The 72,089-nt window shown below is 36.3% G+C and overlaps 2 protein-coding genes and 1 long non-coding RNA gene across 4 annotated transcripts; all 3 read right to left on the reverse strand.

The window, feature by feature from the left end:
• Positions 1-2,791: 2,791 nt before the first annotated feature.
• On the reverse strand, positions 2,792-4,039 carry LOC149957522 (speckle-type POZ protein-like). Its single transcript, XM_090165601.1, has one exon. It carries the CDS (start codon positions 3,897-3,899, stop codon positions 2,907-2,909), a length of 993 nt encoding a protein of 330 aa, XP_090021727.1. The 5' UTR covers positions 3,900-4,039; the 3' UTR covers positions 2,792-2,906.
• A 29-nt stretch (positions 4,040-4,068) lies between these two features.
• LOC149957523 (uncharacterized) lies at positions 4,069-39,032 on the reverse strand. Its single transcript, XM_090167070.1, has 4 exons — positions 38,831-39,032; positions 32,392-32,706; positions 31,220-32,059; positions 4,069-4,187 (listed from the first exon to the last, which is right to left on the reverse strand). Exons 1-4 carry the CDS (start codon positions 39,030-39,032, stop codon positions 4,069-4,071), a joined length of 1,476 nt encoding a protein of 491 aa, XP_090023196.1.
• A 19,795-nt stretch (positions 39,033-58,827) lies between these two features.
• On the reverse strand, positions 58,828-59,739 carry LOC149957524 (uncharacterized). Of its 2 annotated transcripts, none has more exons than XR_016478231.1 (4): positions 59,697-59,739; positions 59,326-59,633; positions 59,117-59,161; positions 58,828-58,955 (listed from the first exon to the last, which is right to left on the reverse strand). It is a non-coding gene; the product is annotated as an uncharacterized LOC149957524 (long non-coding RNA). The 2 variants fall into 2 exon arrangements; XR_016478230.1 differs by having other exon boundaries at positions 58,828-58,999.
• Positions 59,740-72,089: the final 12,350 nt, after the last annotated feature.

Here is a 72,089-nt window from a genome sequence, read left to right on the forward strand (position 1 = left end):
TCTATTTGGTCCATGTTTCGTGTCTTTATTTTATTCTCGTCTCGAAGACCTATAGAGTAATGGCAGTGTGACGTCACGGCACGACACCCATGCTTTTTCCTATAGATAAAAAATCGCGACCAAAATGGCGACCATGGTCAAAGCTACGGAGTGCCATTACTCTATTGGTACGAGTAACTCGTAAAATTTGTAATTACTTAAAATTTGTTTATTGTTTACCATTTTTACCCCTTTAAATTATGGACTTTTCGACCTTTTTCGTGGGTTTTAGTGTAATAAAATTTTATCAATTTGAATGAAATATGGAACGTTTCAATGTGTGCCATCTAATGTCGTAACGTGACCCAAATTTTAAATTTATATCTGCGGTCTGATCGAGGTGTCAGAGGTGAACGTTAATAACAGGCCAGTCGGTGGGAACCCACGACTGCTATGGAAAAAAAAATAGCTTCAAGCAGGGCGCGTGGGGGCATGTTTAAATATATTTCGCGAGGCTTATTGATAAATCACGTGAAAAGGTAAAAAAGTCCATAATGAAAATAGACACAAAAAAACTAAACAATAAACGAATTTAAAGTAATTACAAAATTTACGAATTACTCTTACCAATAGGTCTTCGAGCATGAATTAAATATGCGAAGCTCGAACCAAATGGATCTTTGAATCATTAACGAATTAAGAAATAATTAAAATAGCCAGATTTTCCAACGGTAGACCGGTTTCGTCCTATTTGGGGTTCATGATCTTAGCAGACGATTTTACGATTTAGAATATAATTCCATTAAGTAGAGTTAGCAGATATTTACTAAATGCCGGGAGTAGTGGCGTACTCCTGTAATCCCAAGTGCCTGGGAGGCAGAGTTTGTGGAAGGCCGTGTGAGGACGACCACCAATCCCCCAACGGGTGGTCGGAATACTTCCGCCACGGGTATCCCCACCCCTGTCCCGAGGGGCTAACCACTCTTAGAAAATCTGTACACCGGATTACGCTTAGATTACCACTGCCAAAGGCCGGGATTTCAAAGATTACGCGTAATCCCATTAGTACAGTCAAAGGTACGGCTCTGTACACCGATTACGCGGAGTGATCAGCCCCTCGCCCTGTCCCCACGTATACCCGTTTAATCAGGTGGACGAGCGGACTGAATTTTTCCCACACGTTACAATCTCGAATTAAAAAAAACATTTACTTAATTCAAGTATAACAACTCAATGTTTCCGCCGATCTTAACTTTAAGAGCCTTTTAAACCACGTCTAACTAGATGAAACATTATTCTCCGGAGATCAAGATACAAATCAAACAAGTTTATATTTTTAGAAAGCAGAATTATTTCCAGGTTACGTTGAAAACGCGTTTCATAATAAGTACCTTCACAATCGAAGTGACTGTTTGTAAATCAATTTTACGTTCCGATTCAATAATTTGTTATTATTTCGTCTAAGTTATGAAATCCTTGTAATTTTCTTAGTCTCAAACAAAAATTAGCCGATGCAGGAGATTCATCTCCATATTTTTGCACATCACTTACACACTCTATTATCTACCTTAAAAATTGAATATTATATGAAATTATTACCAACACAAGATATAACTGCGTAATAGAATAAAGGAACTATTTAAACTACGATAAACCTTTAGCTGGTGTTCTTCGGATAATCCTTCTTTATAATTGGGGTCGCCTCAAGTAGCTGAGTAGATAAAGCCTGTGTATTGGCACAAACTAACTGTTGGATTTCCGTCTGCTAAGCAGATAATTTCTATTACAAAATACAAATCGCCATTTTAGCAGACGAAAACCTAGCAGTTTATGAACTTCTCGCTTGGGCCGCTACTGGACTATGTTGAATAATAATACTCAATTAATACGTTAAGGACGAGGAACAAAGCTGAAGCGTTTCAAATCGTATTTAAAGCTACATTTATTTAAATTGTAAATAATTATTTATTTCAAACATATCTCAAGTTCTGGATTGTATGGTCTCGGTGTGAAAAAATAGTAATTTAGACCGCCTTGAATGTCTCAGCTCCTAAACTCTTCCTTCAAAACTAAAAAGTCAACTAAATCCGAAAATCTCACTAATGGGACGATGAAGACTACAATAAATCTATATTAACGTTCTTTAAGTGTGTCAGTTCATCGATTTATTTACTGATTGTTATGTTTAAAGTGACGTAAAAAGACACTCCTTTGAACAGTAAAATTCGCAAATAAAAAACGACATGACCTGCGCTCCCTCATTAAAAAGCGTGACTTAGTCTGAAGTCCATGAAATGGATGGTGTGGAAGATATTGAACAGACACACTTATGCCACGTTACAATTATAAACTTATGATAGTATCCGCAGTATAATGTTTCGTAGAAGAAAACTAGTTACGCAAATAATTTTTAATTAATTGCTTCAGCCTTCATTAAAAAGCCTTTACATGTCTAATAAGAAAAAGGTTAAGCACAAAAATAAAACGTGTTAGGCTAACGCATAGACTGACTATGGTTGATAATTTTTGTCCAATTATCTTATTTGCATCACGATATGTTTTAGACAAGGAAATCAAAAAACCACTCTCAAGGTCATGATTGCCCTAAATATTGTTGATATTTTTGACTATACGAGTTCAAGACCATTTTTGAGATAAAGAATTTGAAGTTCGGGAGCGCTATTTTCAAGATCGAGATTGCTTTTTACGAAATATCGTCCATTACGAACCCCAGTCTTATAGTTTGTGCGTCCACGTCACGATAGGAAATGTTTCAGTGGACAGGAAAGGAAATTTACATCACAACAATATATAAAGCTAAGCCAAAAATTGGGTTTATTACAATATCAAATAAAAATCACACGGAACATTAAAAACACGAAGATAAGTCCAAAGAGTTTAAATTTCGTCATAAAAATTGAGCATGGTTAATGGAAATCCACGCTTTTCGCCACGCAGTAGGCTGCCGCTTTTTTCAATTTCCGGGAACCATGTTCTTCGGCGAATAGAAGCAGATCCAGCGCATTGTCAGCGTTTATGTGTTCGGTCAGTGTCTCTTCGCTCAGACGCTTCAGGTCGTCCAAGCCATACATGTCGGATATTCGATAGAGTTTGCGACAAGTGTTTCTTAAGTTAGTAGGTTTCGTACCCAAGTAGATGAAATCCAACAGGTCTTTCAACTCTTCGCCGTTCATTTCGTGGCTTAGGTCCACTTGGCTTTCCTCTCTTTCTCTCATCGGATGCTCGAACATGGCCTGGAAGTACTTGGACCTGGCCGACAGTATGTTCTTGTGGCACTTAAAATATCGATCGGACGATTTCAGTACCACATCCGAGCAGAGTTCTTCCTGGTATAGTTTCTTCACCATGGTTGACCACAGCGCCCTTTGGGATTCTGCGAAGGTACTGATCGGGATAAAGCATTCCACGTCACGCTTTAGCTTGAAATGGGAGGTGATCACGGTCTCCAGAGTGAGATGTCCGTTGGGCAGCCAATCCGCTTGTTTGTCTCGCAGCTCCGCCATCTTCAAGAGCTTGCCCCATCCGAATCCTCGTTTCAGTAAATCGACGCCCACGAAGTCCACGTTGCGGTTGCAGAATATTTTCACCTTCTTACCATCTTTACCAATAACCGCCAAGTCGATGAGAGCCAATGGTAGAAGGACGTCGTCGGATATTTCGATCAACGAAACCCTCAGGCTGAGATAATTGGAAGAATCCTCGTTGTCGCCTCGAGGCCACACTTTCACAACCCATTTTATACCGCAAGACGCGCAAGTAGTTGAGATAGGGGGACTTTCGATGTACTTGCCGTTTTCTGACGGAAAGCGCAGAATGTTTTCGATCGTCCAGACTAAACGCGAGACGTGTTCTTTGTTTCTCGTTATTAAGTAATTGTCTCCCGACTCGCTGTCACCCATATTTATTAACTAGACGGACTAGGGCAACCTAAGCAAAGCTAGATTTGAAAATAAATGAGTCTAATCCGTTTTCGTACTCGCACGCTCTCTCGACCGACTACCACAAATGTTTACGCGCCTTTGCTTCTTTTTTCACTTTCGCAATATTTCCGAAATTGATCTGGAGAATTTAGGCTGAGTATCGACACAGGGATAATGACGTCAGAGATAGTATAAACGGCGTATAAAGTCTTTTGAAAATAAGGAGCAGAAATTGCATTTCAAATCCCCATGTCACATAGCCATTACCTGAGGGCAAAAACCAAAGCTTATCTTAAAGTTTCGTTTTTAAAAAAATTAGTTTTTTACTCTTTATTAAAACCAAGAAGGTGCTTATTTATTAGGGATAATTGTTGTAATGAGTTGGGGGGGGGGGCGATGCTTCACCGGCGTGCGCTTCATCCGCGTCGGAAGACGTCAGTTTTAGAGAACCAATGAGATACTGGGCTAATTTGTTTTGGAGGGGGGGGGCGGAGATTACTCTTCGAGCGTAAGGAGGATTGGATTGGGAACAACGCTCAGAAGCGTCTCAACATTACCCTAAGTACAAATAAATACATTTTGGTAGTAATCTAATAATGGAAATACACCAAGAAAGCTTGAACGAATAACGAGTAACGAGTCAGCCTAATGTAACAACACAGGGTTGCCATACACATCAGGGAAAACCGGGAAATCAGGGAATTTAAAAATGGGCCTAAAAGGTCAGGGGATTTAAAAAAAATTAAAAATTCAGGGAAAGTCAGGGGATTCAATTTTATCTTGACCCTTTTTGAAGGTAATTTTACTCTAGAACTATGACAAATTATATGATTATCATTTACTTCCTTGAAAATTTGGCTAATTTTTTCAACATTGCAATAACCTTTCTACTAGAGGTAAGTCGAGTGCCCGGTTAAACCGGGCTCGGGCCGGGTGGGTAAAAATGTTGTCGGGCCGGAAATGGGCGGGTTTTTGAAGTTGCTTATCGGGCCGGCTCCGGTGTGGGCGGGTATCAACTATGTCGGGCTCGGGTTTTTCTTTGTAAAAGCCCAGACCCGACTCATTCATAAAGCTCTTTCTTTGAATATTTGCTAATTAAGTTTGAATTTGAAAGGGTGATCTGTTAAGGCTGATTTTCACTTGGCTTTAGCCTGAAATTGCCCGGTATATTTTTAAAGTCCGTTGCGGTTTCGCAATTCTAGATTTAGAAGTTTGTTTTCGTATTTCACTGCAAAGTGCGAAGTGCGAAACGACGGGAAGCGTGAGTCACTCCAGTCTCTAAGGTCGGCTTATAAGCTACCCAGTTTCCCATGGTAAAAAGTCTAAATATAGGTGTATACAATTAATATATTTGGAACTTTGACCGTGGGAAAACAATTCAATCCTAGTATACGTTTATTGTAAAGGAAAATAGTAGGGATGTTAATTTTCCGGAAAAATAAAATGCGGAAAATTTTCCAGAAAAGTTTCCGAATTGCGGAAAATTTTCCGCAAATCGGAAAAATAAAAATTTGAAACATAAATTACCTTTTAAGGGTTTTTAATGTTTTTAACTTTTTATCGATATAAAATGTCTAATATCAGTAAACATACTACAAAACATTAATAGCGTTACATTGTTAATCAGTTTAAACTAGTCTAGAGGTTTAGTTTTACTTTCAGATTCGAAAAAACGAGGCGAAAATACCGCTTTATTTCAATTTGCAAACAAAATATAAGAGACTAATCATGGAATAAAAACTTTTTAATTTTTTTCGGAAAAATACGGAAAATTTTCCGGAAAAAAGACCTCGGTCATTTTCCGGAAAATTTTCCGACTTACAACACTAGAAAATAGAATTAAAGGAGTCCAGATTCTCAGTCTCGCTCCCTCCACTCACCCAGTACGCCCCGTCGCTTAAAATAAATCAAAAAGTCCTGGTATTTCATTGACTCGGTAATATTTACGTCACTCAACGCGATGGAATCAAACGCCGGTGACGATCGCTGCGCCCCCTGAACGCAAGTGGGGTAAGGCGTTCAAGGTGCCCGTCTTTTGTCGCTACATAACCATTTTTTCTAAATATAAATAAATAAATAAATTCTTGGTATAATGGTATTATACTTTTAGGTAGCGGCAGCTAAAGTTGGCAGATCAACACGCGCGAGAGAGAGAGCGTCAACGTTACTTAGATCATTATTAAAGGAACTTGAGGATGAAACTAAAGATCACTCAGATACGCAAATATCTATAATGTCTACAAGCCGCTCTAAAGAAAAAGCAAATCTTTCTCGATTTTAAGAGTTCGAAGACTCGGACGTTGAGGAAAATGGGGACTACGAATTGGACCAGTACCTTAAGCTGCGCATTAAGAAATGTGTTTTTCGAAAGTGTAGCAACTTTTAACGCAATTCATTTATTTCTTTCAACGTCTATATTAGATTTAGATGACGAAATAGATGCAAACTTAGATATTATAAAATTTTGGCGGGATGCTACCGAATTCAAAATGTTACAAAAAATTGCTAGGATAATTCTGGCAGTACCCGCGTCGCAAGCAAGTGACGAAAGAGTTTTTTCCAGCACTGGCCTTACACTTACTGCACATCGCACGGAATTAAAGGGATCAACCCTGTCAGACTTGACATTTATTCATGACAATTATTAATCATTAAAATTAAAATTGTGTGATGCTATTCCTTCGTTACTTTGTAATACACAGCTAAGCGCTGATTAACATATACCATTACAATATGAAAAATCCGAACCGGGTTTTTTCGGGCCGGAACCGGGTACCCGGTTAACCGGGCGGGTTTTTGAAATAAATTTCGGGTTTGGGCCTGGGTCGGGTGGGTTTTAAAAAAACTACGCCGGACTCACCTCTACTTTCTACTTAATTATAAGTCAATTAAAATTCATTAACTTCTAATAAAAGTAAAATATAAAATATTTTGACCTTAACAAGTCAGAGAAAATCTCTTAAATTGGTCCGAGAAAACAGTCAGGGAATTTGAATCTCAAAGTTTTGTGGCAACCCTGTTAACACTCGAGCTTTATCTTTCTCTCAGATAGGTCTAATAACTAACCGCATGTTTATGCAATTAGTAATTAAGCAGAATCTTCATCCAAAGAATGTCAACAGCGCTCCTAGTGACAAAAAAAATTAAACTCGTTGTTCCGTCATCGAATGAAATTGTTTTATACAACCATTAATATTTTCCAGATTTCGAATTACTGAGCTTGGAGAATTCTGCTTCACATTCCTGGTTTAAAGAACAGATTCACGAATAGTAAATAAGTGGATGGCGAAAGTCAGAGGGTGAAAACTTCCTTCCCCTTGGTTAAGACTTCCCTAAGGCATATCATCGTCTGTTCTGTCATCTTTCCTTAAGGTTGGGAGAGCGGGAAAGAAGAGGAAGCGAGTCTTCACAAGATGGAAGAAAGGCATTTTCACCCACTGACTTTTGGGAATCGACCTAAAATCGGTGAAGACTACCCAGGTCTCGGTAAGTCACCAAATCACCCATCTGAAATAATAGCCTCGCTATGGTGACGCAGTTATGGAAAGGCCCTCTTAGTCTTTGGGAGCAGCATTTTGAGAAGCAGTAGGGAAGCATTTTTTAATAGATATCGAGGGATTTCCATAAAGTCTTATCCATTTTAACGAAAGTAAAAAAATTCTAAAATATGACCTTAAAAGACATCGGTTAAGGACAGTCTGTTGCAGGACTATGCCGAAATAGGACGTTTCTCAACAGGACACTCGTCAGACGTACCTACCTCTTCGTTGGCAAAATTATTATAATTCGATTAAAGGCCAAACACGTTTGGTCTCAAGTCAAAGGATGGAATTGCAAGTCTGCATATATGTTGTAGACTTGGATATATGGCGTTACCATCTCAGTGTTTATATATATTAACGATCTAGGAAATAACCTGGTGGAATATAATTCCGCCTAAAGAGTGAACTAGAAATGTAAAGAGCTGAGATCCGATGGGTTATTAATTTACTAAATATTAAAGTATATTATGTTCGTTTATTCCCGTGTAATTACTGAGAGCTAGGAGCAACAAACACAAGGAGAACGCTGCTAACCTCTAAACACGTTAACGAAGTTTTGTGACAATTTCCGAATTTTCCCCTTCCGAGGGCAGCAGGTACTGAAGCGTCTAACCAATGAAAACTGTACACAACAAAATACACGACTTGTGTGGTGTGCTGTGTTTGTTTCTCCTAGCTGAGAGATCGGCGGAACAAATAAATGAACCGCCAAAATTTCGATTAATCATAAAAACTTTGGTTAACTGTTTATTTACGAACATTTTATACGAATAAACAACGATTTAACATGCAAAAATAATCGTTTTTCTGATAGTTTTACAGGTTGCAAGTTTGACAGGTCAATAGAGCAACAGTTATCGGTTGAGAAGATCATATTACCGTGAGAAATCGTCAAGGGTTGATTTGGCCGAAATCAACGTTATTTCTTTCTGAAAGCGTTTCAATTTTCAGTAAGACTCAAAACTAAATAGTGGTAGAGATTTTTCGTGCATCTATATCTAGCTGGCAGACCTTAGCGACGATATAATATAGTCAACGGCGAAACTAACTATCATTAAAGAAATCCGCGATAGGATAACATAAAGTGTAACATACAGGTATGTTACTTATGATATAACGAACAGCTCTACATAATAACAAATATAAAAATATTACGATTTAATATTACTTAATGTAATTTAATTATTTAATATTTATTTAATTATTTAATATTTATTTAATTATTTAATATTTATTTAATTATTTAATATTTATTTAATTATTTAATATTTATTTAATTATTTAATATTTATTTAATTATTTAATATTTATTTAATTATTTATTTAATTATTTAATATTTATTTAATTATTTAATATTTATTTAATTATTTAATATTTATTTAATTATTTAATATTTATTTAATTATTTAATATTTATTTAATTATTTAATATTTATTTAATTATTTAATATTTATTTAATTATTTAATATTTATTTAATTATTTAATATTTATTTAATTATTTAATATTTATTTAATTATTTAATATTTATTTAATATTTATTTAATTATTTAATATTTATTTAATATTTATTTAATTATTTAATATTTATTTAATTATTTAATATTTATTTAATTATTCAATATTTATTTATTTAATATTTATTTAATTGTTTAATATTTATTTATTTAATATTTATTTAATTGTTTAATATTTATTTATTTAATATTTATTTAATTGTTTAATATTTATTTATTTAATATTTATTTAATTGTTTAATATTTATTTATTTAATATTTATTTAATTGTTTAATATTTATTTAATTATTTTCCACTGAAAACGTTTTTGAATAAGTAAAATATACTTTGTATCTTATTTTGCGCAACTGTCAATATTTGTTTTAACTCGTTTTGGGAGAGCAATTATTTATTAGACTGAAATTTTATTGTGTGCACGAAATCGATTAACTTTGCAAGGTAAAACTAACGAGAACTTTATTTTAAGAATTAAAGGGAATATAACCTGCAAAGCAACCTTTACGGAAGACCCCTTCAATTTTTCAAATGTCCCTGTACAGTGGCGCCAAACATTTTTAAAGTCAAAGGCAAGAGCGGCTAGAGCTGCAAGCGTTGGTGTTCCACACCAAATACCTGAGGTTATATTCCCTTTAAGAACATACATCCCTCTCTCCCGTGTGAATTCTAGAACTGTTTTTTTCTTCGAGAAGAAAGGGGGGTTGTTGAGTGGTTCCCCTCGCTTCTCGAAAGGATTAAATTTAAATTGGCATGGCTACTGCCATCTACGGTCAGTTTATGACAGACTCCCCACTATGAACTCGTTGTAATAGTTCATTCTCAAATGGAGTGTTTTTTTTTACTGGATTTCAAACTTGCACACTTGATTGACTGATCTTCTCACGATTCCGCCGATCCTAGTTTGAGTTCACACGACCGAACAATTCCGTCGCGAACCACACTAATGTTCATAACGCGCGCGAGTTTCCACATTTGCCTTGGCAGGCGTTCGTCGTCTAACAGCACGACATCTCCAGCCGCGATTGGATTTTTTGTATGGAGCGATTTTAATTTATGAATGGCCTGAAGTTGAAGAATGTACTCCTTTTCCCACCGATTCCAGTAGTGTTTCAGTAGAGTTTGCGCGTAACGCAATCTGCGCCTAAGGTCTTCTGGCTTGGGAACGGTAGTGACGTCGACTGGTACACCCGGAGGTAGGTTGGTGATTCGTCCACCTATCAGAAAATGACCCGGAGTCAAGGGAGTAGGACTGTCTGGATCCGAATGCGTGTAAGAAAGCGGTCGCGAGTTTAATACCGCTTCGATTTTCGCGAGAATGGTCATTATTTCTTCGTACCTCAGAAGCGCTCGACCGACGACCTTCTTGAGCGGAAGCTTCACGCACTGAACCAATCTTTCGTAGAATCATCCGCACCCTGGTGCGCGTTCTACTATGTATTTCCATTTTACACGATGATCGGCGAAGAAAGTTTTCACCCTTTCGTCCTTGATGCACCTCCACAACGTTTCCAACTCCTTTTCCGCTCTTTTAAACGTTTTAGCGTTATCCGAATAGATAACTGAGGGAATTCCTCTTCTTGAAATGAACCTCCTGAATGCTAACAGGAAATTTTCAGCCGTTAAGTTACAGACTAACTCGAGGTGAATAGCTTAGTAAGGTGTATGTCTTCCGTGTCTCCTTGCCTTCTCTTACTAGTATAGGTCCGCAGAAGTCTATACCAATGACTTCAAAAGCCTTGGATTCCGTCACTCTATCGCTGGGTAATGGCGCTGTCTTCGGAACGCAGTGTTTAACTTTCCACCTCCTGCAAACCCAACATCGAGAAACTCAGTTTTTTGCCAACTGCCACCCTTTAATTATCCAGTACTTATCTCTCAGCTGAATCAAGGTTTCTGACGCGCCGTTGTGTAGAACTTTCTGATGGGCATCTTTGGTTTGTAGTTCGGAGTATCTGTGTCGATATGGTAGGAGAATAGGATGTTTGATGTCAATAGAAAATGGTGATTTCTGAAGTCTTCCTCCAATTCTCAAGACTCCCTTGGAATAGAGGAAAGGGTCTAGTTCAGCGACTGAGGCCGTTTTTATAGGTTCTTTCCCTTTTAATTGGTGAATTTATTCTTGAACCGTTTTCGTCCAATATTCTTCCGCTGAATCTAGCTCTTCCGCGGTTAAAGGTTCTACTATTTTTCCTTCGGATTCTTGCAATTGTGCCGAAATCTCCTAAGCAAAGCCGTAACTCTCAGAACTCTTCCAAGTTCGCTGTAATTTTCTAATTTAACGATAGCGCTGGGGGGCTTCTCGGCATTACACACGTTTACGGATATAACCTTCGCTTTGGATTTTATTCCTGTTCCTATGGCCTCCTCACAGTCTTTTCTCTTTGGGTTTGTCCTCGGCCATTTCTCTTGAGGTAGTCACAACCAGGAAGGGCCTTCCCACCACTCTCGCTTTTCTTTTAATTGGAGTACGCTTAATCCCCTGGTGAGGAAATCGGCTGGGTTTTCGGACCCTCTGCAATGATTCCAGGCTTGTGGCTCCGTTAGGCGTTGGATTTCGGCAACTCGGTTTGCTACGAACGTTATCAAGTCTCGAGGATGTTTTTTGATCCAAGAATATGTGACGGTTGAATCGGTCCAGAGGAATATGTTACCCGTCTCTATCTTCAATACGTGGCGCCGTCGATCGCTTAGTCTTGCACCTGTCAAAGCCCCTAAGAGCTCTAGTCTCGGGAGGGATATCGGTTTCGTAGGAGTGACCCTTGCCTTCGACGACACGAAGGACGTGCCAATTGTTCCATCTCCGAGAATGTACCTTACGTAGGCGACGCTTCCAAAGTCGGATACGCTCGAGTGAAGTTGCCTTTCTTTTATGTTATTTTCTTCTGCCAAGTTGAAATAGTGTCTCGGTACTTGAATTTCCGGTAAATTGACTAGTTGGGAGCTCCAGTTTCTCCATAATTGAGATATGTTTTCCAGAATTTTAGAATCCCAATCTACTCCTTCCTTCCATAGCTCTTGGAAAAGAATTTTTACCCTTATGGTATATGGAGCCATAAATCCTATAGGATCATAGATACGGGCTGCTGCGCTCAACACTCTCGGAACTAACTGTAAATTTCACAGCGGCAGGGCTGTTTATGAAACAGTACCTAGTTGTTTTTTGCGTATGACAGCACCGTGCTTTTTCAATTACAAGTTGTTACTGTTATTAAGAAATATTTTTCATTGATGTTTTGTAAACAGGAAGTTATGGCTAGGTAAACAGTATTTACACGTTTTCTTTGGAAAACAATATTAATGTTATTAAAACGGTAAAAAAATATAAAATCGGCGGCAATCCTACTGTTTTAAACACAGCAATTTGAGGTTTTCCGAATACAACATCACCATGCCGTTAAATATAATATACTTTGCGTTGACGTCGTTTATGCATTACAAAAATGTAAATTCGAAAGCACCCTTACTGTTTAAAAAACATTAATATAAGCGTTCCCGATAAAAACATCACCATACCGTATAAGTCAAAGTACTTTAGGTTGCTGAAGTTGTAAATTAAGTTATGATTACATAAACAGTAGTGTTTAACAGAATTGGTCAAAAGATGCAAATAAGGATTATTTCTTATAATGGTTCTATCGCAAACGTTTTAAGTTTCATTTACCAGAAAAGTTACAGAACAGTGGTTTAGTGGGAGTGGGGCAAAGGGCACATGCCCCCCCCCCGAAATGTTTGGTTTTATGAACAACATATATATTAGTTTTAGTCAAATATAAATGTCAATTCATTCGCTAAAAGTGTGAAAAGTGGAAGGAAATGGAACGTTAAAGAGGGGTAAGAAGGGAAGGTTGATCGCCTTACCCCCGTCGCATGCGGAGGGCTAGACAAAACATTTGATTCCATCACGTTGAGTGACGTAAATATTACCGAGCCAATGGAATACCGGGAATTTTCGATATATTTTAATCGGCGGAGCGTACTGGGGGGACCAACTAGTGGATTGAGAGAAACGCTAAAAAAAAGTATCGACATAGACATTCTTCCTAGATATAAATCAATACATTCTCGGTTTGGGATACCAAAATCCACTCTCAACCACTTTTAAAAAGTAGCATATCATGAAATAGCCCTATTTTCACAACCACTTGATATTTTCTGCTAACAATTCAGATTTGTTGATGATTTTGTTCCTAGTTTACAAGTTTGAAATTTCATTAGAATCGGCCGAACCATGGTTGCATGATTCGATTTCACGTGGAATGACCCCATTAATTATGTGACGAATAGAGATCGGATGTATACCAAGAGCGTGTAATCGGGATACTTAAGTATTTTCTGGTAATTCATTGTATATTCCATCGAAGATTGTTTTAGGGTTTATATTTTCTCAAAGGTTACCATGGGCGCCCGGAGGGAGAGGGGAAACGGAAAAGTATCCCTCCACCTTTCATGAGCTATGTCCTGAAGGAAATATTTCCGAGCGAGCGAAGCGGGCGAGTTTACCATAGCAACCATACAAATTTATAACATCCCCCCCCTCCCGTTGATAAAAGTGAGCCGGCGCCACTGTAGATTACAATTCTCATTTATACGGTAATTTAAAAAAATACTAATTTTCGAAATTTGACCTTTAGTAGCATCGACGGCGGAATAGAGGGTGGGTTCAGGTGTACAATGTATTCCCCCTCACACATACACTGATCGTGTTTTCAAGTCTAAACGAACGCTTGTGATGTTTTTTCCTCGATAGTTTGTAGCCCCTTGGAAGAGCGAACCTTACGCCACCACTGTTTAGTAGGTTTTTTGCTCGAGACAGCGGACCGGAAGCTAGATAGTTTTAACGAAAGTTTATATTTTTCTTTAATAAGTTTGTCTCTTAGGGAAATATTTTACTATAAGCCATTCAAAGATTGACGTCATCACGATTTAAGCGCGTAAAGACAAATACTTTATGAGGCGCACTATCGGAAACCAAGCTCTTTTTCCACTAGCTCTCAGTAAACATTTTGAATGTGAAGAATAAGAAGTGATACACTTTTGTATACAGGGTCTTTTTTTTTGCTCGGAAAAGTGTTTTTTTTCAAAAACTATTTATAGTACCGATTTCAAATTTGGAAGGTCAATTCTCTATACCGGGGGACATCAGTTTGAGAAATTTGAGCGTTTTCGGTAATGTTTTTCACCAATTTTGAAAAATTATTTTTCGACCACTAGGTGCGAGATAAAAAATTTCTATTATAAAGTTGTAGGCCGTCATCGAAAACCCTTAAAAATTGTTCACTCGACGAAAAACAACTTATTTATCAGTGAAAATTCGAGCTTGAAAAATTTACAAGTTGGTGAAGCCAAATTACGATTGTTTGAAACGATAATTGAAAAGGGAACAAACGTAGTAGAGTTTTCACACTTGAAAAAATGTACACGTTTGGTTTTTAAATGCAGATATTTTATTCACATAAATTTTTACAAAACATTTTCAATAATATCACCATTGGCTGCAACACAGGTTTGTGCGCGGACAATTAAGTTCTCAAACGCTTTCTCTACCATTTCTGGTGTGACGTCTCGGCAAGCACTGATTATTCGTCTAATGAGTTCCTCCCTAGTTTCAATGGGCGTGGCGTATACCTTTGCTTCAACGAATCCCCAGAGAAAATAATCCAGCGGTGTTAGGTCAGGTGACCTTGCTGGCCAATGCACTGGACCATTTCTCCCTATCCACCTTTCAGGAAACTCGTTGTTGAGGTGCTCAGTTACTTGCCGGGAAAAATGCGGAGGGGCGCCATCTTGCTGAAACCATAACTGACGTCTTTCAGCCAATGGAAGGTCGTCGATTGCGTCACTCAGTTCGTTCTGTAGAAAATGTAAATACCTTTGGCCGTTGAGGTTCGTCGGCAGGAAAAAGGGACCAATCAAACGGTTTCCAACAAGTCCAACCCAAACATTGACCCGTTCAAATTGAACCTGGTGATGATATTCAAAACCCCAATGTGGGTTGATGTCAGACCAAAGATGGCTGTTTTGATGATTAAAGGGCCCATCTCTAGAAAATGACGCTTCGTCGGAGAACAAAACATGGCGCAAAAATTGTCTATCTTCTTGGACAGCATTTAGTAACCAGTTGCTAAATTCATAACGTCTTTGATGGTCTCCGTCAATTAGTCCTTGGTGGAGCGTAGCTCTGAATGGGTGATAGCGATTCTTACGAAGAATTTTCCACACACGATTTGCAGAACAACCCAAATCAGCGGCGGCGTTAGCGCAACTGTGACGAGGATATGCCACAAAGTACGCGAGTACATTGTTCTCGAAGTCTAAATCCGGTTGACCCAATCCGCGAAACCTAGGTTGCAAGTTACCAAATTGATTGAAATCGTGAATTGCTCGTCTTACTGTATTTACAGATGGTGCTCCATTTGGATGTCTTTCTGCGAAGATTTCAGTCACTCTTCTAAGGTTTTGCGCTGCTTCTCCATAGTAAATGGCAACTATCTCGGTACGCTCAGCTACTGAATAACGAGGCATTGTTCGAAATATTATCAAACACTGATAATAATCTCCCAAAGTTTTCCTTTAAATACCCAATGCATGTTTAGGATTGACCTATAGCCTCGTGTTTTTTAAATTCGGTCGTTTTTTTAACCAAAGTTTCAACTGGATTAGGTAATTCGGTTTCAATTATCGTTTCAAACAATCGTAATTTGGCTTCACCAACTTGTAAATTTTTCAAGCTCGAATTTTCACTGATAAATAAATTGTTTTTCGTCGAGTGAACAATTTTTAAGGGTTTTCGATGACGGCCTACAACTTTATAATAGAAATTTTTTATCTCGCACCTAGTGGTCGAAAAATAATTTTTCAAAATTGGTGAAAAACATTACCGAAAACGCTCAAATTTCTCAAACTGATGTCCCCCGGTATAGAGAATTGACCTTCCAAATTTGAAATCGGTACTACAAATAGTTTTTGAAAAAAAACACTTTTCCGAGCAAAAAAAAAGACCCTGTATATTATAAACTAACGAAAAACTCGGTTTTCCATTGTAGTAGAGTCCGGTGGAGGCGGCGGCGGCGGCGTTACCGAGATTTCGACTAGTCGGCGGGGGCGCTAGTGTTTTTCAAGTGGCAGCGGCGGCGTTTATCGGCGTTACCTAAAATTATATTACACCCCAACAGCTATTTTTTAAATATATTCAACAATTCAAAATATTCCCAATTAAAATACGAATAATTATAATAATAATTATAACTTTAGTATAAATTTTTATACTAAAATTATAATTATAACCCTCGGTCACACTTACACCTCGAAACCGCTTTAAAGCGCGTTCACATTGGCCAGAAACTGCTTCAAAGCGATTCGAAGCGCGTTAGAGTTTAACATATGAACGTGATTAAACCTCAGATTCCGAAGCTTGGTAAAGTTTAATAGACAACGTTTTATAATTAAACGTAGCGGAAAAAATCCGGCATCGCGTGCCGGGCTGCCGGCTGCTGTCGGGATTTCAAGTAACTAGAGCCACGTCTATACGTATAGACCTCGAAAGCGCTTCAAATCGCTTAACAGCGGTTTCTGGAATGTGTGAACGAGTTGTAAACCAGTGTGTAGCGATTTCGAGGTGTAACTGTGACCGAGGTTTAGGTGACTAGGGTCCTGGAGTCTTAAGCCCCGTTTTCAATTACGATAAATTTCAGGCTTTTCGCTTTTGCTTTTTTAACGCGCTTTTATTTCAAAATAAGCCTAGGGTATATCAAATCCATTTAGATATCAGCTTCTCGTGACAAAAAATCCGATAGAGAAACTTCTTGCGGTTGGTTTTGATGCAAAAGCGTGATTTTTGTTCGGAAAAATCATGATTGAAAATGGGGCTTACCCACTATTCACCAGATCTCAGTCTTTATTTACTCTGCTTTGCTACTTTAGCGCCGCCGTTACGAGAACAGTACATTGATAAAATATATAATTGTTGAAACATTATTATTGTATTTTGTAAGTCATCAAGTTCAATAGAAATTTTAAAAGCAGTCACTTGAGTTTCTTGGGAAGTTGGTATTGGAGTAAAATAGGAAAATGAACGGCGACGCATCAAAAAACTTCGGCGGCGGCGGCGGCGCGGCGCACCGACAAAGAATCATTTCGGCGGCGGCGCGTCGTAAAATGGTAAAAAAACCGGCACGGCGGCGTGTATAACGGCAGCGTCGGACTCTACATTGTAGTCAGTGATGCCAGATTGAGGGAAATTTTCCATCATCTAGGGAAAATTTTAAACCTTTAAACGGTAAAAAGGGAAAAGAGAAATCTGATCAAGAACTATCTAAATCTAGGGATATTATTATATTCAAAGGTTACATGAAAAATGGCACACCTTCTTTAAATTGACGTATTATGAGAGATAAACTGTGATTTTTGTTAAAATAGAAAATATATTTGTGTATATTTGTCCGTCAACACTCATGTGCAATGAAAAATTAATGTATTTTTAAACTGTAATATTTATACTGGTAAAATTGTTCTTCGTTTTTATTCATTGCGAGATGAAAATAAAAGTATTATTTTCTTTAGGACATTTGTTATTTTTCTTTTCCAACGTCCCAAGTAATTGTTTTACGCAAATATCATTGATCTTTGTGTTTTGAAAACTAGGGAAACTTTAGTTCAAAAAGGGAAATTTAAAGGTTCTAAAATTAATTTCCATTTTCGCGACCTGGCATCACTGATTGTAGTACCACGTGCGGAGAGGATACACACATCTTTATTCAACGGTATATTTTGGTAAATGTATTTTAATTGGTTTTCTTTCATAAATAAAATAAGGCTATTTTTATTAAGGATATACTGATAATAACTAGGAATAGATGTTTAGCAAACTAACTTAAGAGCAACAGGCAAGAAATAATAATTTATTAAAGTCTCGGCTATGTGTAAATATATTAGGCCTAGAGTCACTTAATTCGGTGATTTTTTTCTCACTGATTTAGGTTTAAGCCCAATAGGGACTAGGCAGCATGACGTCACGCCGTTTCTTTGGCTATGTCCGCCATGCTGGTATATTTTTTCAATGGAAAAGCACCTACGTCATGTTGCCAATTCCCTATTTTAATAAGATTTATTTAAAGTTTCAACAAAAACACCATAAAACGTGTATTTAAAAAAAATAATTTAGTTTATATCTTATTTAATATTGTTTATAATATAATACCGAACATCTGGCAAAAAATTATTAAATGTATAAATTTAAAAACTGCGCCCCGGGAGACTGCAAATTTGGAGCCCGCAATATAAGCGATACCTGCTTAAATCGCTTATCGAAAAAGTACATTTTTATTTTTTACAGCCCCTGCCAAGCTACGGTCCTGTACATACTTAAAGGGAGGTAACAAAACAAGCTGATGGTTAGAACATACTTCCATTTACAATGCGAGGCTCAACAATAGGTGTTAAATAAAAAAAATGAAAGTAATAAGTATTAATTAGTAAGTACTAATTAAAGTATACTTCCTATCTACTTTAATTAGTCCATGCGTCTAGCGTAAAAACTACCCTACCTGTGAGTTCAGGGAACTGCGTAAGGGACCCCGTGAAATTGACCAGAATAACGTTATATTTCCGATGATGGTTTCGGGTACCTATAGATCCGCTCTATTCAAATAATTCGAAACAGTGACGTTGCTTTCTTTAAATACACCTTTATACTACATTTGAATGGTGGTAACTTTACCTGTTGATGGGCTCAAGTGTACTAACTTTTCCTTGTGAATTGATTGACGTGCTATACGGCGCCGTAACTCAATTCTAGCCTTTAGCTATAGCTAAGCTACATAACACTAAATATTTAAATTAACAGTAGCGGTCTTAGCTGCCTAAGAGTCCTGTAGTCCAATCAGTGGCGTTGTAGTATTTTATGGCATTCGCAAAGAAATCCCGTACCTGGGTTCGAGCTGAGTTTGAGCTAAAATCTTGTAACTCGTTAGCGTTCATTAGTGCTAAAACCAATGTTTTGGTTAGCTCTAGCTTTATCAATATGAGTATTTAACACTATTTATGATAGCACTGTTTGTCTCTTTTCATCTCGAGTAAGCCTACTACGGCCGTCACGTTGTCTCCCGCCGCCGTCGCCGTACCAATTCCGTAACGGCACACGGCCAACTTCGATTACTTGTGCGTTCGGCGTTGCGCGCTGGGCGTATTATGAAAGAGAGCCATTCTGACAGAGCTAATGCTCTCTGTTTCTGAAAAGACAGTCGGGCGGTGCAGTGATAATGGAGTTCTAATTTGTATGATAAGTTAGCCAACTCCTTTGGCTCTTTTTAACATCCCCGTTTTGTTACGTTTTATCATTTACAGCCAGGGACAGCTACTGAAGAAATCGTTCAGATATTTCCACCACATCCATGTCTTGCAGTAGCTGGTAAGATAAACAAGGCCGTGCAGGGGGGGGGGGACTCTCCTGGACCCGGCTAAAAGAGCCCACGAGAGACAGAAGGGCCAGGAGCTCTAGACCAAGAAAGGTCAAAGGGGAGGGGGATGCATATCGAGAGGCCCACAAGTCACTTTTGCCCCGGCCCCCAGAAACCTTCTGCAATGCCCTGAAGAAAAGTGAAACCGTTTAAGTGTTTTCTTTTCATAATCATGCTTTTTTATAGGTGAACTTAGAGATGGAAAATTATTCATGTTGTCCATGGATGGATATATTATAAACAATCATTTGTCAGGTGGTGACCTTATCGAAGCTGTTGGCGCGGTTCTTGGGCTTTACTATACAGGGTGTTACGGATAAGAGTACCGAAACTTTCTATATGCATTCTATGGGTCTTTTATGAGTAAAAAATTTCAAATAAACATGGGTCCTAAAGTGCTTCGTTTCAGAGATATTTGCTCCCAAAAAAACTACCCCAAAACCCGGACACAGCCTTAAATCTGGCAAACAATATTCTTCCTTGAACCATATTGTCAGAGAGGGTAAAGTCGCTTCGCTACTGAGAGGCGTCTCTCGTTCAAAAATCCGTATTTATTTTTTTCCGCGAAAATGCCCATGGGATCCGAACGTTTGATGGCGCTGCAAGAGTCTCTGCCAGTCCTAGCGCGCGATTCAATATTCAGTTTAGGACGACGCAAAAATTGATTAGTTGGTAATTTACATTTTAATTAGTTTATAAATGTTATAAATATGCCTGGACCATTTTGTTCCGCCGTAAATTGTTCAAATACCAAAAATAAGAATTCTCGATTATCATTTTTCAAGTTTCCAAGGGAAAAAGAACGGTGAATACGCGTTTTTTACATAGGTTTATTCTTACTTTAACTTTCTTATTGAAATTTCAGTTCCCTATCATGGTTGAATAATGTAAAAAATGAGAAACTGACAAATAAAACAACGGAATACCTACACTTTAACCACAGGCTTTGCTCTAATCATTTCACTGACAATAGTTTCATGAATATTAAAACTAAAAATAGTCTAATACCATCAGCTGTGCCAACAATATTTTATGAACACTACTCATTTTCCAGTACAGTTAGTGAAGGTAAAGAAAAACATCTAAGTGCTCTTAATGTTGTTTACAAAATTTACTGACAATTAATATACTAAAATGCATAGCATATCCATACGCGACATATGAACATGGGTTGGAAGAAAGCGCGTTGGTCAAAAACGCATCACAACCAGTTTCAGAGGAAAACACATTGAATGTTCTAGATGAACATAATTACTCTTTGTCCAACAGTATTTCATGCGAAAATTCCGAAAATGGTAATTTAAATTCGAAACTGTCTATCTCAATAAAAAATAATTTTAATAAATTACATTACTTTAGTTGTTAATCACAATGGTAAAAGAACTTTAGAATTAAACACGCAATTGTCACCATCTTCTAAACACATTCGAAGAGAGCACTTAAAAAAAACCCATGTTCAAAATAAAGACAGCGTATATGGTGATATACATTTATTTCTCTTCAATGCAATTACTTGTTAACATATTTTAAATTATTACATCAGTATTAACAGATGTAGGAGCAGAAGCTGAAGTGGGTTTAACAGAAAAAAAGCAAAGCGAAAATAAAGCTGTCCAAGTTACAGGGCTGAAATCAAAACAAGAGTTAAGAATGCAAAAAACCATTAATAGGCAGAAATAAAAAATTCAAAGAATGCAACATAAATTGAAAAGCTTAAAAGAAAAACTAGTGAACAGTGCTACAGTTTGTGATGTTTCTAATGCCACAAGATTTTTATCTAGTTTTGGTAAAGAACTTTTTGATTCAGAGTTGAAACTGAGACAGAGAAGTAAAAAAGGAAGAAGGTACTCAACTATGCTGAAGAAATGGGCGCTTTCCCTTTTCTACCACAGCCCCCAAGCATATAGAATGTGGCAAGCAGTTTTATGTCTCCCGACAAAACGAACTTTGGAGAAATGGTTAGCACGAATGAAAATTGCTCCGGGTTTTGATCACAAAACCTTAGAGGCCTTAAAAATGAAGTTTCAAAATAGAAAAAGTAGTTATAGTTTCCTTTGATGAAATGAGTATAAAAGAAAAACTCACCTATGACCATGAAAATGACATCATTGAAGGTTTCGTAGATTATGGGTCCTATGGAAGGTCGAAGCAATACGCTAATCAGACCCTTGTCTTTATGGTTAAAGGCATAAAGCTCAAATGGAAGCAACCAATTGGGTACTTCCTCACCAAAGATGCGTGCCCTGGTCAAACTTTGGAACTTTTGCTTAAAGAATGCATATCACACCTAAAAAATATTGGACTCATTGTCAAAGCTGTAGTGTGCGACCAAGGAACAGGAAACCAAAATCTGTTTAAAAATTTGGGTGTCACTGTGGAAAAGCCTTACATTGAAATTGATAATGAGAAAATTTATTTCTTCTTTGATCCTCCACATCTTTTGAAAAGTGCTCGAAATAATTTCAAAAAATATCCAATTATGGTGGAGGGAAATGTGGTTTCATGGAGAGATCTAGAGATATTTTTTGACTTGGATCAAGAAATAGGAAAGTTTCGAAGTGCACACAAATTGAAACAAAAACACATTAAATTACCAGCATTCTCTAATATGGAAGTTAGTCTAGCAGCCCAAGTATTTAGTAGAAGCGTTGCTAACTGTATCCAAACTGCTTGCTCATTGGGGTTGGGAGAATTAACGCTACAAAGCACGTACACCGCAGAGTTCCTCTTACATATGAATGATTTATTTGATTTGTTCAATAGCAGGACCCTCAACCTTGAAACCCTGTGTAAGAGAGCAATGAGCGAGACAACAATTCATGTACAAATGTTGAAGGATAAATTGGAATGGTTCAATACATGGAAACCACAAAACTGCAGATACAAAACCCTGCCATGCATCGAAGGGTGGAAACTTTCGATTCAATCTTTGTTACTCCTGTGGAAAGATTTAAAAGAAAATTATGGTTTTACGTTTTTATTAACTGGAAGAATAAGCCAAGATTTTGTTGAAAATTACTTTGGTTCCATAAGACAAAAAGGAGGTAACAGGGATCACCCAAACCCTCAACAATTTCGAGCTGCATACAGAGTTGCATCTGTAAACCACCTTTTAAAACCATCTGATTCTAATTGCATTGATGACTTAGACGAGTTCATTTTGAATATTGATTCCTTTAAATCACCAGCCCCTGGGCCAGATGAAGACATACTTACGGACAATGAAAACCAAAATGTTTTGCAAGGCCAACAACAATGCACTGATGAGGACTTGGAAATATGCAATTCAATTGAGAGTCCAAATCTACTTAAACAAAATGTCCTTAGCTATATATCAGGATATTTAATCCATCGCTGTTTTTCAAACCACCAATGCTCCTCTTGCCTCAACCAACTCAAAAAGAACGATCCAATTATTGATCCTACAAATGTGCTCTCCTTCTTCAAGTCTATCAAAACAACAAAGAACTCTTCTTTTGGTAGCCTTATAGTACCTACTGACAATTTTTTAAAGTTTATTACTGAAACAAATGAGGTATTTGATACTAGCTTTAAACTACTATCTCACATGACAAATGTCAAAGAGCGTATGGAAAGATTTATTACACGTCGAATTGACAAGACTTGGTTTCAAGCTTCAATAGATTCAACATGTCCGACTGTATTTCAAAACATGATAAGTTTCTTCGTTGAGTTTTGCATACACAGTGCCCTGAAAAAACAAGATCTCGATCATGAATACAAAAAGACACAGAAAAGACTGGACAGGAAATTGATGAAGATACAGCACTAAACACATACCTCATATTCGTCTTTTTTTAACTACTTCGAAGCTTTATCTTATATATTTATTTTTTATCTATTTTCATTAAGTTATTTGATCTAATTTCATTTCAAATATATTAATTTCTATTGTTATTGTTGTTAGGCCTTGGCTATTTATGTTTCCCATTATTTTAGGCTGTTAAAAAGAATTGGCACTTCAATATTAAAATACAATAATATCTAAAAATAATTAGTTGTACTTACTTCCGTCATAAATTCACATGAATCAACCATTTAACATTTTATTTAACCCTTTTAGTATTATAAATAAGAAAATAATCGGTGCCATATTCCGGATGTAACAAAAATCTTCTAAAAAAAATTAACTAACGACACCCTGTAGCACCTGGTAGTGGGATCCTGAACTTCATTTGTAATTTCTTCTATTCGCGCGTGCGTCAAAAACTGGTAACGAAATTTTAACATTGCGGGAATAGGAAGAGACGCCTCTCAGTAGCGAAGCGACTTTACCCTCTCTGATATTGTTTTCATTAAAATATCAATTGTTTTTTATCCGTGAGGTGAGAAACTTTAATAACAAGTGGCCAAAGTTCATTAATGTCCTTTTAGAAGTAAAATGAGTTTGAAGACCAATACAAGTCATTTTATTTTATTGATACGATTTTAATTATTTAATCTAAAGATACAAATAACATAAAAATTCTAAAGGAATGGTTTTAAAATTGTAAAATATTGTAGCTAATATGGCAAATTGGTCCAGGAACGCTTATTGCACGGACGGGCTCAAGAAAAATGGGTTAGAAGCTCAAAGGTTCAACCAGCAGTAGATTCCTAAAAGACTGGTGTCAGATCGACTGGCGTTTGAGTCTGTAGATAGACCGCTAAGAGAAATACAAGAAATTTGTATGTTTAAATTAAATTATTAAAATCGTATCAATAAATTAAAATGGCTTGTATTTGTCTTCAAACTCATTTTAACTTCTAAAAATACATTAATGAACTTTTGCCACTTGTTTTTAAAGTTTCTCGCCCTACGTATAAAAAACAATTGATAGTTTAATGATAACAATTTGGTTCAAGGAAGAATATTGGTTGCCAGATTTAAGGCTGTGTCCGGTTTATTGGGGTAGTTTTTTGGGAGCCCATATCTCTTTAGGACCCATGTTTATTAGACATTTTTTACTCATAGAGACCCATAGAATGCATGTAGAAAATTTCGGTACTCTTATCCGTAACACCCTGTATGGCCAATATTGAGTACCCTCAGGAATCCCGGTGTACACTAGAATTCTTTCAGATGTATTTTCCCCTCACTTTCATTTCATTTCATTTCATTGATGTATTTTTATTTTTTTAATGTTATATTAGGTTTGGAGCAAAAATTAATCCAAGAGAGTCGACAAGAGGTCGACGAATTGCGACAATTAATCAAAAGGTTTTGGCCCTTGTCAATAAAATTTCTAAATACGATTGGTCAAATGAATGGTAACAATTTGTACTTTAATTTGTTTCGTTTTATTTTAATCTGTATTTTTAATAGTGACGTGCAAGATGACGATCGTTTCGAATAAATATCCTGTTTCAATTTATGTTTCATTTTAAATTATAACATTTTTGGGTACACAACTCGTTTTTATTGTGAAACTTATGAGTATAGTCTAAGAAACAGTAATGAGAAGTAAGAATAACAGAATAATGTATTCGGACACAGTGCAGAATGATAAGATAACAGTAAAGGGTAGTTGGGAACAACAGTACAGGGTAGTGGGAACCACAGTACAGGGTAGTGGGAACCACAGTACAGGGTAGTGGGAACAACAGTACAGGGTAGTGGGAACAACAGTACAGGGTAGTGGGAACAACAGTACAGGGTAGTGGGAACCACAGTACAGGGTAGTGGGAACCATAGTACAGGGTAGTGGGAACCACAGTACAGGGTAGGGGGAACCACAGTACAGGGTAGTGGGAACCACAGTACATGGTAGTGGGAACAACAGTACATGGTAGTGGGAACAACAGTACATGGTAGTGGGAACTACAGTACCGAGTAGTGGGAACAACAGTAATGGGTAGTGGGAACAACAGTAATGGGTAGTGGGAACAACAGTAATGTGTAGTGGGATCAACAGTACAGGGTAGTGCGAAAAACAATACATGGTAGTGAGAACAACAGCAAAGGGTCGTTGAAAAACAGCAAGGAAATGTGTTAAGCACAGTAAAGATTATTGTAAAAACAGTAAAAAGTAGTCGAAAAACCAGTAAAGTAAGTTTTACAAACAGTAAAAAGTTATAGGAAAAACAGTAAGGAGCGAGGGAAATAACAGTGCGAAGTGGTTTAGCTCACATTAAAAAACAGCAAAGTAGCAATGAGAAGCAGTAGTTAAAAAGGTGCCCAAACGCTACAAAAACAGCTATACTCTTGTTAAATTAACAGTGCGCAATTACTGTTTTTTTAACAGTGAGCTATTAATGTTTTTTTAACAGTGAGCTATTACTGTTTTTTTAACAGTGCGCTATTACTTTTTTTTAACAGTGCGCTATTACTGTGTTTTTAACAGTGCGCTATTACTGTTTATTTAACAGTATCTCGCTGGCGTCTACTGCTGCCAGCATGTTACTGTTTTTTTAACAGCAAATTTTTTCTCCGTGAAGAGGCTGCGTTTGGTATTGTCAAACTTCGATAATAATTCCAGTAAGCCATCTACTTCAAAAGAAAATTTGTCCGTTTTAGGTGACCAAGATAGACCTAGAACCTTGTTACTGTCATGATTCGTAAATACGGTTTTCTCTTCCAGAGTAAAATCGCTGTTCCATTCACTTCTTAAGACTTCGGAGTTTGTTGGGAATTTTCTCAAGTTCATTCCGGCGCTCTTAAGGATTTCTTTGGCTTCTAGGATGGTACTTCTGGCTTCATCGTCGTTTCCCGCTCCAGAGGTTAAGTCGTCGACGTACATATCGTCGGATATATTCCGGAATATCTCTGGGAATTGGCCGACGTGTTGCTTCGCGTGAAGACGGATCATTGTTGCAGCAAGAAGGAATGGACTGCAAGTGACCCCGAAAAGGACTCTCGTAAATCGCCAAAACTTTGAATTTCGAACCTTGATTCGGGTCCTTGAAATCTTCAATCCAGATAAAACGAACGTAGTCTCTCTCTTCCGGTGTAATTTCTATCTGGAGAAAGGCTTGTTGTATGCCCGCCGTAATCGCTACCTTGTACATCCTAAAGTTGATAAGAATTTCGTACAGGGATCGAACTAGATTTGGTCCTGCTTCGAGGAAGTCGTTCAATGATGGATGTCGTTTACTTCTAGCCGAGCCATCAAAAACTATTCTGATCTTTGATGAGGCATGTAGAAAACCTTTCCAGCCCTTTCTATTTCGGACGTTAGTACTTCTTCTATTATCCCCTTTTCCGCGTATTCCATTAGAATCTTGTGGTACTCTTGTAGCAATGGAATATTTGAGGTAAGACGTTTCAGAAGACCGATTAGACGGCCTTTCGCCATTTGGTAATTGTTGGGAAGATCCACTGTGATTTCCGTCCAAGGAAATTTTACCACGTACCGACCATTCTTCGTGACAGTTTCTTTCTCGAATTTCTCCACAAGCTCTTCCGATGCTCTGTTTTCAGTTTCCGTTTCCTTTATACCCATGGATTCAACCTCCCAGAATCTTCTCAGTTCTGTCCCAACGATCTCTATATCTTCAGTAATTACTTTGTTGACGGCGACGGACGTAAGTTGAGAGGTCATTTTCATGACTGAGGTTCCTTCTAATCCACGAAGTATCCAACCAAACTTGCTCTCGAGTACCACTAACAAGACTGTTATATGTTTTGACTTCAATGTGAACGCTCTGCTGTAGAATTCGCTTCCTATCAGAATTTCTATTTCTTGTCCTTCCTTGATATCTGGCCGCGGTTGGTCCGCTAAATTTAGTCCCATTTCGGATATGTGCCTTCTTATTTCCCTTCGGGAACTTGCAGTTTCGCTAATGTTATTTGTGGGGTCTCCAGAGCTTGAAGTTCCATGGACTGGTCGTCGTATAAACTACACAGTTTCAGTTTCACTCTTCAGCATTGCAAAAGTTGCGGGGGACCTCCTCCAAATCCGTGTACGTTCATCATCTCTCTTTCTTCAAATTTCAGGCCTAGCTCTTCTGATAATCCTTGACGAATATACGTTCTTTGAGCGCCGCCGTCGAATAAACAGCGAACTGTTTTAGTTCCGAATTGCCCTATAACCTTGACATTTGCCGTTTGTAGTAAGATGTTTTCTGATGAGAATTCGGGGTTGGTGACCGTGGCCGATACCGTGTCTTTAATTTCTCTTTTCTCCTTCTTCTCATCACGTTGTCGCTCCGCGTCTTCGCATAATACTGAATAATGTCGAGCTTCGCAGAATTCGCAGATGACCTTGGACATACAGTCTCTCGCTTGGTGGGTTGCGGAGGTGCAGTTGAAACAACGACGTTGTTTTCTAAGAATTTATCTTCTCTTTTAAGCGTCATACCCCTTGCATTTGTCGAAGGTGTGATTTTGACGCCTACAAAAAATACAGCGGGAATTGGATTGGGAAAATGTCGACCGGTTGGTGACTGACGATTTTGGTTGCGCAATCTTCCAATTACTGTGACTTCGGTAGTTTGACGACCTTTGCTCAGAATGGCTAGTAGGCTTACTGGCGGTTGTTCCGCGAGTAGCGTTTTTCATATACAAATTTGCCCTTTCTCTGGCCTCCACTTCCTTTCGAAATACTAATAGTAATTCCTTTACGTTCCAGTCGGCATCCGTTTCTCTCTTGCGGCTATATTCTAGCGTTACATCCACAGGTACAAGGTCCACAATCAGAGGGCATAATACAGGTCCAAATTCTTTAAAGTTAGATTTTAATATTTCTAACGCCGAAACTTCAACTTCGCACAAATCGTATAAATGTTGCCGGGCCGTTACGTCCGATACATCCTTGACGAGTTTTAAGAGCTTCAAATTCTTTACGTGAAGTCCGATTAAATCGTCGTTTCTCCCGAACCTTTGCTTCAGAATGTGAATGGCTACCGCGTAATTAGCGTCGGTAAGTTCAAGACTAGCTATAGCGTTTGACGGCAGACCTTCTAAATAGGATCTCAAATAAAGTAATTTAAGCTTATTTTCCATAGGCTGCTTGTCCACCGCTACTTCAAATATAGACCAGAAATCTGTCCATTGGGTATTGTCACCCGAAAATTTCTTGATTATATATTCCGGTAATTTAATGCTCGGAAAGCTTGGTAATTGCGGCTGCGAATTTAAATGTCCGGCGTTGTGGCTTTGTGCACCGATACCACTGCTGATTGCGTATTGTGGGAGGAGAGAGCTTGACACTTGTCCCGTTGTTCCTAGTGGAGGCGCGCTGTTCCCGTATACGCCACTGTCCCTATCCGGATTGTCTTTAATGGGGTCATTGGTGTCGTTCCGGCTGCCGGGCCTGATTTCTGGGTTCACGCGTCAGGTCACATCGGCCCCTTTGCTTGGTCCCTCTGGGGTGACGGGTCTGTGATTGCTGGGCCCAGGTGTTAGGTTCGCGCGATGGTTCGCTCCATACCTGTCATTTGATAACCTTATCGGTGATGGTAGTTGCAGTGGAAGAATAAGGTTACTCTAGCCCTCAGCTGTGCGAGGATGGGTTATCGGGCAGACCCATGGTGTCGCCTTTTGTTGGGCCATGATGAGGGCGTTTGTTTGCTATATGTGAGCCAGTTCTCATAGCTGTCTCACTGGCCGAACGTTTGTTTCGCAACGTGCATTTTTGTCCCGGCCTGGTTAGTCTTGTACGCCGCCGTAGTGCCTAGCGGAACGGCGGGGTACAAATACATAATTCTATGTTCCCGTATACGTTCGCGGGAGTTCCGCTGCTCGTCGTAGTATGATGGGGGGGGGGGGGGACGCTTTGGATCCCCTGTTGGATCAAGAAAGTTTGAAGCCGTTGAAGAAGCGACGCGTTCGTTATTGTAGAGCTTTGTCCAGCGTGTGGCGCTCCTTGAAAACCGGTCCCGCTAAGAGGAGGGGGGTTGCTGGCATCATTGTTATCGGTCCCGTCGAGAAAATGGCGCTTGTCGCCGCGGTGACTGTGTTCATTGTATTACCGGCATGCGTTGTCGTCGATACTACCGTTAGGTACCCGCTCGTTCTAGGACTGCTAGCTTGAACCACTACGCCGCCATTTTGTGGTACGGCTCCAATTCCTCCCGCTTTAGCTTGAACACTTTCTAACGTCTTTATGGCCTTTCTTAGCTTATCTTTAGCTCTTCTAATGTTATTTGAATAATCATCCGAATTCGTAATCCAGGCATCTAGTACTTCGAAGTCTTCGGCTTCTGTTTCAAACTCACTATCAATTTTTTCTAATTTGTCCTGCTTACTTTTTAGTTCCGAGAGGTTGTCCTCCAATTTGGCCTTGTCCAAAACAGTCTCGTTTAGGTTTTTCTCTATTTTGTTAATGAATTTGGTGGTGATCGTTCTCATAGTCGATCTCCTTTGTTTCAAAATATCTTCTTTTGTCGATGGATTCTTGCCACCCCTTTTGCCTAATCCACTCGATGACTGGCTTTCGTCACTCGTCATTGTCTTTATCTCGTTGATAACCGCACTTTATTAGGATTGTACTCTATATCCCGGGTTTCGGCACCACTGTTTTAACTCGTTTTGGGAGAGCAATTATTTAGACTGAAATTTTATTGTGTGCGCGAAATCGATTAACTTTGCAAGGTAAAACTGACGATAACTTTATTTTACGAATTAAGAAAATACAAACTTTGGATAGAGAGGGATGTCCGCTCTCTCCCGTGTGAATTCTAGAACTGTTTTTTTTCTACGAGAAGAAAGGGGGTTGTTGAGTGGTTCCCCTCGCTTCTCGAAAGAAAGAAATTTAAATTGGCATGGCTACTGCCATCTACGGTCAGTTTATGACAATATTTACTAATTTACAAGAAATATTTGTTGGAAATTCAGCCTGCACAAATTTTTCGTGCCAAATATTTTTCTTAGAGCCAATAGTACGCGTTCATGCGTATAACATTCACAGTATAGAGAGATGGATAATTATCTGCTAGACTTTCTTATTTACTTCTATAAACTAATCTAATATATCGAAATGGTAGTACAGCAACAACGTAGCGATTTAACAATAAATGTGTTATCCTTGAAATAAAAAAGCGATTTACATCAATGGTTTATTCGCGACGGAAAACTATCGCTACGCCCCATTTGGTTCACCATTGAAACCAAGATAGGTAGCGGCTAAAGCTGACGCTATTAGGTTTTCTTCGTCGTTATTCCTAAATTTAACTTAATAAATAATGATACTTGCATTTTAATATATTTTTGCATCGTATGCTTATATATTGATAAGTTTATTTAAGATTAAACGTTTTCATGCCTTTTTAATTTCTCTGTAGCAGACGCTAAATCATATTCACTACCTCGGAGAAGCTAGCGCCGTTACGCCACCTAGACTCATGTCGATGGCGAATAGTTCGATTACTAGTTATCTGATAGTGTTAGATAAAAAGATGTTAATCCAATGCGATTATTCCTTTTAAACTTCATCGTTGTAAGTGTGGTGTAATAGGGAGGATAAGCACTAAATGTTATGAACGTCTGGGCTTAACTAACTCTTCGGAAACAATTAGCCAAGTTAATGAGTGCGAAAAATTTACCATTCCCCATTTAATCCTTTAAGAATGGTATGGAGGACTTCTTGTTTAGTCTACTTCATTGTTGGTATTAAAACAATATTAGAGGTATCGGTGTTTCTGGGGGAGTGGGTATCCTTGGCGGAGTTCAATAACGGTTAAGCCAAAAACTGATATTTCGAGGAGGTGGTGGCTTTGGTGGATCAGGTATTCTTCTCTGCTGATCAAATTGACCCAAAAAAGTATTGCGGTTGAAATTTCTCCAGCGATCCCGAAAACTATTCCTCGATTTATCATCGGTGTCAACGGTTGTAATACCTTCCTTACCTAATGCAGCACTGGAAACTTCGTTCTTTCTATTCCATATTTCATTCTGATCGTTTCCAATATTTGGAGTAAACGTTGGAGAGTATCCCTTCGATACGTTAGACGTTGGGAAGTCACCATACGATGTGGTAGACGTTGATGAGCCTTCATTCGATGCGCGAGACGTTGATGAGTCTTCATTCAATGCGGTAGACGTTTTTGGGTTTCCAGTCGATGCGGTAGCCGTTGATGAGTCTCCAGTCAATGAGGTAGACGTTGATGAGTCTCCAGTCGATGAGGTAGACATTGCGGAAACTAATGTCGATGCGGTAGACGTTACTTGGTTTTTAGTCGATTTGGTAAATGTGTATGGGTTTCCAGTAGATGCAAAAGACGTTGCTGAGTCTCCAGTCGAAGACGTAGAAATTGCTGAGACTGATGTCGTTGAGGTAGACGTTGCTGGGTCTCTAGTCGATTCAGTAGATGTTTCTGCGTTTCCAGTCGATGCGGTAGATGTTTCTGCGTTTCCAGTCGATGCGGTAGATGTTGCTGAGTCTCCACTCGATGCGGTAGACATTGCTGAGACTGAAGTCGATGTGGTAGACCTTGATGAGTCTTCATTCGATGGGGTAGACGTTATTTGGTCTCTAGTCAATTCGGTAAATGTGTTTGGGTTTCCAGTCGATGAACTAGACATTGCTGAGACTGATGTGGATGACGTAGAAGTTGTTAAGTCTGCAGTTGATGCAGTAAACGGTGGTGAGTGTGCAGTTAATGCGATAGACGGTGGTGAGTCTGCAGTCGATTGGGTAGAAGTTGATAAGTCTCTAGTTTCCGGTGACGCTTTTATATTCAAACGTACTGGAATAATTTCAAACTTATTAATTTCTAGATAAGGTATTTCTATCAAATTGTAGTAAAGCCAAAAATTATTATGTCGGAACTACAATTTTGATGGTTTCAATTAATTTCGTTAACTTTTAAACACAATCATTATTTAAGTAAGCCAACCAGTGGGATTGGTAGGCTATTTTCAGTTATAAATTGAGCCTATATCTGTATTGTATTTTTACACAATCATGATAAGTATCTAAGATCAGGCAACGTTTAAGTTGGGTATGATTTTGCCAGGTCCGCCCTTGTTATGACTAATTTGTGGGTTTAATTTGTAAAGTGTCAGTAGTAAGTCTTACCCAGCTCATTTTTGCTATTACTTTCGTTCTGCTGTCTCGTATTTTCTTCATTTGAATTGGTTGCAGCGGACAGTTCATTTTCGTGTTCGGGTGTTTGAGAAAGAACATCCATTTTAAAAGTGGAATTGGAAGATTGTCGTCCTGCAACGCTGCTTCCTGAACCGAACCCTAAGATGGATTTACCCGTTACCAAGGACGAGGACGAAGAAGTTCTCGCGATATAGAATACTTGAAGTAAACCATTGTTCGTAGAGTTGGACACGTTTTCTAAAGAATCCTGATTTTCACTTGTGGAATTAGACACAAGCATTGAACCTAGAACAAAATGTTTAATTAATTATATTAAGTTGAAATATTATCAAGTGATTTTTAATTTTGAAACAAAAGACCTCGTAAATGTGAAATATTTTAATTTTATCACCCGACAAGAAACTCCGGAGTTTTCTCAGTTAAAATGGCGAAGAAAATTATCCGTAACCAGGGGTGTTACGGCGTAGCGAATATTGTTTTATTAGAGGGGGCGGCAACTGGAGCCAAGGGGTTGCTGGCGGAACCGAACCGAGCTGAAGCTTCAAGCGGGTGAAGGAATTTAGAGCTATAATAAGGTAATTTAATACCCAAATGTGAAGCCGAATTACCAGTGGCCGGGTAAAATTGCGTAGGAGAGTTATGGCAAGTCTTTAATGCCACGTGAACTAATAGTTCCTATTTGGTCAACTTAATCAGTTTGCTAACTCTGGATAAAGTGTGCAGGGAAAAAATATTTAATCTATTACAAAAAGTTCAAATATGAAAAAGCTAAATATGTTTGATATCAATTCCAAACGCAAGCAAAACTTTTTAAGCCAAACAATGATTTAAATATCAATCTTGGAACCTGTAGCGAATCGGCGTAAGTAATATATTTCACCTTAAAGGCTGTAGAAAGAAAAATCGTCTGCTAAATCGAGCTACATCTCGTTTTTAACGGAATTAGCGCTTATCATCCCTAGCGCCGCTTAAATCTGGTGGTAGAAATATTATATTCGTTGATTCACTATTAGTACTCCCACGAATGACCTAAATGGATACTCCTCTCGTAAGAAAGCACACTTCAAAAATCTGATAGTACTCACCTTCAGAGTATTGATGTAAAATGCAGCAGAAAATGGGTATTAGTAAAATCATTTTAAATATTTCCTCTTATTTGAACTTTGAATATTAATTGAATACTTTAATAAGAATTTGGAAATGAAGATATCGAACCGTAACGTTATAGGCATTTTGTTGTTCTCGAAAATGAAAATCATTCGAATTCTCCAGTATCCGTTACGAAAGATATCGTTCTTTCTGTTGCCAACAGCAAATTTATTAATTGCACGTCAACAGGATTTCAATACCAACCTAGCTGCTGTCATAAAAAAAAGGTTATTGGTACAGTTTGAACACAAATCTAGAGTAGGGTACGCGTAGTTTCACAATGTCATAAAAATTGTAGTAGTTGTGGAGGTGTACTTTTTCTATTTAGTAAAAGCGAATTTTAGCCAGCGTATTCCCACCAGTATCCTGAAAAAAGAACCTATATGTAAAGGGATATGTAACCTCGATAGGCAAAAGAAGTTGAATGATGGGGTTTGTTACTTGTCTGAAAAGCTTATGGAAACGCTAAATTACAAAATATACGAATTGAATCTAAATGAGGTCAGACAAGTGGTTGTGACCGACTTGTTTCGTTCCTATCCCGTTGGTTTCTGGGTAGCATTAAAAGGTCATAGATAAAATATTTAGAGTGTTATAGTAGCTCTTTTACTTATTCTTTTTTTTCATTTGCTCAGTGGCGTCGTTAGGTCCATTTCGGAGAGCTATGGCCCCCAAAATAATTTTTCCCCCCAAATCCCCCTAAAAAAAGCCATCGTAAACTCGTAGCCCATTAAAAATGTAAACTGTAAAGAAAAGTTACTTTGTAGAAGAATTGAAAATTGATTGGAGATGAAAAAAAATTAAAACGGTAGATAGCAATACTTAAATCGAACACAAAATATTTTATTGCATAAGTGAATAGAAACTACCAAGCTTTAAGAAATACTGCCCACAAGATTTTCGCCAAATAGTGTCAATTATAGTGCCCCTTTTATCGAATACTTCATAATAACGCTACGACTCTTTTAGCTGCCATTGAAAACTAGATAGGTAGCGTATTAGCAGACGCTACTAGCGTTTGGAAGCTTGGCGATACAAAGCCTGCAAGAGTATCGAAAGGGTGGATTTCGTAAGTGGCTGAAGCCCCTTACTTGCGAGTAATTTCGCACCACCACCTTTTCTCACTCCACTCTCCGAAGAAAAACTCCACTAGGAGGAGTGCTGTTTTTAACTTTTTGTAGAACAGCTCCACTCGTAAGTTAATTAATTGCTCAGACCAGTTTATTTATTAAAAATTTGGGGGGTCACTGGTCACCGTGTCCCGTTTATTAATTCGAAATAATAACAAAAAAAACAGAAGGTGACCAGTTAAATAATTCCAAATAATAGGATGATCTATTAATTCAATTTTGATTTCCCTATTCACTGGATTTCTATGTACAGCGACTCCGCACGGCTTATGTCGATGTTTTATGTAGAGTCCATTCGCTCGCATCCCTCGAACGAGTCGAACTGTCTAACCCCCCTCTGGCCTCAAACCCTCAATCCTCTAGTCTCGCTTTCCCCGAATACGGTAGGCTACCTGGCTACGCGGTAACGGACCGGGGACTCTGGAGTTACGGGGCCCAGAGAAAGAGAGATAATACGGTAAATTACGAGGGTCTTCTAGGCTATGATAGTAGTCTTAGGTGAGATAGTACTATATTGTACTATTCTTGTGGTACTCAAAAATAAAGTTAACTATTTTGAATACGTGTAAAGTTAATGTTACCAACATAATCTAACTTCCAAACATGTAGTATAGATTTTTTTAGGCCTATAAATGATATTAGAACATTTTATATAAGACCAGTTTAATAATTCATAAGCTAGGGGGTCACTGGTCATAAGGACCAGTTTAATAATTCAAATGCTAGGGGGTCACTGGTCATAAGGACCAGTTTTAAAAAAACCTTATTTCCAAGGCTGCTCGTAAGAGTGGTGTTTTTCATTTTTTTGTCAATCACCGAGCTCGCTCGTACGAAATAGTTAAGGTCAACATTTTCACTCTTTTCGATTTTCGGAACTCTTAAAAGATAGCGGGAAATTTGAATGAAATATTTAAAATGGGATTCTTTTAATTTTTTCGTTATTTATAAAGTCATAATTTGTTTATAAAATCGTATTTTGCGTGTATGTCAATCAAAAATATTTCAAAACCCCCATCGACATTAAATAGTGAGAATTTCAATCTATTTGGTACTAAGGTATTAATATGAATATATTTAAGTACATTTGTGGTACTAAGTATAATAACAAATTAAATTATTGTAATTCATGGACGTCTACTTCACTTTGCTTTTTTAAGATGTGATTTTACATTTAATTACGTAATTGGGTTTTTCAACGGTTTTTAGGGAATTTATATGAGCGGATTTAGAATTTCACATTTAACTAAGCAATAAACTTGATCACTTAGAAATCGTGGGGATTTATAATTGAAAATTTCCCAAAGTTGGATGTATGGTAACATAAGTTATGTTTCTAATTACATTAAAAACAAACCTTAGCGCGTGCAGGCAGATGATTTTTCGTTTGAGTTAACATTAACTTGAATTAGTCGCGATTTTCTGATACTTTCCTAATTTAAAGAAAATGAAATCTACAACTATAAGCCTTTAAGTTTGTCCTTTTATTTATGTGTACATCTTGTTGCTAAAAACTCGAGAACGATTAGCTCTAGTGACTAGAGCTTTGAAATTTTAACTCAATGTTCAGGGCCTGATTTCCAACTGAACGCGCCTAATTGCAAATACCTGACATGGTTATTAATCTAATTCAATTTTACTCTTAATACAATTTTATTTAACTCGACTTTGGACTTTCGCCTCTTTGCTTCCCTTATATATTTTTCCAGCTGGTCTCGTCTTTCAATTTTTTTTCTCGACTTCAACCCCTTTGCTTCCCTTATCTCTTAACTTGAGTTCCCGCGCCCGTCCCGACCTTTAAACTTTTTTAACGGGTTAGTGTTAAATTCGTAGAAGGGGAGTTAGTGTGAAAGAAATTGATTTCGCGTGTTACGTTTTTGCTACCGTTTTTGATACGCGTGTTGCGTTTTTGCTACAGCGTTTACTTTTCTTACGTACAAATCAGATCTCATTCATTTAAACTAAGACCCCGGGCGAAGCCGGGTATTAAAGGGGAATTTTCACCACCCTAAAATTGGTTAAAAACCATTTAAATGATAGAGGACGTCCAAAAATGGTTATACAAAAATTTTCATGTTCATTTTCCAGTATTTGATTTATTATTAGCAACCAAATTTCGTGTTTTATCCCCCCCGACTCGAGAATCTCAGAACCACTTGGTTGAACCTACGTGCAGCGCCATCTCGTGAAGAAAATATAATTTTCCCCAGATTTATCGTTTTTCGGTCGGCACTGTCGTCTGCTATGACATTCTCCTTGGCTTTTTAACCGAGTTATATTCGTAGATTGTAGTTTATCGTGTTTTTAAAATGCCCTACACGCCGCCATCTCTCAAATTTTTGCCGCTTCATTCTTTTGGCGCTGCACGTAAGTTCAACCGCGATTTCTGAAATTTTTGGAGCCATTTGATGTAGGTTGCGGAAAAAGTAGCGTCACTTTTTAAATACTTTTCCAATAACCTTAAAATTTCAGGGACATGATTATCAATATATTTTCTATCATTCTGAAAAAAAAACCTCGTAAATTTTGGTTTTGGTGACAATTCCCCTTTAAAGCTAGTGCTGTATAAAGAACAAGGTACCACCTTAGGCTTAAGTCATCAAGCGACTTTTAATTTAAAGCCTTTAATTCAGGTGGCCGTGTTACAATGCGTAGGAGGGGGGTAGCAAGCCCTTTATGCCACGCGAGCCAATAGCTCCCTACATTAACTATTATAGATACTCTCAACAAGTTTTTATGGAAGGGGAAACCGAAGAGCTCGGGGGAAAACCCCTTAAACCAGCAGGGAGATAACTTACAAACTCAATGCAGAAGGAGTTGTTCCGAGTGTTCACCCAGTGCCACAAACTGGATTAAATTACTAGAGTTTTAGGCTATACCTACATTTGTTTATTTTTTATTCCTAAAAGTGGACATATAGCAACTAAGGCTCTAAACAGATGTGAGGATTACATAAAAAGACTCATTAATATAGGAATTTGTACTTCCGAATTATTAATGTAACATAAATTTTTTAAGATTTTTATTTGAGGAAAATATTCTTTTATTTGTTAAGAAAATCACTTTCATTTGTCTTTTACCATTTAACACTTACTAATGAAAAATGATAGGTATGTGATCGTAAAAATCAGGGAAGTAATTAAGATTTATGATTTCTATTTTTCCAATAACTAAATTGTGATAATTTTTAAAACTATATTATTATATAAGTACTGGGGGTTAAATATAATATAAAACAAACCAAAATTAAATATTTTTTAAACTTTTAACCAAAACCAGAAGTTTATAATACACCCTAAATTCCACCAAAACTAAATTTTTAAATTGTAATTTAAACTCTTAATGAGACAGATGATTGGTGAAAATATTTTCATACAAATACGAGAAGATGAGGTCCGATAAATCAGAGAGGCTGATCACTATCCATAATTACTGTACAAGCCTGTAGCTTTGACTGTACTACAGTGATTACGTAATTGATTACAGATCTAGCACTATTATATCCAGATTTTAAATGTTTTCTTCAACCATTTTACTTCCAGTAGTACCCGGCTTGATGGAAAGAATGAGAGTCTGGGACCCTGGGTTATCTTCAGATGTTACCCAACCCTCAAAAACGTCATCCTCGGGTGACAAAGAAACCCCTTCACTTAAGAGCTCCTATGTCCTATAGTGACGCAGTAGGTTGCTTAAGATGGCCATTGTAAAAGATGGCTTTCCGAATAACCTTATCACTAATAATCACAGAGGAGTAGATGGGCGCCGTCCAGTGTGGGATTTTGGAGAAAGCTGATGGGACACCATCGGGTGAATCTATTCCTCTCATCAGGATTTTCCACCTGGTCGGAGGTGCCATCACGTATCTCTGTGGGGATGCCCCAACCGGGGAGTGGTTAAGGAAGGCCTTTGACCAGAATGACTGTGTTTTAGAGGATATGAAACTCTTAGTAATAAAGGCTAGTGAACTACCGAAACCGGTCAACCGTCAAGGTCGCCTTCGTGACTAAGGATGTCTGGAAAAAGGATCCAGAAGTCATTCTAAAGAGGCTGCAGGATTTTCTGCCTACACTGGGGTGGATAGGGGGACTTTTAAAGTCCTCAAAAATCCTAACACCCCAGCGCAGATGTCGAACTTTGATCTGCCGGGAGAACTGGTTGATATCCACCGGCAAAGAAGGGTCTGTCCAACCCACAGGGCAGTAGGTGAAGATGCGTGTGGTTCAGCTGGTGATGGGGTAGGGTCATTCCTGTACCCATCCACTTAGCCGGCAAGTAGTCCAGCACCAACACCGGCAACTGTGGTTGGACATGAAGGTGATACTGATCAATCTGCATCACTGTAAGGCAGCCTCGGCAGTCCTCTGCCGTGGGTTTGCTGTGGAGAGTTTAGACGTGGCTCTCATACCAGAGCCTTGGATCCATAATGGAAGAATCGTAGGTCTCAAAAATGCAGGTACTGTTTTTTATGACTACAAGTCTGCTAAACCTATGGCATGTATTTTGATACGAATGGGCATTCATACTCTTCCTCTTTCACTAAACCAATCTAGGGACACTGCCACCATAAAAATCTTCTCTTTGTCAGCTGATGGAGAAGACGAATTAACAATGGCGTATGGCTATTTTCCCTATGATGCCTTGTCCCCTCCATCACAGGAGGTTGCCGATCTGGTGAACCAATGTGAGAGACTGTTTTTCTGGACATGGAGGGGCTTTTGATAAAGTCTCTAAGGCTGTCGCAACGGCTTCCTTGCTTGGAGAATCACTGAGGGTCACCACTAGCCGGGGCTTCCCGCAGGGGGGTGTTCTTTCACCCCTGCTGTGGTGCCTGGTTGTGGACGAACTCTGTTACTGGAAGTTCCCAGGAACCATTTCGGCTATGATGAGAAAAGCTTTCATCTCTGTGGAATGCTGGTGTAGGGATGTTGGCCTCACCGTCAATCCTGACAAGACGAGCCTGATTCCTTTAACTCGGAGGAAGGTACTGGACTTGTTTAATGATATTTCTTTCTTTGGGACCATCTTGGTCAAATCACCTTATGAAAAATACCTCGGTCTTTTTTTCGACAGTAAACTAACATGGAAGCCACATCTTGATCTCAGTATCAGGAAGGCAAAAAATGTTATTCTGGAGAGTAAGGGGTTCGACTTTTTACGTTTTTATAAGATCCCAAAAATACTTATCAACCACTTCTCTATACATGATGCACGCCTTCCTTCGCTTGGAAAAGTAAACGTGTTTCAGCTGGTATTCAATTAGCACAAATATAATTATGTAAATATATGCAATATTAAAGGGATACACCAGCGTTTCAATTCTACCAGTTTCCTGGGGTACTTTCCAGAAGAGGATCGGTCGTATCTGCTACCACAAAGTAAATTCCAACCAAATTTTTAATTGGGTTTCAATTACTTTGAAACTGAGTGTGCAGCTGGACAATGTATCTAATGGCGAAGTGGGCTAGATAATTTATGTGACAAAAACAGCTAATAAATTTTCCCTCCTACGGCTTTTAACATTTGTTGGCAGTTCATGGTGGTTTGTTGTGAAGCTAATAATTGAATATTAATCTTGATAATACTGTTAGGTTGCCATTTAAAAATATGTTGTGTTTTTACAGCAAACTATTAATGATACTTATAGGTTTCCATTTAAAAAACCTTTTCTCATGTCTCGGTGGAAGGATGCCATTAAAGGTCTCATATGGAATCCTAAACCATCGGACAGAATTTGTAGCTTGCATTTTAATAATTCGGATTTTTACCAACTTGGGAGCCAAAAGCAGTTACAAGATGATGCCGTACCATCTATCTTTAACAACGTGGTACGATACAGTAAAAATTGCCAATAAGCTATTTAAAAAACTATAATAATACTATAATAACTGATCTACAAAATGGGGTCATTCTGTTTTTAATTAGAAGTGTATAATATATATATATATCTTACGTGAAAAATAAGTATCTAGGCCATAAAAAGAAACACGTACCTGCATACGCTAAGCAGATTACAATAGATGTAATTTTTCTGCTAAACTATGGATTTCCTTCCTTTGCCTATTGTTGTAAAATGTAGAAATTACAGAGTGGGAGTATGTACTTAATTTCTTATAAACAAAATTTTGTCTCCATAACAAGTTTTAGAATACCACTACAAAGTATTTTGCTGGCTAGTTGCATGTTCTAGAACTGAATATTAGCAGTATTATATACTTTTATTTTATTGTAGTGCAAATTCCTATAAAATACTAATTTGAATAGCTCTGTAGAAATTGTGCTTATGAGATAAGTGAAACAATCAAATCATGAATAATGAATCACAAGTAAAATTAACTTGACAATTTGTAATTAACTTTAAAAATTTATCATAAACTTATTTTATATTGAAAGAAAAATTATAGTACCCAAAACAAATGGAAAATTTCAAATACTATAAGTATATTCCAATAAATATGAAAAGGTAGTGAATAGTCTTTTAAATAGAAAAGGGTTCCGCTGAGAAATCACTTATGTCAAACTTTTGGGTATATCACTTTAAAGTATATTAAGTACTTGTAAAATTAATTGTTTAAAGTAAGAAGCTAAAAGCTAACTACTAAATCTGATAATTATTAAGCTTTTATAATTTCTACAGCCAGAATTACCAATTTTGGAGTCTCTCATTCATCCTCAATGCACTGATTTGCCTACTATAAAGGTAAAACATATAGGTTAAATCCCAAGACACTAGACAGTCGTTGGAAATATATAAAATTTTTTTATTCAAGGGCGGCTCAAGGTAAAATTTTAACCCAGGCGATTTGTATCATCGCTATGTTCGCTAGTTAAATGGACCACCCAGTTCTTAAGCCACCCCTATTTTTACTGTATTATATATATATATATATATATATCGATATTAGATGTATGTGTATAATTTCCAATTCAGCATAAAAGAATAGTTAACCTTGGTATTAGCCTAGCTGATTATTATTGACGTGAACATTCATTTGTTGATCATTTTTTAAGTCTTTAAACAAGAGAACGTATTCAAAATTCAATGTGGAAAACAATCGGATTAAAACTAATGGATCACCAATAATGACCAAGGTAAGTATTTGAAATAAAATATTTAAGGTTGTTTAATAATTAATATAATAATAGTGTAGTTGAAAACCATTTATAATGTAAATAAGAAATTTTAAAACTAATTTTATTTCACTCCCATTCAATCAGAAAAATATTTAAATTTGTAGATGTGAATAGAAAAATGTGTTCATTTTTAAAAATCATAACTTTTTTTATTATAAAATTATTACACAAATGCATGTGTAATTGAAGGGAATATCACACAAGATCATTATTGTACCTGGTCAAATGAAACTACTTCCAAGATATTTATGGATACAGCTGAGGATGTGTCCCAAAAGCCCTCAAATAATATACAATTAACCGAAACCATATCCCAGGTATTAAAAGCACTCTGATTGTATGTAAAAAAGGTTTGGCAATAATACTTGGTAACGTTAATGAAAAATATCTTTGATTTTATGCCATGCAAAGTCATGTCACATAAAAGAAAACCTGTTAAACTGATATTTTTCTTTACTTAAAGGCTATGCAAGTGGATCAAATTGATAATATAGGAATGAATATAACATTACCAGTTAGGGTTTTAAAAATTAGATTAATTTAATTTTATATTATAAAGAATTATTTCTTTAATTTCAGGAACAATACATGGAGCACAGTGAATTTCTCCAAGAAATTGGAGAAATTCATAGTTTTCCAACTACTTCAGAAAATAACTTTGAGATAGATTTGGTAAATATTTAATTTTCTATATCTTTTCATAAGTCATATCATGGGGGGTTTCAAAATAAATGCTTTTATCAAAAAGTAGGCCATTGTTAATAATGTCAATTAGTAATGAAATGAATTTCCTATTAAAAATATACTGCAAAGATTGGTTTATGAAAAATAATTTTCTTATTTTGTAACAGATATCTGATCACACGTATGCAAGCTCATCAGAGATATTGAAACGACTAAGTATTCAAGCAGATAACAAAATTAAAAATCTAAAGAGGCTTCTCAAAAATTGTCGAAGAAATCTTCAAAGAAAGAAAAACAAAATTTATTCCATGAAATCTTCAAAGAAAGAAAAACAAAATTTATTCCATGAAAGAATTAATGGAGCTATTAAAACAAAATAGTTTCCTTGACACAGAAGCATATGATGCAATTGATTCCAAATTTTCTCCTGTTTCAATTAGTTTATTTAAACAACTACAAAAGAATAGCTCTAAATTTAATAATTTGCCATATCCCGAAACATTAAAAAATTTTTCTATGACACTGAATTTTTACTCACCTAAAGCTTACCGATTTTTGAGAGAACACTTTCAATTGCCACAGCCTTCAACAATAAGAAAGTGGTCAGCTGCAGTAAATGCAGAACCTGGATTCACTGAAGAAAGCTTCAATTTCCTCGAATTAATGTCAAAAAAATCGACAAGCCCTGTTCTGTGTTGCCTTCAACTTGACGAAATGGCAATTCGAAAACATGTTCAATGGGACGGGAAAAAATTCATTGGCTATACTGATTACGGAACTGTAGAGAGTTCTTCAGACGATGGAGAATACGCTACATCTGCTCTTGTTTTAATGGCTGTTGCGGTAATTTGTCATTGGAAAATTCCAATCGGATATTTTTTACTCCATGGTTCTCCAAGCTGGCTGTTAACTAACTTGGTAACCGAAGGATTGGTTCAAATATAAGATAGTGGAGTGAAATGTATCGCCATTGTCTGTGATGGACTAGCATCAAACCTGACAATGGCCAAAAAATAGGAGTAAATTTGGATCCCATAAATTTAATCCCGTCTTTCAAACATCCATCTGATGAAACCGAGAAAGTGTATCTAATTATAGATGTATGCCATGCATTGAAATTATTGAGAAATGCATGGCATGATAAGAAAATATTTTTGGAATCGGATCATATGACAGTAAGTAATAGCATAAGTTTGTAAGATGGTAATTTTTTTTATGGAAAATGCTACTCTAATCAGCTAGGCTAATACCAAAGTCAAATTGGGACTTATAAGAGCAGGTTATATAGCGTATGAGGGTGGTGGCCAGCCCTTCATGCCACACAGGCTAACCATGCATCAGCTTCATATACTTACTATTACCGTTAACCTCAGCAAGTTTTAATACAAAGAGAAACAGAAGATCTTGGGGAAAACCTCATTTAGCCAGTAGGGAGTTAACTTGCGAACTCTACGCAGAAGTGGTTCCGGCAGGGCTCCCATCAAGAATGTTTTAAATTATACAAATAATGGGACCTTAACATAGAAAATATTGAAATTGATAGGTACCAATTTGAACTCGGTGGAACAGATAAATTAACTGCCAAATGTTCTATTAATCATAAAGAGTTGCCCCAATTTCAGTAATTTTGCTCTTGTGTCTCGCATATCCTTTAACAGCTAAGTGCTAGGAGCCCATTGCCACTCCAAGAATAGCCGTCAGTAAAGTATTTCCTAATGTGACATACTTATTGAAGAATGTATTATAGTCTTTTAGTATCAGCATAAACAAATTGAATATTGTAATAACTTAATAATAATAATTTACTTTTTAAAACCTGCATTGCAACAGTGATAAACAGGAAAATTTTAACTACGAGGGAGGGTTAGCTAACTAACTACTAGCGTCCCTAACCTCGGCAAGTATTTATAGTAATAATCAGCTAGGCTAATACCCAAGTCACCACTACAGGCCTAAGCCATCTTGCGAGTTGTGACTTATGAGGCCTTGTAACTAATGGTCAGGTTTCTACCAGTACATTTAAACTATGTTAAAAAAATAAGTTTACCAAAATTTTATTTTAAGACGAAAAGTTTTTGCTTTATTACCTGATGAAATACAGAAAAAAAAAATCATGTTTTTGGGTTTCCATAAAAATATAGGAATCTAATCCAAATTGACTTTTTTTAAGGAAATTTCTTGGAACTCTGTAGTCAAATTACATAAAATTCAAGAAAATGAAGGAGTAAGAGCAGGAAACAAATTGACTAAAAATCACATTAATTATACAGCCTTAAAAATGAAAGTGAGTTTGGCTGCCCAGCTTTTCAGTGCATCTGTCGCAAGAGCTTTATTTTTCATGAAGGTGACAGAGCATGAAGATTTTCAAAACATAAAGCTCGAGGCAACAATCAAATTTATTTCCACAGTAGATAAGTGAGATTTACAAAAAATACATATTCCTTTTTTAAGGCAGAAATTATTACCTTAACTGAGGCAATTAGTGTAGCCCAAAGAGAGTATATAAAGTGCACACTTTTTCCTCCCGGTGTAAGAAATTAATTCCTGCTGTAAATATGAAATACTATAAAATATTTATAAAATATAGAGGATTTGATGCACTCAACTGCAGAAACCCTTTTGGAAAGGGATATAAATCAGCCTTAACGAAGAAGAACAAAAACATTTGGGAAAAAACTTTATTAGATTTGAAGGATCTGGTTTTGAGGCTTATGGACGAAAATGGAGAGCTACTGTGTGTTGGCGAGAGAAAAACCGGATTTCTTGGATTTGCCATTTCCATCAGCAGCATACTGGAAATACTTGGTCTATATATGCTCAAATAACGCGCCACTGAAGTAAATATATTCATTTATAACAGTAAATACCCAAAACCATAAGAAATGTCCATACATGTACACGTACATGTGCTAGCACAAGCTTCCTGCTGGTTTTTCAAAATACATTTTGAGTGGAAAAATAGTTGGCCCAATACGTCACAATAGTTACTTTTGAAACTAATAGATAGGAAAAATATGGTTTTAACCATTTGTAAATATTAATTGAATAATTGTAATTTTTCCATTTTATATTACTTTAGTCTCCAATTAGTCTCAAGATTTTTAAGTATTATTTAAGTATTAAAATTTGAGACCTGAAGTATGGGTTTTAGATACAAAGAAGGTAAATTTATATATTTATTTGAAACTTATCTTGCTCTCGTATGAGAAGACTCATTTTTGGGGACTTGAAAATAATTAATTGAGAGTAGAGGTCGGTGATGGTTAACTTTTATTCAATAGATAAAGCTCTAAAAATTATTCGTAAAACGTTTTATGGGTAAGAAATACAATTCAGAAAATTCTCCTAGGTACTTGTTAACATACAAACTATCTCAAGATCATCTTGAGCTGTACTTTAAACCATACGATCAAGATCTGGGTTTAATAATAATACAACTGCTGGTCAGTTTCGATCAGCATACAGGAAAACCCTTGTAACCAGACTAACACCCTCGGGAAGTGGAAACGCTACTCCACTTGATGAAACCACAGTAATACATTTTTACTATATTTATATCCTTAACTTTGGTATAGAAAAAGCAGAGGTTTAAAGTATCCATGGTCATTCAACTTCAATGTTTTCAGTGAAAAATAGTTGAACATAACACTCGATTGGACAACCTCTGCTTTTACATTATCTGATCCTCAATTTGACCAAATTTATATTATGCTACCATTGCATGCCAAAGTATAGCAACCTTTTGTGTTGGACTATATTTATTGTGTATTTATCATACATTGTTGATTTCATATGCAAATAAAAGAAAAAAATTAAATTTACATGTGTATTTTACAAAATATTTAACATCCATTCAATAAATTTACTACGCCTAAAGCTGTAATTTTTACTTAAAATTGGAACTTCTAGCTTTCAAATTTCAATATTGTTGAAAGAAATACACAAATGAATTTATTTTATCTAGGTGTTAGCCACCCCTCACCCACCCAAAAATCAACTGAGATATAATTTTACTTGCAAATTCAAGTTTAGTTTAAAAATATTTCATAGTCTCCTGCAGAGAAGAAAAAATAGTTTATTCTATTTCACTTATATTTTTTTCATCATAAAGGTTCCCAACTTAACTTCCAATCATGAAAACATTTAGATTGCGATGCTGATGAACCAATACCAAATTTGCCAGAAATCAGCAAATTCTGCAAAAATGTATCAAGCAACATAGCAGGTAAAATCAGCAGTTCAATAACATGAAATCTATAATGAAAAACTTACCTACAACTTTTTATTTATTGTGAGTTTTTGTTTGTAAAACAGGTTGGCTAGTAAGAACACTATTGCCAAAAATTAAATGTTCTACGTGCAAAGCAAGTTTCACAACAGAAAAAGGAAAAGTACATGATTTTGAACACCAGGAAAGCTACCAACTAATTGATGTTAAGGACAATGGTGGATTGATTTATCCATCACCAGAAGTTATAAAAATCTGCTCAATAACAGAAGCAATAATTAAGCACAGTACAAATCAACCTGAAAATAATTCAAACTTAACAAAGAGGATCCAAATCGAAGTAAAAAAGCAAATTGTTGGATCATCTGTTTTCCAAAGCTTAGAAATGCACATGTTTGAAGAGGAAATGAATCCAAACCATCACCTAAATTGCATGATCGATTTAATATCTGAAAAGTACATCAACTATCGAATGCATCACCTATCTAGGCAACAAAACGAAAAACTGAAGGGACACGCCATACGCAAAAAATTAACTAAATTAATTCTATTTAAGGGTCATTAAAAAACTGCTATAAAACTCTTCAAACTTTGTAATTTGGTTTTCACTTTATTCGAAAACTCATTAATATAATTTGTGGTATAATAAAATATCACCGTTGTAAAAGTTCAACCTTTTTCTACGGTAATGAAAGATACACTTGACAATGTGACACATGAATTTATTGACCATACTAAAGTGAATTAATATAATATTTATGTTAATTTTGTAAAATTGATTTGAATTTGTTTTAAAATATCTAAACATGAAAATGCCCCGAGTAAAGGGTTAAAAATGTATATATGTTTTTGTTTCCCCAAATATAAGATAACATGTAGAAACTGTATGTTGTGTAATACAATTTTAATTTATTGTATTATATACATCTATTTGGGACACTACCTATGCACGAGATAAAAGTAGCGTTGCTGTTTAGTCGGGTTGTGCCGGGTTTTAAGTAACAAGAAACACGGCCGGTCTCGACACATCGGGTTAAAACCGACTAGGCGGCACTCGTAGATAAAAATCAAGGGATTTCGGTCCCCTTTCTCGATTTTTTAGAAATTTTATGATGTGAAGGAAGATTTAAGATTATAGAGGTATCTAAGTTCTTATTTTTTATAACATTGTTTATTTGGGATGATTTATGACTGCAGACGTGCACATTTCAATAAACCAAAACTAAAAACAATGTGTGGATAACTAGCTATTTTCCCTTTCTTAGTACTATGCGTCCGATCATTCCAGGATGATAGCTATATTAAAAGTTAAAAGGAATCACCTATGGACTGCATTGTAAAGGATGATAAAATTAGCGAATAACAAATTTTAAGAAAATTTAAAACTTACTAATAGCTTGTACCGATAAGTCTTCGAAAAAACGAAAAGACGCGAAACTCGGACCAAATAGATCTTCAAGTGTAAAACTAAATTAAATTAAAATTTGAAAAGACTTACAATCCCTAAGGTGAGTGGCGTAACAGGCTTCGAGGGACCTCTTGTTCAACTATCCTCCTGCTCTATCTGCCAACCCCTTTCAGGTAGTCACGGCTTATTCTTAACGTTGCTGGTGGCGCCCCTTGATCCCGGTTTTGATCTATCTTTTTTTTTTCATGTGACGTAACACAGGTCCCTACATCATTAGTAATTTGATACTTCCGAAACAGATCATCATCGAAGTAAATCATTTAAGAGAATTTCCCGATATGGCAATTGATTCTGGAAAGGTTTAAGCACAAAAGCTCTTGCAGGACGTCGGAATCGATTTAACACTTGCCGATTTGGATAAATCAGAACTGAGTTTTTTAAAAGGAGATTTTTGGACTGCAGATAATGAAACTGAGCAGTTCCTTGTAGCTCCTTATATTGCGTCAAATGATGAGGCGGATGGAGATGACTTAATACTAAATAATGAATCATCGACTCTTCAAGTTGATATAGATATCCACCCAAATAGTCTGTTAAGTTTTCAAAAAATAAAGATAAAACGTTCGATATAATTAGGAAAACTACGGCTCTTTGGAATTGAATATCATTTTTCAAATTTACCAGAAAAAGGCAAAGCTTTTCTAAAAATGCAGTTAAGACTTACTAATAAAGCAGCCAAAGGCAGACATTTCATAAATGAAGAAAAACAAATGTGCTTAGCTCTACATTTCCAGGGTCTGAAAGTTTATAGACAACTGCCTAAAATGTTCCATTTACCAGCTCCAAGAACTCTAAACTCGTGGTTAGAAAATGTTCCTTGCCAAACTGGGTTCCAAAATGAAATTATCGAACTATCAAAGTTGAAAGTTCACACAATGACTGAAGAAGAGAAACTCACTATTGTAACTAGATGAAATGGCTTTAAAGGAATGTCTGCAATACGATAAAAAAGCTGATTCAATTGATGGACTTGAGGACTACGGAACTTCTAGGACTTCAAACTATGCGAATCAAGCTGCTGTTTTCATGATATCAGGAGTTAGTCATTATTGGAAACAACCTCTTTCATACTACTTCGTTGAAAACTCCTTAAAGAAAAATATTCTTCATGACATTTTAATTGAAACTGTGGAAAAATTAATTGATATCGGATTTAAAGTTAAAATTGAAAAATGTAACCAAGGTGCCAATAATCAAGCAGTTTTCCGCAGACTCAATATTAGCTTAAAATTTTTGAAAGAAAAATTGGACTATTTTAAAATGATCAAAGTTATTGACTGTAAGAGGGAACCACCGTGCATTAAGGGCTGGAGGATTGCTATATCATGTTTGATACAAATGAGTTCAGACTTATTTGACAATAACCAACTGATATACATTATAACATCGAATCTAAATCAAGATGTTCTTGAAATTTTTCAAAAGCTAGATCTTTGACTGGTAGTAATGATTATCCCACACGCCAGCAATTTAGGTTTACTTTCCGTAAGCTTTTATGCTCGTCATTGTTTTCCAAATCTGACAGGTTGAATTGCAAGGAAGTAGACGCACAATATGTAGTCAAGTTATCTGAACTTATGGATTCTAATTTATAAAACCCTTTGAATAAAATAGATAATGTAATTAATTTTTGTGATCATATATATAAGTGTAAAGAAATTCAAACCAAAGTGCTTATGTTTTTCATAAAATGTCGTATTCATCGTACTCTCTCATCATTAAATCAAGAACACATGGAAATTAAATCAGCTATGAGAAGAAGTGAGGGTCAAGACAGGAGCGAAAGAAAAAAATCGGAAACTTGCAAAAGTACTACACATTTAAACTGAACAACTTATAATATAATGAAATTCATATAATTTCTAAATAGAAATATTGTACAAATATTGTAACTTTTTACTAGTTTTTAATTATTTTTCAAACTGATACAATAAGTGGTATTATTCTGTTATCAATAAATACCCAATTGAATTTAACATAAATGATGTCTTTGATTATTGAGAATTTATTTATATATATATATTTACCTTCAATAGTCCTTTGGAAAACGAATATTGTATTTTGCCTAGTAAATTATACCGATTTACTAAATCGCAATACATACTTCCATCTTGGAAATTTATCAGCCAATCAAAAAATTGGGAATTCGTTATTCGTATTAATTTTTTAGTTGGGTGCGCTCACTCTCAGGTGGAGCTAGTGTTTCAGTCTGCCGAATTTCCTATAGAGATGCCTATCCTGATAACTGTATGTAAACCAGTCATCACGGCCAACTTTGATTTCTCGCGCATCTCTCGCGCTACAGCGGCCATCTCATTCCTTGACGTTTCTGTGTTAACCTATGAGCAAAAGATGTCTATGACGTCAGCGCCCCTAGCGGATTATTATTTTTAGTATAGTTTTTACATTGCAGACAATATAACCACCGAGCGTGGCGCTGACCTCCTACACATTATAGTACAGTTTATAGGGGGAAAATCCTTGCTCGCGGAATTTCGACGAATGTGTTGGCCGTAGTAGCCAGCGTTGCCAGACGTACGATAATTATCGCACAGTGCGATAATTTAATCAAAATTTTTAGGGCGTACTATAATTTTCATGGCGTACGATATCGTACCATTATTTCGATAATTCTGCCTCAACGTACTATAATGTACGATAATCTTTAGATTTTTTTAAAAACCTACGAACGATTTATATTTTATTATTAATTTATATAACTTTTCTACTTAAAAATGAATGATATACATTTTCTGTACGCGTAGTCCAGAGTGTGAGTTTATTACTCCTAGCTGTTACCGCATTTTTTAAAACATTTTTAAACATATTAAGTTCAGTTAATAATGATAATAGACATTTTGTTTATTTCCCTGAAATAAAACTCCTGTAGTGCTTTAAAAGATCATCTAAATTCAACGCATTTATGTATGAATTAAAATTTATCGCCAAAAAGAAATGTACGATAATTTTCCAGGAAAATCGATAATTTTGTGGCCTAGATACGATAATTTCAGATTTTCGATCTGGCAACGCTGGTAGTAGCGCGAACAGCGCGTGATCAAAGTTGGCCGTGCAGTCATCCATGCCGTAACATCAAAAACAGACACCGCCATTTCCATGCCAGCAGCCGGGCTGCAGCGTTTCAACTTCCTACTGAATGCTCATCGCCCTGCTGTAATTTAATTTAACTGATTTTAAAAATTTCTGTGGGAAGAGCGGATTTCTACCTCCTAGAGGTTTAAAGAAACCTTAATGCGCTCACAGAATGTCGGAATAAGTTTCATTTTAAAAATAATTCAAGAATTTAAACCATTCAAAACGACGCCTGCATCTTTACTAAGCCTAACCGATGCCGGGCCACGCCCGACAAGTTTGACTACAGTATTCCCAAAAGACCTTCATAAAATGCAAATTTTTTAAATAATATTATTGAATTTAGAGAATATTAGATGACATTTTATTATCATCAATAACACGATGATTTTTGCAAAATTGCACCAGCCGTAAATGAAGAGGCTACGTGGCTGCGGATATATTTTCTGTTATGAAACTGGACTAGTGACGGTGGAATGTTTTAAAACCTAAACTACTTATTCCACTTCATGGTTATGATTCATATCTCGAAAAATAATTTGATCAATCGGTTCTACGGATTTTGATCGGAAAGGGGGCCCATTTTGGAAGACATTTAAAGATATTCATTGCTTTTACCTTTTCACGTTTTATCTTATAGTGGTATTTCGGTTAATACCCAACTCTTAAATGGGTTTTTGAAATGCAGCAGGCCCGGCGCGATAAATTTTGAGGGCTTGTGCAAAACTTGGTTGCGGGGCCCTTTAAATAATAGTAGTTCTAGAAAACAATTTAAAGCATTTTTTAATTTTAAAAATATTTTTTTTATTAAAATATTTTGCGTGACCTTTTGGTTGCAAAATCTTTGATAAATTCATCATAGTTAACAGTTTTAGCTACATCATTTTCTATAGATAATATTGCTAAAGATGCAAGACGTTCTTGATTCATGGTTGATCTTAGATAGTTTTTGTATCAATTTTAATTTAGAAAATGATCGCTCGGCGGATGCAACTGATACAGGATGTGTTAAAGTTATTAAAATATTAGGGTATACGTCGTTCAAACTATTTTCAATCAAATACTTTAACATTTAATAACTAGTTAAAACAGCTAGGAATAGCGTTCCTAAATATTTTTAGTTCAAATAAATCTTCGCCATCGATATCTCTTTCTAATACAATTAGTAAGTCATTGCAACTTCTGAGTAATTCATCCTCATCTAGATCTTTTAAATTCGACGATAAGTAAATAAAACCAAATCTATCTTTTAAATCATCCTATAACTGAAACCTAGTTTGCATTGACGATATTGCTTTATCTACTATTTTATAGCAGTACTTTCCTCTAAAAACGTCCTCTCCATTTAATAAATTATCAGTTCCCTTGTAATCAAACCTTTCCTTTTTTATTCTTACGCGAAACTCATTAAATGTGGCGTCTATATCAAGTTCTCTAGCTGTTTCTTTGGCTGCACTAATCGCGTTTTCTAAGCCAGAATTTCTGTACTAGCTATATCCATGGACACTTGCATTTTGCATTAACTTGCTAACAAAGTTTACTTTTGAAAGAAGTTCATTCCATATATTTAAACTAACAAGGAATTCAAACCACTGCAATTCTTTTAAAAGCCCTTAACCCTCGGCTTTAACTTTGTTGTCTTTCGCATGTATGACAACTTCCTCTAAGGTCTTCACAAATTTTGGCACTTGAAGCCTTATAGCTCTAACACTGTCAACCCTACATTCCCACCTTGTTTCAGATAACGGCTTAGGGGAAAGATGATTAACATGTTTTTTTCAACGCATCCCATCGCGCAGTTGAAGCCGAAAATAAAGTATACACTTTTTGTAATACACCAAAAAAACTAACCGCCTTCACTGAGGTTTTCGTAATATCTCCAAGCATTAAATTCAAACAATGACACCCACATGGGGTAAAAAAGGCTAGAGGATTTTATACTAATATCCGCGCTTGTACACCTTGATGGATACCTCTCATACTTGTACACCTTGATGGATACCTCTCATATTTGCCCCGTTATCATAACCTTGACCTCGACAATCTGACAACTTTAAGCTTAACGAGTCAAGCAACTTTTTTATTTCTTCCGTTAATCCAAGCCCCGTGGTATCGTGAACAATTATAAAACCCACAAAATATTCCCTTACTTCCACCTGGGTTCCATTAATCTCAACAATGCGTAATATCACTGATAGTAGGATAGAATAGTACTTGGCTGCTATTATGACCGATACAATTTTATCTATTTTTGTTGGCCATGCTAACAATTAATTCGTTTTGAATATCATGTGAGAGATAGTGCTTCCCTTTATTTCCACGGGCATGGAAGAAGTATAGGAAGGGCAACTTAATAGAAAAAGGGGTAGACTAGGCCACCTGTTAATCACATTTGGTACTACAAAATCATATACAATAATTGTAATTTTTTGATTAGACGGAGAGCGATTTAGGCTTCAAAATGGCGGACTCCATATCGCCGACGAAATTGAATACCCAAAGATGCGCGGCTCATTCTTGCGAAAATTCTAGAATTAATAATCCCCAATTATCCTTTTTTCGCTTTCCTTAAGATTTACAAAGGTGAGGTTTTTTTTTTGTAATATACAAAAAAAGTTTTCTGCACTTATCACTCTAAAAATTCAGTTTTAAAACTAAATCGCGGCAGACTTTTTTTATCTCCATTCCACTTCCCTTCGATTTTGTTCGTATGGACATCTGTTCCGAAGTCTTTGAAGGCCACAGAATGATTGACCTTCAAATGATTATCATTAGGATTTTGGTCTAGTCGGTCGTATGCCTTCCAGCAATCGCTATATATTGTTGTATTTGGTTTTATCCAATGTTCTATTAAAGGAATGAGAGTGCTGATGCCCCTTTTTGCTACCGGTACCATAAAGTAATCGCCAGTTTCCCTTTCGATTCCTCCAAAAACCCAACTGCCTTTCACCGGGTGACCTCTGTTTTGATTCGTCTATTTCGACAATTTTTCCTTTTCCTATTTTCTGGCTGTTGTCTATTGCCGTGACAACGGCGACTTCTCTTACGAAATTAGCCCAGTCGGTGATGGTATTTTTATTGAGGCGAAGGTGTTTGGCTGCGAATGAATGGCTAACATTTTCGCATATGACATAAGTCATTAAAATATTCTCCAATGCGTAATTTTGAGCGTTCAAACCATGAATTTCGTCTTATTGAAAGAGATTTTGAGCATTGCTTCCTTTTTCCGTTTTCAATTCTCACTTTTCTACATCGCCAAGACTTCACTTTATTTCTTAGTTCTTTTTTTGATGTTGTTTGCAACTTCATTAAGCTACCGTATTCTTCACATTTTCTACTTTTGGCTATTAAATTATGTTCTGCCGCAAATTCAATAGCTTTCCCTTCATCCTTGCAAATTTCATCGTGAAATTCGAACAAAGTCATGTCGAATACCTCTTCACTTTCTTCTTCCTCACTTCCATTAGTTATAGTATCGATATCCTCAATTTCGCTTTCTTCTTCACTAACTGGAACACGCTTCCGAAGACATTTTGAAAATGGCTCCGTTGTATAAGAATAGCTATTTATATAACCTATCAAACTGGTAACTATAGCGCCGGTATCGTATAAACGTTCAATATGCGCGGCTACTGCCACGGAGGCGTTAAAACGTGCAAATTCCATTAAAGGGCCCCACCGGCGTTTGAATTTCGCCAGTTTCCCCGCGCGAATTGGCCTCTTATCATCCTATGACGGAGGCCATTATTACGAAATATCTTTGTATTGGCCTCTGTCCTAGGACAACAAGTGTCCTATGTTAGAGGCCAATACGAGTTTGACAGCTTTGCGGCATTTTTAAAATTAAAATTTCTTTGTACTCAGTTGTTTTTCGGATTCTTGAAAATTCTCGCTTCGTAATACGGAGTTACTTTGAAAATTATAGATAGCTTGGAGTAAACCGAGTAACTCTTTTACCTGCTGTATTTCTGAGCAGCAATCTATCAAAACTAAATTTGGACGGTGGGCGTAACAATGTATATAGGACAAGCACCACCTACCGCGTCTTGCATACGAATGTTCACGCCATTTGCATTTCCTAACATAACACTAGCACCGTCGTAACTCTGTGCCACACATTTAGTAATGTCTAACCCACTATCCGATAAAATATTTATTATTCCTGAAGTAATAGCTTCAGCGTTGAATACGTGTAAATTCAAAAATCCCAAAAAATGTTCGTTTAATTTACCTTCAAGTGGGTATCGCACACAAAAACTTAGTTGCTCTATTCCACCATTATCTTTTGATTCGTCTGCTATTACGGAATAATATCCACCAGAGTTGATAATTTCATCAGCTATTTTTGTTTGAACTAATTTAGCACTAATATCAATTAGTTCGTTCTGTATCGAGTGATATGCGTATTTGGCGTAGTTTGGCATTTTTTCAGAATGTGTTTTGAATTCTCGACATTTCAGCTTTAACATCTCCAAAATTTAAATAAAGTTACCTCGGTTACTAGAAGCGTCGTTTTCATTCCCGTGTCCTCGAAGAGCTATATTTTGCTAGGCGCAAAGCAGAATCACTTCGACGTGCGTTTTAAACACATTTCTGTTTAAATTCACGTGATCTCGATGATTGTAATCAATTTTGTAAGCAACTGAACCGTTATTTTTCGCGTGAACGTAATCTAAATATTTTGCACGAGCTTCTTGACGGAACGATTTTTCGGACGTAAAGTGATCTTTCAGCACTTTGCTTAAATTCCCCCAATCATTGAATCCGGAAACTAGCATTGTATCAGTAGATCTAGCAAAATGCCGACAGCAAAAGCCATACGTTTTGTTCAATTTTACTGAATACTCCAACATTTCATATATATACCAAAAGGTACTGAAGCTTCTATTTTCTGCGTTTCTTGGGTAAATTGATAAAACAGGACGAACTGGCAGAGAATCTTGGTCCAAACTTATGTCTAAGCTGTCTTTTGTAGAAATAGTTCTACTAGTTGATATCCTCAAAGTGTTATGATCAGAATTTATTTGGTTTTTCACTGTACTTGAAAGTTCTCCAGTCAAAATGACTTCGTTGCTGGTGCAAGTGGCAGCCTCTGTTATCATTAATTCTGCTTCAGATTCAGCGGCAAAATTTGGTTTCTCAGTTGAGGAACTTATGTCTTGCAAAGCAGGGGCTGAGTGGCATAAGAAAGGTTTCATCGACTGTTTCTGGTTCTCAATGAGGTTTTTATTTTTCTTCATTTTATCGCGTTTTTTGGCACCCGATTCGTTTTTTCTTTAAAACTACTTCCATTTTCCAATAAAATGCCTTTTAGATGTTATTATAAAACTACAAAATCACGATTATACAGTACCAGCATTCCGAAGGACCGTACTGTCTTTTTACAAATACGCTAAGGAACTGGTGATTTTATTCTACTTACATTCCCACCCCGACCGTCAGTTCACTCTACTCAATCGTCATACGACGTCATTTTCTTAGAATCTGTATATACTGGCTACGCTCAACGATTGCTCAACGGATTCAATCCGTTTTCTTAAAAAAAAAAGTCCGTTGACCAACGTCACCCGTAGGGTGTTACTGTTCGGTTTATTTTGAAGTCCGGTTTCTTAGCTCATTGGCGTCGTCTACTTTTTCTGGTCATGAAAATAAGTGAAAAAGAAAATTGTTGTTTCTATTAGTTAATGAACTTGTTAATGATGATACATTAGAAGAAAACGATACTAATTTGGTACACCCTAAACTCTATTTAAAAATAAATAAATTACGGAATCGCAATTACTACTGTATTGTTAAATACTGCTAAGCCTAGGTCAATCCCGGTGAGTATGACTGATTATATTGAAAGTGTTATCCCAAATTATACCCCAACAGACTTTAAAAGTCACTTTAGGATGAGCACAGTAGCAGTTGAGGTAAGATAAATAAGTTAAATTTTAAGTACATGTATTAAAATCGTATCCTTTTGTTTCTGTAGGATCTACTCAATATTTACGGTGCCGCCATTGCAAATGAAAAAGAGTTTGTATTGGTGTCTGTGGAAGGGTGGCGGATTGGTTAGCACTCTTGCCTCGCAGCAAGAGGAGCCCGGATTCGATCCCAGCTTGTGGCACTGGGTGAAAATCTGGGAACCACTCCTTCCGCGTTGAGCTTGCAAGTTCTCTCCCCGTCCGTCAAAGGGGTTTTCCCCGAGTACTTAGGGACGCTCAGTAGCGGCGCTAAGGGTGGGCTGAAGTGGGCTTTAGCCCCTCTGCATTTCTGAGAGGGGCCACATATTCATAATTAAGAGGCCACATATTTTAATTTATTAATTTTCATTATCTCTAGAAATTTGTTTTATTGCCAAAAAAGGTTTTTCTGGAAAAAAATCTTTCAAAATCAATTTGTTTACTCAAAAAGGTAGTAGACCATAAACAGATAGATTCGGGAGGAAGGTAGCGGAAATTGAGAGAAAGTTGAAAAGAAAGGGGCTTATGGGACTTTAGGGAAATATCCCAGGCATGCACGTGTCCCCTCCAGGTCGGATACAAGGTCAGTAGGGGGTTCAGAAAACGCGAGGAGAGTACAACAATAAAACGACGTTGCTCTTCTCGCTTCCTGGAAAATTTTGAGTTTTTTCGATTCCACCACTTTTGCGAAATATGGTCGATCCAAGGTTCCCGCACAAAATAATTAGCCCACCTGTGAAAAAACCTTAGCGCTGCTACTGGGGACGCTAGTATAATTTCCCCTGTATCGCTGTTAAAAGGGCTTCAGGCCTGTTGCGATGCAGGTTTCAAAAAGTAGATTAATATTATACTAATTGTTTTTATAAATTAATTCCATTAAACAATAGGAATCTGCAATGAATCACTAATGTTTATTGATGCCTGTGCTGGGTGGCCAGGGTCAGTGCACGATGCTAGAATGTGGAGGTCCAGCGCCATATACAATTGTTTAGAACATTCATCCCGTTCTCTAGAAGATGGCCATATACTTGGTGACAGTGCTCATCTACTTGATTTATTTAGTATGACACCGTATAAGGACAATGGCCGTCTAACGGCAGTGGAAAGAAATTACAACACAACGCACAGTTCAGCTCGTCAAATGATTGAACGTACTTTTGCCCTATATAAAGGACGTTTTCGACGTTTGAAATATTGGGACATGTTGCTAGTACCACAAATATCGGAAGTCACTATGACGGCATGCGTCTTGCATAATTTCATATTAATCAAAGATGGTAACACTGATATTGAAGAATATATTGGTGAGATTAATTTTGGCAACGTAACTGCACCAATTGGTGGAGAAGATATAAATGCAAATGCAGCTGCTGGTAAAACAAAACGCACCAATATTACACGTGGGAATTAAGAACATTTTTTTTAAATGAAAGACACTTTTTTTACTTTAAAATAAACATTACATATTCAATATCGCATCAGTCAATTTGGCTAATGTTTCATTTTTGGCATCAATTGTTTTTAACAAGTTATAACAACTCAGCTTGAAATTGTTTTGTTTGCTCCTGTAAATTATTTTCATCCATGATGAAAACCATTCGGGGGCTCCCGATTCCTTAGCGTGCTTTTTTTAGCCCTTTTAGTTGCCTGATCTTGTTCTTTTGAACTGATGGAAGAAGTTGAGGGTGTTGAAGGCCTACTGGTGTCTGGGGAAATTGGAGTAACTATATTACTTTCCGAGCTAATGTACCTACAATATCAAAATGTTAGAAATCTGTTTATGAGTAACAACTATTTATTTAAATTACCAATAGAAGCAGAAGGCGAAATAGAATTAACAATAATGAAGATTTGGATAATGATTTACCTAGAATGTAGTCATTGGCTCACCAAGGTTGTAGAGCTTCTCAAGCTGCCAAAAACATTAGAGATGAATTCATGATTTTTTTGTAATGAAGGTGCAGTTGATTTTCAATGGGGTAAACTTAATGATTATTGAAGTAATGAATTAAAATAATTTATTTTGACATTAGTTTGTGTGATTTAAAAAAAATCATTTAAAATATATTTATTCACCATCAGCCACTCCGTGATTTTTATCAAATATCATTTTAATCCTTAGTTCATCTGATAATTTACTGTCCAGGAACCTCATTTCATTTGCCATAAATGTTGCAAAATAAACATGTCCATCTTTCACATCTGATGGGGGTGGAGAAAGTTCATCAGCGTTTAAATTAGGATTTGCTGGACTCGGGTGTTGTTTCTGTACTATCAACTGCATTGAAACTTAAACTCGAAGCTGTACCAGAGCCTCCTGTACCATCTTGTTCGAAGCACTGATTACCTTCTGGAGAAATCTAATCTGAATTTCTTATAGAAATCTATTAATTAAAGAGAATAGTTAAACAACTATCCTATATTGTTTCCTTTTGGAAAGTCGTTACCTCTGTTGAATCAGTTATGAACATAATGTTGCTTCGTTCTTTCCTAGGTTGCAATTAACTTTTTATGAATTAAATATGATAAAATTCCCAAGATGGTTCATAAATATCGTCAGTTCCAGCTCCACTTTTTTTGAAATTAGAACTTTTCTATGTTCTCTCAAAAAATATGTCCTAATGCCTTCCCATCTTCGTTTTTGCGTCATAAACTGAAAAAAAAAACCATAATAATAACATTTAAAAGATAATAAATAATTACTATACACGTAAAACTGGTATTATTCATCATATAACATAAATAACAAAATGCATCACCTACTAAACACAATCTAATAATAAATATAAGAGAAATATTAAAATATTATTTACCTGTACACTGTTTAAAAAGTCTTCGACCGGTGAAATTTTTGCCCTCTTTTTAATTCTGCTAGAAAACTATAATAGATAGATCGATGAAACCAATTGCAACTATTATTTATTTTCCAATATCTTTCGTTATTTATCGGTTTCGTCCGCCAAAAATTAATAGTTTTGGCGGGTACCGTCAAAACTCATTTTTGACAACTTTTTAAATATTGGTTCTACGGCACTGACTCGCGCGTTTTTGAATTTACAATTTTCGATTCATATTTAGAAAGTGGAAAAATTTTCCCTCTACCACCAACGGTTGAGAAGTTATCGCGTTTACAAACTTTCGTCGAAATTGGGAAACACCTAAAATGCATCAAGCGATTATTAATAACGCAACTTCGACAGCGATCCAACAACATATATTTAATTATAGGCCGGTTTAAAAAAAAAACAAATCCCAAGAACAACGTGGCAAGTGGTTTTAGGAATATCATTTTTTATACGCTAAAGCTTTTAAAAAGCTATTTGCGTTAGAAATTGTTTATAATAATGGTTACCACAATTTTAAGAAGTGATTTGTTCCTTAGCCATAACTTCCAGCAAAATGTATTCCAACCAACACGCAACTCAGGGAAATGCATTGACAAATTCAAACCCAAATATCACTACTCTAGATTTAGATATCACGGATCATATAATAATTTATGTAAAGAACCTTCATCTTGGTAAAAACAACAAAAAAATCCAAATTAGAAATCTTAATCAAAACAATCTAGATAAATTCGCGTCAAAAATCTCTAAAATTAATTGGACCGACTTATATGATCTTAACTTGTGTTAACGAAGCATATAATTATTTAGAAAAGAAATTAAAAAAGAATATAATTACTGTTTTAAACTAATAACTGTTACAAAAAAAACCATACATGGGTAACTAAAGAAATAAAAGACATGATAAAAGAAAAACAAACTACAAAAATTGGCGAAACGCCAACCCTAGATCGAAAATATTAAAAACTATACCAGCTTCCGAAACATAACTAATAATAATTTAAAACGAGCCAGAAACAATTATTTTCACCAAAAGTTAAAAGAAAGCAAAAGTCCGAAAGAAAAATGGGAAACGATCAACTTTTTAATGAATAGAGAAAAGAAACCCCAATTAGATATACCCATTTCCTCAAATAATATGAACAATTATTTTACAGAAGAAATCCCTTCCCATTCAAATAACGAGCCCTTAAATATACCAAGAAATCCATATACTATGAGCCTCTTCCCAGCTACACCTGATGAAATCCGTTCTATAGCAGCATCTATCCCAAATAGCGCAGCTACCGGGTTTGACGAAATGAACACAAAACCTCTTAAATTCATACTTCCCTATATTCTGGTACCGATAACCTTCCTGATTAATCTCTCGTTCAACACCGGCAAGTATCCGGATGCCCTTAAGAAAACTATAATCACACCAATGTTTAAGAAAGGCGATATAGCAGACAGCAAAAATTATAGACCAATATCGATTCTACCTTTCCTCGCTAAATTATTCGTCAAAGCTTTCAATAATCGAATGCTTTCCTTTACCACCAAACATAATCTATTTTCCGACTCCCAATTCGGTTTCCGAACCGGACTTGGAACGCCAAATGCAATATCCGAAGCATACCACTCCATAATTAATTACTTAGATAAAAAAGAAATTTGTGTTGGTGTGTTTTTAGACCTCCGGAAAGCATTCGATTCCATCCCTCATAAAAACTTACTAAGAAAATTAAACGACTTGGGAATAAGAGGTGTGGCCGGTAGCTGGCTTGAAAGCTATTTAATCAATAGAGTATGCTATACCAAAGTGAACGGTGTACTATCTGAGCCCAGAACGCTAAGTAATGGTACCCCACAGGGCTCAGTACTATCTCCTTTACTTTTTAATCTATATCTAAACGATATCACGGACGTTATCAAATCAGGATTAATACTGTACGCAGACGACACACTATTATTAATGGGGGGAAATGCGTCGTTACCATCATGCACAAAGTAAATCTTGCATTAGACAAACTTAATACATGGCTAAAAAAAATAACCTAACACTAAACCTATCAAAAACAGAATATATAATTTTCAGCAATATAGGAAAAAATACAAACACCTCTATCGATTTAAAAATAGACAATCAAATACTAAACAAAGTACAAACTTACAAATACCTCGGAATTGTCTTCGACCAAAATCTAAACTGGAATGCCCATGTAAATGAACTATGTAAGACATTGAGAACAATAAGCGGAATTATGTACAAATGTAAAACAATAATGACCCACAAGATATTAAAAGAAGTCTAATATACACTATTGAACGCAAAATTAAGCTATGGATATTTTACCTGGGGAAATACAAGTAAAAATAATTTAAAAAGAATAAGTGCTCTCCAAAAACGAGCAATACGCGCTTTAAACAATGCCCCCTACCTAGCTCATACAAAAGAATTATTCCTAAAAGACAAAATCTTAAATGTTTACAAATTATATGATTACTTATCCATTTTATTTTTATATAACGATTTTCATGGTAAACGTAAAATTTTACAACCAAAAATTAAACCTATAAATTCTAGAAATCCAAATAAATTCATTCTTCCAAACTGTAGTACAAATAAAAAAGTTACATCTAAAGCTTTTCAACTATGTAACTGATTCAATAGAAAGGCTGATCTAGAAATAATTATTGAAATACGTGGGTTGCTTTGGCACAGAGTAGAGCCAGTAGCCCAAGGGCCAGTACGCGCTTCGTTTCGCTGTTACTAAAGGTTTTTTTACAGTATGTCACCTCTCAGTCAATTGGGCTAGACCTTTAATTAAAATTTAATATTAAGTTCATTTATTCTGTGTTAATTTCTATCTCGTCTTTTTTAGAACCATTCACAAAAAAACGTTATTGAACTGCTAATATCTCAGAATAGTTCTCGAGTTGGACTTCAAGAAAAACCAATTGCCCCGTAGGAAATCTGAAATTTGGACTACTTTCAACATTGTAAAAGTCGATCAGAAAGAGCAACCATTCGCTCAGTGTGTAAAATGCCAAACAATAATTTCTTATCAAGTGAAAAAGGGGGCACATCTTCGAAGTACAGAAATACCGGTTCTAACCAACCAACATTGTCAAGCTATAATTTAAAGAATGTACCGTCGGAACAAATACGATGGCTAAACAGGAATATAACTATTGGCCTGGCAAAAGATCTTCGTCCTCTGAGATCCGTTGAATGCGCCCGATTTCGTCATATTAGCTAATCTTTAATAGACTTTGGTGCAAAGTACGGTCACCAAGACGCGAGAAAATTATTGTTCCACCGAACAACCTTAAAACAAGACATTCTTCCATCATTAGTAACCGTGAAACAACAGGAGATTGCCGCTGATTTACACGTTGCACCATAAGCCCCCCGTTTCTCATTTACAACAGACATGTGGTCCGACAAGTTTAAACAACGTAAGTTTATTTCCTTTTGCATTCATTACATCGATTGCAACTGGAATTTAATCAGCCAAATGCTAGCGGTAGATGAATTAAACTTTGAAAAGAAGACAACGGACATCAGAATTCAGCTAACTGAGATTTTCAAGATATATTTTTATGATCTGACACGTGAGGTCATAAATTCCTCGTGGCTCGTAACAGATGGTGGATCAAACATGATAAAAATATTTCCTGTGAAAGACCAACTTAATTGCCAATGCCATAAATTGAACCTCATGATTACGTGGATGCTTAATAATACAGCTTTGGACTCGGAAAAAATTAAAAAGTTACAGGAAGGACAATCTCAGCCTAATAAGAAAAGTTTTGTTATTAAAGAAAAGTGTAAAGACAATTGTAGCATATTTCAATAGATCTGACCTTAATTCCAAATTGGAACATACTTTATCTAAAATCTGAAAAGCAAGTAAAGGAAATTTTACTACAAAGATTAGCCACAATTGACGACGATACCCTGGAAACGTTTGTGGAATTCTTAAAACCGTTTAAACATGCGACTGACGCCTTTAGTCAAGAAAAAGTGCCAACTATTAACGAAGTGGCACCGTGGTGACACAAATAAAAGATCATATTAAAGAAAGATTTTTGGATTCCTAAGAAATGAAAAATCTCAAATGCCAAGCGAGAGTTTGTTACGACAAGTATTGTTGTATTGACGTCTTCCATTACGTAGCCTGCATGTTTAATCCAAAGTAAGAATGTTTTTTTTGTTGTAAGAGAAGCGATAACATAATTTTTCTAACGAGATATCGTAAATTGAAATTGCAACTTCGAGTTTCAAAAACGAAGCTTATGCCACTGCAAAAGAATTATTAATCGAGGAGTACGCCAATTTCAAAACAACTAGCGTCGTAGCGTCTAGCACAAGTAGATCGCCTTAAAACTAGTCGGCCCGACTCATCGCTACTGGAGTGTTAGTTCGTTTTCCGATTCATACCACTTAAGGTATTTTAGAGCAATAGCGCTTGGATTTTGCCAACCCACTATGGAATGGTACACAAAGTAGACGGTTCTAAAAATAAGTCAATTAAAACATTGTTGAGGGCCCCTAATATCAATCTGTACTATAAATCCTGATAAAACTGTCTAAATTTCTTAATCGAAATTCTTAAAAGGTTACAATCTAATAAACAATATGCTTTCGCCTCTGATTTAATACAACAGATTGGTTCCAAATGTTCCCTCGTATACCATTCCTTACATTTTTTGTATTCAGGCTCTTTCATTTTATTGGGCTCAAAGTATTTCTCATCGGGAAGAGGTCCCAAATAGTTTAAAGTTTCCCGTGACCAAAACGTGTACGAAAAAAAAAACCCTTTAGTTTCCAGGAGAGATAACATTTTGGAGAAGCTTCTTAATGGAGCGTTAATGTAATTCAAAGAGTATACACTCTTAATGTAAATACTAAGAATTTTCGCTCCGTCGTAAATAACTTTGAGGATGACACGCTTAATTAATTTATAAATAATAAACATGCCGTCGAATGATCTTAAATTATGTGCCATAACAATTACATTTGAAAATTTGGACCGTATGGTCGTGCGTTTATTTTTTCCTCCATCAATTACTCCTTTTTCATATTGAAACAAATGGTTTAAAAAACCATCCACGCAATTTTCACCCTAAAAATGTTCGTTTCAACTGGTTGGTTAAAAAGTTCGGTTTGAGCAACGAGTATTACTGTTTTATGAATATTATCCTGGACAATAGTTTCAATGTCAAAATAAACGTAGGATCGTGGTTTATTTTTATAACTAAAAGATTTTGCGTAGTGTTGATTAGGTTCGTTTTCCACTTTACACATTTTCACATTTAGTTTGGTCGTATCTACCAGCTTGAAACAACGAGCACATCTGTGTAAGAGTTTAAAAGTGCCGTTTTCTATATTAGTGTCGTAACATTCTCCTTCTTTTAAGTAGCGGTTTCATTCTTTGCAACGTGTTACGTCTGGAATCCATGCACGAACTTGAGGCGGCCCAGATATCATGCAGGTTCTTTGCCACATGCATATGCGAACCGATTTTTACTAATAGTATTTTAAATTTGGACCTGATGTTTCCCTTATAATAAACTTGAAAATTTTCCCCGGCATCAAAAACTATGATTTGGTAATTTGGAATTAAGTAGTTTTTAAATTTTTCTATATCTGATACTGCAACTGCCCCTTCTGGGATCCCTACGGCACTGTGTAATTCTTTCGCCTGTTTAGTTTGCGCTCTACTTCGAAAGAAGGTTCAAGTGCGACACTCCTTTAAAATATTTATTAACGGTAATTTAATTCTTTTAGCATGGGCAATATCAGCCAACTTTTTACCGACAACAATTGATCTTGCGACGCACAAATATTCTTTGTTATCAACATAGTAAAAGTTTGTTTTTGTTTTCAGAAATGCGTCTATATCGATAATGTTTCTGTTTCTTAACGAGAAACAGTTTCTTCTGATTTTTGGGGTTATTTTAGAAGGATCACGTCAAATTTTAAATCACCATCCGCTAATACAAAATCTTTTTTTTGACTGCGCAATCTAGCGATATGGGCCATTACTCGCGAAACAGTCAATTTTTATGAATTTATATTAATGGGATGATCTAACAGTTCCGATTGTATAGCGAACCGCAAATATTAATTATCACTAGCTTGATTTTTGACATAATCTATAATCTCCTTTAAGATTCTTTCAAAAACTAAAAAAAAATGGGCTGAAATTTTCTATAAATTATATAAGACAAATTGTTAGTTTTTTAATATGATAGAATTGTATGTAATTAAAATTGTTTAATGAAGTGACATCTAATTTACTATCACTTCCGTAGCTAGATTCATTGCCTGACGACATTGTTTATCTCTATAAATGTTGAAACCATCAAAAGTTAATTTTCGAACCACCTCCTCCTAAAAAACATGTCTGCGACCAAAGTATTCATATCTTCACAACAAACAGCTTCACGTTTTTTTCGTCGTCGGAGGTTCCAAAGGAACGGACAAGTACCTAGTACGCTTTAATCATCCCCCCCGAACCAAATTAATGCGGCCCCTCCACCCGGATCTTTGGAATAATATAAGGACTATTGCCTTCCCCCCAACTTATTTCCCCACGTAAAAGGTCATATAACTTTCCCTCAAAAAAGGAACAGGTTCTAAACCGTTAGGAGGAGGGATAAAAGAAACGGGTTTTTTTTATGCCACGTACTTACAAGGTCGATGATCATTCTGCGTTGGGTATATAAAGGACAGTGTGTTATGAGTCGTTGTAGTATCGTTGGTGACAGCGGTTGGTTTTTAAAATCGTGCGACATTCATCAAGACATAAAACTTTTACCATGTCCAACACTGACTGTTGGGGCGCGGAGGATATTCCAGATACCCAGCCAGATATTGCAGTTGTCTCTGATAGCGAAATGGGAAATGAAAAATTGGCAATAGCATCCATATACATAGGTGGGGTCCCGGGATCGTTGGAAAAATGCAGACTTGAAGATGCGACTGGTTGTGCCTAACCCGAAACTCGGGTCGATAAACAGTACGTTAAAAGCGTTGACGTCACAACTGACTCACCCAATGGACCACTCGGAGGCTTCAAAAAAATTTCGGGAACCTATCACTTGGAAAAAATAATTTTATCAATACCTGTTTGTCCGTTACATAATAAAACTTTTAAAAATCAGTGGAAAGGGGATATAAATAAACCCTCGTTTACTCGTTATATTACTTCATCTGCAGTTTATTGATGCTTTAGAAGCTGTTCAATTACAGTATTCTAATTTAACTTTTGTAAATTATTTAGATCATTATGAAATTTACCCCCGCTCTTTGGTGATGCTAGTAATGACGGTAAATACTATTACCAGCCAGAACATTCCGGAAAAATATTTGCCAGGTTACCGGCATATCAAGTGGGACCAGCAATTGGACAATTTGTGAACCATTTAATAGATGTGATTGATAAACGAGTCCCAGAACCAAATGCAGGTAAAAATTATTTTTGCGACGTCGTGAAGGACTTTTTTCTATCTACCGGTGATATGGGTTCTATTAATCGCAATTGTGCTTTTCCTTTTAACAATTGCTATAACTAACGTATAATTATGTGTTTTGAGCCAAATTTTTAACCGGCAGCTTTTGAAGACTTGAAATTAGTGTTCGGTGAGGACCAGATGGCTGTTAATGTGAAATTGCACTTTAAAACGTACGCCTGTGTTAATGTTATCTCATTCTCTTGTTTTAAATCCCGAAGAAGCACATTGGAAAACGTGAATTGTGCATTATGTTTGGAAGCGGTGTGATAAATTAAAAGACTGTGTGAAGAAAGCTCATCGTTTTGGTATTTTATATTTGTTTATCGATACGTTGTAATAATTTTATTGAAAATGTAATAAACAAATGAATACATTATTTTTCTTCGTCACTTTCTGGGGATGGGCAGGGATCAAAGTTGTAGGTTGTTTTATATTTTCTTCTTTTTAATATTAAATAATCGTTATAAATCCGAGCGATTATTTAATTTAACATTTTGTTTTGTGTAATTTAATGCTTCTCATAGTTTTAGAGTTATTATCTAGTTTTGGTAATAGTTCACCTAAATGATCAACGGTTCGCATGGACGAATGCTCACCTGTAAACGCAGATAGTTTCAATTCTGCTATTTTCTTTTCTTTGTTCTGAAAATCTTGAAACGTCGAAATCTTTGGGCATAGCTCAGCAATATCATTAGCCTTCATACTTTTCTTATGTTTTTCTGTCTTGCCCTGGTCGGTGAGGTTTCTCAAGTGGGCTTTCATGGTACAATAACAATATTTACATTTTGCTATAGTAGCATCCCCTGGAACGGCAAGAATCCAATCTGAATCGGATATAAAATATATTGTTATATTATGAAGTTAGGCAACTATAAGTCTGAGAATTATAAATAAAAATTGGTACTGATATCGTTTAGAGAAAATTTTAATAAAAAAATCCGCGAAAATATAAATAATTACGTACTTTTCAATCCAGACTCCAATTCCCAGCATTTTTGATACTTTAGTTCTATTTTCTTTTTATCTTTTGGCATTATTATGCTCGCGTACTAGTTAAAGTAATATCGTTTACTTTAACGGCGCGGGGTGAAGTACCAGACCTTTGTTATTATCTGCTACAAAATATTAACGATTCTTTATAAATCTACGTTAACATAGTGTATTTATAATTTCATGTACACAAATTATAGTATTAAGAACTTGCCATAAATATTTGTATTGTGCCGTTATAAAAACATGGTCGGTTCGCACTCACAATACAGTATTATAAGATCCTCTAATCTATCGTAAACACTACATGAATATTATTCCGTGGGAGCGTGTTTACCAAGCAGGGCGAGTAACGTCGGATAATGTTTCCGCATTGGCTTAATAGACTATAACAAGTTGGAAAATGTAAGTGGTAGCGAAAGCGACAGGAGGGGCCACTTCACTTCGTGAAAAGGCGCTCAAAAAATCTATAAGAAACCGAACAGAAAAATTATCAATTTGTGAACCTTTAAAATGACTAATAATTTGATTGCCGAAGTTGGGAGTAAAGGAAGGGGGTATTCTATGAGAAATAGTGGTGACAATCATCAAACATTCCAGGAATCTCTAATTCTATGAGCATAAGCAGACATGGGCTTATTGTGATATTTACAGATTTGGAACCTTATTCTATTTAGAGTGGCATTGTCATTTTTCACCACCAAAAAAAATTAAACTCTTATAAACGTTCTTATCTTAATTCGTTGATCGAGGGTATTATTATTAAAGACCATTATTGTATTGCCATATTTCACCACTAGGGGATTGATCGGAATAACATAATTTTTGAAATACTTGAAAATACCTTTCAGCCAAAGATTGATGTCCCTGTACTTAGTTTAATGGATGTTAATAAAAACCACATATGGACTATAATGCGGTAAAATAATAATAAAAAGCTAAGCCTAACAAATTTAAGAAATAATTGGTCTTCAAGAATAAAAGTCAAAAAGCTATAACTATAATTGAAAACATTTGCAGTTACACTTTCTGTTATAATTAATCTTCCGCGCATACAAGATTGAGTTAATAATCGGTTTTGAACGATTAAACGTTGAAGGTTGTATTTAATAGCGTCATTGAATAATGTGCGGGAATAATTAACAGGTGTTTTCGGTAATGCGTGTGGCGGCTGAAAGGACAATATATAATTTTCGTACTATTGAGAGGTTATCTTTTTAATTATTGAACATTTTACTAAACTGGAGTAATTTAAAAAACTTAGTTTAAAATCAACATATTGGAAGAATTCAAATGCCTTTCTTTGAAGAGTTCCCTTTAATAACGCTCGTCTGTTTAACTATATATTTGGTTTTTTTCTTGTGCCAGGTGTTTTGAAAACCATAATTAACCACTAGGTAGCGGTTTTAAGTTGCCGCTAAAATATGGTATACGTAAGACTTTAGCTAGGTGACGCCAGTAACAATTTACCGCTAGGTGACGCCAGTTACATTTTTACCGTCAGGTGACACGAGCTAAATTTTTAACCAGCTTTATCAACAGTCAGTCGAATACGTAAAAATGCATTTTGAAAGAAAAAGGATAGAGAGTTTCAACTCAAATTTTCACGCAACCTTTTTAAATATAAACGAGTTGGCAAACGACGGATTCTTTTACACTGATCATAAATATCATGTAATGTGTTTCTCTTGCGATGGTCTAGTTAACGGTTGGCAGAAGGGTAATGTTCATTTACTGGTTCATATACAACGGTACCCGAATTGCAAATTTGTTCAGGATGAAACTGCTGAAAACATTCCCGTGCTACCAGGGGCGTAGGAACGTTCTAGAAGTTGGAGGGGGCAAAGATAAACGAAAAGGGGTCTGGAGAATGGTTTTTAATTTTTAATGGAGTGTAGCTTCTCCGAATGCATGTGTAATTGTTACTACTACGTAAATTGGCTGGGAAAGACTGAAATTTAAACACAGTTGAGCTTTTATAAACTGTATATGCTTTTAAAATGAAAATTTGAGCCTTTTGAAGATTTCAACTGACCAAAGGTTGGAGGGGGCAATAACATTAGTTGCCCCTCCCAGCAAAATTCTAGGGAGGGGCATTGCCCCCCTGCCCCTCCCGGTTCCTACGCCCCTGCGTGCTACTCGAAACGAACGATCGTTGGAATTTAGGACCCATGCGATCTGAATTTTTAAGATTACAGTCGTTTAAGTATTTCCCGATTGATTTCATAGACGTGAGAGATTTGGCCTCTTCTACACATATTACAAAGATTGTGTCAAATGTTTCTGCTGTGCTGGAGAGTTACTATGCTGGGAAAAGAACGATGTTCCGATCAAAGAGCACGCTAAATATTACCCGAGATGTAAATTCGTTTTAAACCAGAACTGCGGTAATATACCGTGCGAGTATGATTCAAATCAAGCACCCTATTCAAGCACTAACGAGAAGGCTCTGGTCTAAAGCTTAATTACTCATGTCATTGAAACTCTAGATCGGAAGAAATCTAGACCATTTTGTAATTTTCAAACAGAAACAATTAAATGGCCATCATGGGGATATTAAAATGTAATGTAGACGTTGGGAAGTTAAAACTGAAAAATCAAAGATTGTGCGAAAAGATAATATGCACACCGAACGATTAATTCAATTTCTAACAAGGTTATGGAAATTTTAAATGATACTTGAACAATTTGAATAAAAAATTTTGTAACTATTTTCTTACAATACGCATCTTCAAATTAATTTAAGTCGCTAGGCTTAAGGTAGTGCCTTGGGTATAAGCTGATTATTAACCTATCAGAGGAGGCTCTTACGAAAATACATCGAATCTATAACGGTGTAAGAAACTATTTGGTAGTTTGTTTGAGTTGAATACGGTTCCTCAAATCGTGTATATAATAAAAATATTATTTAATTTGCTAGTGTACACTAATTTTGTAGGGTAACAAAGAAAACATTTACTAATAAAAAATTTATTTATAAACTGAAAAAGTTTTTCAAATATTTTACGTCATTTAAACAATGATCAATCAATTCCCTTACGTCAAATGGACAATAACCTATAAATTGATCCAAAAAATCTTTTTCCGCTTGGTGATCCTGAGATATGCGGAAGGCGGTGTCGATTTCTATAAATCACAGGGGGCTTGTCGCTTCTGCAATGGTTTATAACCCGCTTGTAATTTAAAACAAGTTGGCAAGCCAAAATATACCTCTCCTCGGAAGAATTGTCCCTAGTGGTATTAATTTCTCGAGATAACCCTTAAAGATATATCTCCGCAATTTAGAGTTATTTGTTAAAAATATTAACCCATTTCTATCCCGCCCGGTATAAAATTTTAATTATAATTAAAATAATTGAGACGAAACGACCAATTTTAATTTATTCAGAATATCATAAGTTAAGTAGTTACAACAGTAAGTTAGACGTACTATAACAATGCACAATTGAATTAAACCCTTTTACAGAACAAGTTTATCAGTTAAATATAATACGAAGC

The sequence above is a fragment of the Leiobunum rupestre genome, chromosome 2, assembly GCF_980474605.1.
Source record: "Leiobunum rupestre chromosome 2, qqLeiRupe1.1.hap1, whole genome shotgun sequence".
Taxonomy (NCBI): domain Eukaryota; kingdom Metazoa; phylum Arthropoda; class Arachnida; order Opiliones; family Sclerosomatidae; genus Leiobunum; species Leiobunum rupestre.

Excerpts from the sequence above, each read along its gene's own strand:
- LOC149957523 (XM_090167070.1), bottom strand. The coding sequence starts at position 39,032 with ATGCAGATTGATCAGTATCACCTTCATGTCCAACCACAGTTGCCGGTG. Across the intron at positions 32,707-38,830 it reads AGTTCTCCCGGCAGATCAAA|GTTCAATGCTTGTGTCTAAT; the intron begins GTTCGACATCTG and ends ATTTTGTTCTAG. Across the intron at positions 32,060-32,391 it reads TAATAGCAAAAATGAGCTGG|TACGTTTGAATATAAAAGCG; the intron begins GTAAGACTTACT and ends AAATTATTCCAG.
- LOC149957522 (XM_090165601.1), bottom strand. The coding sequence starts at position 3,899 with ATGGGTGACAGCGAGTCGGGAGACAATTACTTAATAACGAGAAACAAA.